Here is a 72,089-nt window from a genome sequence, read left to right as displayed (position 1 = left end):
CCTCCGTATATGCAGAGGATTGGCTCTTGGACCCCAGTGGATACCAAAATCTGCAGATGCTCAAGTCCCTTATATAAAATGGCATAGTACCGTCTGCCCTCTGTATCTGTGGACGCAGATCCCATGGTATGGAGAGCCAACAGTAATTTCAGATGCCAGGTAACTGGGCAGAGTCCAAGTGGCAGCAGACATGATGTTAACAAAAGCAGGTATAGTGAAGAGCCATCTTGCTTAGGGAATCAGAACATACTCACTCTCAAAAATATTCATACAGAATTAAACGACCCACTTTTGTCTGATTCAAATCTTCCTCTGGTCAGATTTTTCTCCTGGTCACAGACATTTCTGCAATGGGAATAAGATGATTATTTATCGTTAGTCACTCACCACCTACAATTCACTTTTCCAATTCTCCTGTGTTGCCTATACAGTGCCACTTTGTCAATCCCTGCATTTTATTGACTGTGTTCTGATGGCTGGGGTAAACAATTACTTCAAGAATGGCTGTGGTGCAAAAACGGCATTGCTTACTGGGTTCTAAATGATGCACGGGTGTGTGATCCAGTTGGTCCTAATGTCAGCAAGCAATTCACCATTACAAGGGTGCAGGTTGCCATAACCCATCCTAGCAGGGACATAATTTTGTATGGTATATAATAATTACCTTTTTTAATTCAAGGAAGTATGGGACAATATCCAGATCAAATGATTTTGCAGATAAAATACTCCAAATTTTCAAGTCTACTCCTTTAAAATACACTGTGAACATACTACACAGTAACAACTCCACTTTATAAATGCAATAAAAGCGTCAATAACCAAGAAGTTCACATTCTTGCATTAGGCCAGAATTCATTAATTGGATCTAGGGCAGGTTCTTACAACGCCTAGACCCAAGTCTATGCGCAGCTCAGTGGTCTCCAAATTTCTTTACTGCGCAATTCTACCATAAAAATATTTTTGAGCAGGCACCCCGATATGTTTGTTTAATTATAATTTATACTCTTGTACTTACAGCAGCCAATATGTCAAGGCACAATACACACTTAGGTGAGGGTCATCTTTAATGACAGTGAATGTAAATCCTTTTTAAAGTCGACTTCATTATTTTTATCTTTTTTTGGCCTAATTCTCATTTTGGCTAATTAGGTTGTCATTGCCTTTACTTCCTAATATGGCTGATAATGAGTTTATAATCAGAACTGAGGAAGCAATAGCACCACCACTTTTTTGTGTGATTTATTTGGGCTTATTTTAGTCAATCTTTCTTTATAATCTGAAGTTTCTTTTTTTTAATTAATTTATTTTTATTTTTGGCTGCGTTGGGTCTTCGTTGCTGCACGTGGGCTTCCTCTAGTTGCGGCGAGCAGGGACTACTCAGTTGCGGTGCGTGGGCTTCTCATTGCAGTGGCTTCTCTTGTTGCAGAGCACGGGCTCTAGGCATGTGGGTTTCAGTAGCTGTGGCACACGGGCTCAGTAGTTGTGGCTCGCAGACTGTAGAGCGCAGGCTCTGTAGTTGTGGCGCATGGGCTTAGTTGCCCCGCAGCATGCGGGATCTTCACGGACCAGGGCTCGAACCTGCGCGCCCTACATTGGCAGGCAGATTGTTAACCACTGCGCCACCAGGGAAGTCCTGAAGTTTCTTTACAAGAGTCTTATTAATTGACTGTCCATTTTGTGTAAATCCTTTTGCACCATGGGGGTTCCACTCTTTACCAGGATGATAATAATAAAATTAAGAAGAATAATATAAGATTAATAACAAATAAAAAGCACGTATCCAGGAAGTCTGACTCCAGAGCCTGCATAGGTGACCTGCAGTGCTGACCTTCACACATGGTACCCAATGTCCACACGTGACATGTGATGACTTGAAAAATGATCTGAGCCAAGACTCCTTATCTTAAATTCACCTTAATTTTTAGATAAAAATATACATAGAAGTTCTAGTATTTTCTACTCACACCCCAGTGGACTGTTTTATGTACCCTTCAGGATGAATGTCCCACTTTGGGAACCACTGGCTCTAGTTCACCTTAAGATACAGCCTATTCTGGAGAGAGGGGTGGAGATGCCTACTGAGACCAAATCAGACTTAATGTCCTGCCCAGGAGTTTTTGACAACCTGGGGGCACTGGGAAGCATTAAAGAGTCTTAAAGAAGAGGGGATATGACCTGATTTGCATTCTTACCAGATTATTCTGGATGCATCTAGAAGAATGGATTGTGGAGTATGCACAGATATCAGGACTTGTAACAGGAGAAATGATAATGGTCTGAGTTAAGGTTGCAGCCTTTTAAATGGAGCAAAGTGGGCAGATTCATGAAATAGTTAAGATCTGGTTATTAATTAAACCTGCCCAAGGTTAAACAGCAGGTAGGCAGCAGAGCTAAATTTAGATCCCAGGTCTCCTCACTCCCAATACAGTGATTTTTCTTCTGATTTGCCATGTCAGAGAACACCTGGTCCCTCTGTTTTATCCTCCCCCAGGGAGACAGGTGATCAGGAACTGAGCCTGGACAGCAGCTTGCAGTTTCCAACGGGGTGATGGAGGAAGGTGAAAGGAAAGGAAAAGCACCGCCTTCTCCAGATGTATTTATCTTTGCAGGATCCATGAGGGGCTCCATGAGAGTCTGTTTTCTGGGTATTGAATCCCATATTGAAATAACACACTTCCCAGTGACAACAAACAGAAACTCCAAGAAACTGTTCATTCAAGTCTAGGCTTTAATGAAAAACATAACCCATCCTGCTGAAGGGTGGAAGGTGATAGAGAGGTACCAGCTTGGGAGGAGAAACAGGCTCTTTTACTCACTCTCACCATGGTGCTCTCATCTCTCCTCTTGGCTGTTTGAAATCCTTATTCCTTTATGCTAAAAATTTACCTCTTCCCCAAATTCCTTTCTTATTACCCCTTCTCAACTGTCCCCTGCTCTAATCTCTGAACACTGGGTTTTTTCTCTGACATCTATCAGTCAGGGCTCAGTACAGGAAACAGAAAACCTTGCAGGTATTGTAAGCAGAAAGGGATTTAACACAGGTATTTAGGGGCTTACAAAATTTGGGGCAGAGTTGTAGGAGGAAGCTCTCTAGGTTGGGCCAGAAATTACTCCCGGAAACTATAGAACTGATTTACCATAAGAGCTACTACCTCTGAGGCCACCACTGAAACTTGAGTTCAAGAACCACCACTGAATTCCAGGAATCAGGAAGCCAGAATCACGAAGTCACTACAGCTACTGCCTCTCAAACCCCACAAAGCTGGCGGCTGAGCACCGAGTGGCAGAGAACATCATATGTCCATGACCTGACTCTCATCAGAAAACAACTGAAGTCTTCTGATTCACTTACACCTTCTAAATATTTCCTAAATGCCTCTAATTGACAAAAGCTGATTTTCTTCTAAAGCCTAGCTTCAAGGGATGCTGAAAATTTTGACATTTAACTTTCCAGCCTCTTGGGTATAGTAAGGTACCCTAGAAGGAGGATTAGGCAATCCAAGCTACAGGTTCCACCATGGGAATTTTCCAAATAATACATCCTACGTCATTTTTACATGTCTAACCATCCTTCAGTCCCCAGAGGAAGGAAATCATGTATTTCACATTCTTCAAGGCTACAGCCTTGCAAATGAGAGGCCCTTGCTAAGGACAGCCAAATAATTAAATGATGGAGTGCTTTAACTCTGTCAGTACTTTCTCAGTTTGCTTTCTGATTCTGTTCCTGCATTTAAGTGTTGTCTCTGCCCCCTTGAAGGTAATACTGGTTAGTACTTCTCAGGCAGGTCCCCACAGAATGTGCCACAGGGCTGGGTATATACATTCCTCAAACACTGGGTTGATTGTGTTTCACAGCCAATATTCACAGCCAAAAATATTCACAGTCAATATTTTTCCCAAAAGATATTTCTGCCCCATGATAATCAATAGGAAACAAATTTCCTGCAAAAGTGTGAGGCAAACAGATCTTTTTTATAGGTCCTGTCATCACATTTTGGCAGCAGACTACCTCTAAGCTGGTAAGCAAGTGCCCTCCACACTATTCTACAGGGTTGCTATAAGGATTAAGTAAGATAGCATAGGGTAACAATACCTACCACACTGTAGGTGTTCAATAAATATTGGTTCCTTCCTTCTCCCCAAGAACCTTTTCCTATGAAGAAATGCCTTTCAAGATTCCTGCTAAGAGACTGGCTAAAATCAGATCCTTGAAGAGATATTGATGGCTAATGTATTCATTAGCGATTGATGTGTAACAAATTGCCCAAAACTTAGCAGCTTAAAACAACAATAAATATTTATTATCCTCAGAATGTCTTTGGCCAGGAATCCAGAAGCAGCACAGCTGGGTCATTCTGGGTCATTCTGGGTCTATAATAAGACAGCAGTCAAGATGGCGACGGGGCTGCTGTCATCTGAAGGCTTGCCCAGGGCTGGAGGATCCACTCTGAAGGTGGCTCACTCACACAGCTGGTGAGCTGATGCTGGTTGTTGAGGAACTCCTAAGGCTGCTTGAGTGTCATCACGACGTGGCAGCAGTTTCCCCGAGAACAAGCGAGCCAAGAGTGCAAGGCTGTCTTTTATAACCCAGCCTCAGAAGTCACAGACCATTATTTCTACAATGTTCCACTGGTTACACAGGTCAGTGCTGTGACTACCAACAGGCAAGGATCATTGAGTCCCACCTAATAATAGTCTAATATATTAGTTCTTTTTTCTCTGGATAAATAGAATTAGAGATAGAAGACAACTTTGAATTACAATTAAAGAATAAAATAAAAACGTATAAACCTTGACAAAGCAAAAATAATAATGGTAATAAAATTAATAAAAATTGATAAAAGTATGGAAAACCAATTTCCTCATTTTTCTTAGTGAAGAGGTAATCAACACTACCTAAAAATGAAACATGGAATTTTTTTAAAGATACTGAATTCTTGATTTTTTTCCAAATAGTTTTTCTGTTTTCTTAGTCTTAAAGGGTTATAAAAACCAAAAATATTTCCTGTGATAAACACTTATCTGAAGATCAGCAGTTTCTTTAGTTTCACTTTAATTCATTTTTCTTTTGTTAAGGTCACATAAAATTAAATATAATACTTTTAACTTTAAAAAATATTTTGTAAAGCATGATCCTATTTCTAGAAAATTATTTTTGTCTGTCCATTTCTCTGGCTGCTTGTGACTATAAGCAAAGAGTTGTTTGGAATGATAGATCCCCAATGTTTATGATGGCCTTTTCTGCATCTGGACAATGGAATGAGTTTTTGCTCTCTTCCTGTACTCTTCAGTAGTTTACGTTTTCACAATGAATGTATATGATTTTATGAACATGATAAGTATAAACATGGTTAAATTTTAATTTAATTACAATTAAATTAATTTTAATTTAATTCTTAAAAGAATATGATTATTGGGTGGGTTATACTGTCATATCATTTTTAATGTGTATTCCCAAAAATTTATGTCTTAGAACCTTAGAAGCCCTTGAAGATGTTATAGATGGGTCATCAGTTTTTAGAGGGGTTTTCCTGACTCTTGTCTTAGTGAGTTAGCATACAGACATAATGCAGCCAAAGACAGTGTGTTCAGATCCACAATGAGCCATTTGTGTTCTCCCAAATCTGTGGTCCCCATCTGTACCCCTAATCAAAGCTAGACTCCTGGTAGAGGCAAATCGCTGATCAAGGGGGTCTGTGAATCCTAGAATCCTGATTAAACCCCACTTCTTAGTTCACAGTTCGTTGCATGAGCTTTGTGCGTGAAGGAATTAGGAATATTACCAAAAAATGAATGTAATCATTATATAGAAGGCAAGGCCCTAGGAGAAAAAGGCCTAGAAAATCTGGAAAACAAAAGAAACAGGACACAAGATCCCTTAACACCCAATTCAAAGATCTCTTAAAAGCTGATGTTAGGGAAATGATGATATTAAAAATATTTCTACCAGCAGGCAAGTTTTTGATTTCCATGACTTTTTTCACACTTGGTCTATGATGGTTTCTCACCGAGCATTTTGAGTGGGACAATCCCTTGTCATATAGGCTTGTCCTGCATATTGCAGGATTTTTAGCCTCCCCATTCTTCCTCCCAAACATCCTAGTTATGTCCCTCAGTCTCTCAGGTCACCAAGAGGTGCTCCCTTGTTTTCACTTCCATAATCTACACTCCCGCCATGGGAACCAGACAATCCCATCCCTGGGCACTTACAGGTTACCTTCTGGTTTCCCTTAGGACAAGAAGGGCTCTTTCTTTCTCACTGTTGAATCTCCAGTGACTGGCACATAGTAGGTGCTCAACAAATACTTTTGAATGAAAGAATAACATCCGATATAAGACCTGCTATGAAGAAATTTTTGGAAGATTAACATTTCTAAATATTTACATCAGCCAATCCACTCTCTTAAAATCCCTGGTAGTTGGAGTCCTTAGAATTTGTGGACAACCCCAGAACATGTGGGTGGATAGAGGTAGAAACTGACACCGGTTGACACCCACCGCATGCCAGGCAGTGAGCTAGGCCCTCTGCATGTGGCCTTGCAAGGTAGTTACCAACATCCTGCTTCACAGTGAGGAAGGATCTGTGTCTGAGGTGGCACTGTGGTGACTGGCAGAGCTGGAATTTGGCTGGACTCCAGAGTCCATGTGCTTTTTGTTCCATCCCAGTGGGATTTGCTCATCAACACTCACCCTCCTTTCAGATGTTCAAGAGAAAACACATCTTCAGAGATTTCACAACAAGCTCAATTTACTTTCCAGTGATGTCCAGACAAATTCCATCTCTTCAGATTTTTGGCTGTTTAAATATAGCCGACTTAGCTCTCCCATTACCTCAGTCAAGCCTCAGGGAGTCAGAAAACAAGCAGCTTGGCAAATGCCTTCAGCCACTTCCAAATGCACACATTCCTTGACACCCAACTGATGCAACCCCAAGTGGCTTCTTTGGGCATCTGAAGAAAGATTGTTTTGTCAATCTGATTAGTCATATGGGAGGAGTGAGGGTGGGATGGAGCTGGAATTGTTAAGCTCCTCTTTTCCTTTTTAGATAGCTGGCCCGGGGGCTATTTCTGAGTCCAGATGATATGCCAGGGTGATGAAAAAGAAGCTCCCCGATTCCTCTTCTCTATCCTTCACAGGATTCATGGAAGAGGGGAGGAGGGGGAAGCCAAGCCAAGGGGTGTGGCAGCTTGAAGGCCGTTGCCCCATCAGAGCAGAGACAACTGGCTCAAGGGCTGCTGTCTGCCTGCCCCGCCCCGTCCGTCTCCTCCGCAGCCTGGTTTTGCCCCCTTTCCTTTACTACCAGCACGTCAGCGTCTACAGCGTCTACTGCGCTGTGACTTCATTTTCTCTTTTTTCCTCTCCTCAGTCACATCTTTTCTCCTTCTTCTTCTTCCTCCTCCTCTTCTTCTCCTTCTTCTTCTTTCTTGTGTCTAGAATTCTCCAATCCTTCCACTTTTTCCTTCATTTCTGCCAATCCCAGCTGTATTTCTCTTCTCACTACCCGCACAAAATGTCCCTTTCCACATCAGGTGGGGCTCTCTCTGTCCTCTCCTCTCTGAGAGTGCACACTAATCTCTTGATCACTGAGTGTTTTCCTCTTGTTGTGTTCATCCCCACTGAAGCTTCTGGCAAGGCTGCATGAGGCCGCCACAACCGAAGCCCCCTAACTTCCACTCACCCCAATGTGGGTCCAAGCTTCTGTTCTCTTCGGGGATGGGCAAATCCACAACCCGTCTGTGTCTCCTCTTTACATTCTTGTATGGGCTTACAAGGCAAGGTGAGCATTCAATTTCGATATTCCAACAACTGAATGAGCCTCTGTTTCCATAGGCAGCACATGCTTATTTCTGAACTTGTGCAGCCCTTATAACTAGCTTCCTTGAGAGTAGGCCATTGCTATGACCCTGAGCAGGTTGCATGGAAAGCAGGGACTTAGCTTCTGCAGGCCAAGGCACACACTGGAAAAGACTGGAGTGTTTGCTACATCCTTTCATCTGGAGATAGAGGACGTAATGACATTTAACTAAAGTCATACATCTTTTGTTTTGATTTTGTTTTGCTGTTCTTAAATCTGTCTGGTTTTGCTTGTTTACTGCATGCTCTGACCACTAAGCAAAAAAGTTCTGAATTGAATGAAGATCTTTTCCAGGCCCTCTCCTACAGCTCCCACAGCCCACCCCTGCCACCCGCTGAGACCCTACATCTGTGCCACTCAGACCTGAAGGAGCAGACATGGGGCTCTTGTTCAAATGCAGATTCTGCTTCTGCAGGTGGGGCTGAGCTCCTGAGTTCAGAACTGGAGCTGATGCTCATCACACATCTTGAGCAGGTGGGAGCAGACTGTATGCAAAACAAGAACAGACTTAGCGACCTAGGTCAGCACTTCTCCATCTGTGCTGCACGTCAGCATCCCTGGGGAATTTTTAACCATCCCAGGCTGCAGCCCAGACTACTTAAGTCAGAATCTCTGGAGAAGGAGCCCAGGCAGCAGCATTTTTAAAGCTCCCTAGAAAGAGACGATGCCTGTGTGCTGTCAAGGTTGAGGACCTTAGCTCTCAGGGTTTAAAGGAAGGGGCATTCACATCCGGCTGGAGGGAATGGGGAGGTGCTTTGAAAACAATTCATCCCTACTCAGTTCCCACCAAACCAGATGAAAACGGTGGCTTGGGTTCATCATGTGCAGAAAATGGCTTATGTGAAGCCAGTTTTGAAAACTGGGAGACTGGGGGAGAGCCAGCTCCTAAGCATGTTACAGCACATTGAGAAGCGCTGTCTAAAGCCGTGGAGGATGGGGCAGGCGGGATGCCGCACTGGGAGGATCCAGTCCAGTCGCCCCTTCGGCTGGTGCTTAAGAATGACCTGAGATTGAACACCAGCCCCTTAGCTGCCTCCCCTCCCTCTCCCATCAGTACCCCTCACCCCATTCTAAACGCCTCCACTCTGTCCACAGAGGCCTTCCATATTCACCTGACTCTGTTTTAGCTGAATAAGAGGCTCCAAGGACAGCGCCTGATGGGATCTGTCCCAGTTTCTGCACCCTCCCAGGGACAGCCTGACTCCCCTCTCTAATCAGTGTCGCTTTCAGAAAGCAAACATCTGTGCCGGGAAAAAAATTATCAAAGTTTGGTTGAAAAGAAAGGGCGTAGCTCAAGGGCCTTACGGACATGCCAAACAAAGCCTTTTGGAGAGGTCAAGTACAGAACTCTCTCCCTGCCACGGTGGCAGATGGGGCTACACACCATCCCAGTTACACACGCAAAGTCCCAGCTCACACTGTGGTCCAGTTCATGAAAGGAGGCATGAGTTTGTACACACGGCATCCAAAGACCAAAAGCATAAACTATATACAGCCAGGCCCCTGGTATATGCATGCGAGGAGAGAGTCCTCCTCAGGGAAGAGTCCAGGACCCGTAGCAAGGGTGTCAGTGATACAGAAAGAGCCCAGGTCTGAGCATGAGGAGGCAGGGTCATCCCCAGCTCCTGTGTCAACCCCCATGTGACTTCAGGCAGCTAGCCTCACTTTGCTGGGCCTGTGAAGTGAGATGAATACACCATCCTACCTCTCTCCACACATCATGGGATCGTTTGAGGAGACAAATGCAGTTATAGTAGGGAAAGTGCTTTGTAAAGTATGAAATACTATGCGCATGAAGGCTTAAAGCAGTGCAAAATTTGTAGTGTTCATAGTGTGTGCACGTGTATATGTGTGTGCAAGAGATATGTGTGTGTGAGTGTATGTATGATTGTGTGCGTGTGGCGGAGGCATGTTCATGAGTGAATGTGTGGATGAGTGTGTGTGTGTGACTCTTGCACTGTAAAACAAATCCCAGCCACCACATGGGTCAAAGACAAGGTCAGAGCACCTCCGGGTGGTCAGGAAGGTACCGTAGTGATGACAGGGCCAGGCTGTGGGCAGAATCAGGGTGGATAATGGAGAGCACCACACATGACGCAGAATCAAGCCTGAGGGGGCCATGGGGCCAGAGGAGACCTCCTGCCCAAGCCAGGGGCACATGCTCAGGCACAGGGGGCCCAGCCCTCAGGCAGAGCCGCAGGGGAGCGAGGACAGTGGCCTCCTTCAGTGCTGCTTAAGTTTTCCCCCAACTGATGGAAGCACTTGACGCATTGTCCCCAGGCGGTCTGCAGACGTGCCCAAAGCAGCCAGCTACATCCAGAAATGTTTATCTTAAAAATTAAAATGTTTGCACGCTACTCTTTTATAAGCCATGTTTGCTTAAATATACAACAGTTTCCCACCAAAAACAATTAGCATGTGGAGCAGTGTGCATATCCCGTCCAGAGGTAATGAGACACTCAGACCTGGAGCACCTGGGAAGCTTTTTGAGCCGTGGCATGACCAAGTAGTGTTTTAAGCTAATATATCCACCACCGGTGGGGAGGTGGAAAGGGATGTGAGCTGGCCTGGAGAGGGGAGGGCCTGGCCCAGAGGGAGAGAATAGACTGATGCAGACAAAGGCCCTCGAAGGGTGCTCTGACGGCCTGGTAATTGCTGCAGTTGGGATGGTGAGGCAGTGGCTCAGTACATAGCCCATGGAAGGGTCATCCCACTTGAAAAGTGTCAGCTGAGAAGGGTGTGGTGCGCACCTCTGAATGTCCTTCCAGACACAAGCTAGTATCTAAGGCGGAGATCAAAGGTCTGGTCTCTTACCTCCACCTCACATAGACTCCTGAGACTTTCAGCTGAGGGCCCTGGTTAAATTCCCAGCTACAGGCCCCAGCCCTGGCCCTGAAGGAGAGGCCAGAAAGATACGGCCCCCGGCACACTGGCCACCAGCCGTCTAACCCCAGACAATCTGCTGATGGCCCAGAGGAGTTTTGCTGCCTCCTGACTCCCGTCCCACCCACCTGACCTTCTGGCCCCAGTGAGTCAGGCTCCTCTGAGGCCAAATCAAACTCATTGGGCTGGAGCTGCCAAGAAAAGCTCTGAACCACTCCTAACAAGAGGCAGCACTTGGACAACATCTTATACAACTGACCCTGAGAAAGGCACCTCTCACCTAGGCCCGGTGGCCTGCCAGGCCCCTTCCTTTCTTCCCCAGCCTATCTGTCTATTGACCAGGCCTCTCCCTGGCCTCCCTCGGGATGATCCACCAGCCCATGGGCCTCTTCTGTCCCCATTCCAGTGTCCACTGAGCCCTGCACAGCTGATTTCTCCCTTTCAGCAGCTGTCCACCAAGCTCAGGGATCCACAGAGCCCCTGGCCTAGGGACCCAGCCTGACTCAGCAAGGTCCTTCAGAGCGAAGTCCCTGCCTTTGATCCTGCTGTCACTGTGATCGTAGCAAGACGGCAGAGAGTCTGGGGGCCTTGTCTGCTGAGCCAAATCAAAGGAAGCTCAAGGGCTCTGCCCTAGAGAAAGGAAGGTTTGGACTCAATCCCTGAAGTGCTCTTATGTGGCACAGGGAGTGCGAGCATCCTGTGCCAACGTGACAGACAGAACCAGAGCCCGCGATGGGTAAAACTCAGGGGCTTGATGTCAGCTCCACAGACCCAAGGGTTTCCAGTAATCAGAGCTGTTCACAGTGAGAGCAGACTGCCTCATGGGATTGTGGGACCCCAGCCAACAGTCAGAGGCACTAAAAAATGGACCTTCAAAGTTTGAAAGAGGCAAAGGATATCCCTTTCCGTCCTACGGTTGTAGAAATTTATGGAAACTCTCCCTTTCCATAATTGTATCAATTGTAAAGTCTTGGGTAAAATTAATCAATTCAGTAAATATTTTGGAAAACGTACTAATCACTTTTCCTTCTCCAGAGCACTGCAACCTCAGTAACTCAGCTGGGTGGAAGATGACGTAAATGAGGCCATTTTAGATTCACTCCCCATGACAAGGTCACGGGCAGACTTAAACCCAACAAGCCACAGCGAGGGGGAGCTTCTACTGTGCACTGATTCACACCAAAAACTCAAGAAACCCTTCAAAAAAAAAAAAAAGAGGGGCTTCCCTGGTGGCGTAGTGGTTGAGAGTTCGCCTGCCGATGCAGGGGACACGGGTTCGTGCACCAGTCCGGGAAGATCCCACATGCCGCGGAGCGGCTGTGCCCGTGAGCCATGGCCACTGAGCCTGCACGTCCGGAGCCTGTGCTCCGCAACGGGAGAGACCACAGCAGTGAGAGGCCTGCGTACCGCAAAAAAAAAAAAAAAAAAAAAAATACAGAAACCCCTCAATCACAGGCCCTTTCCTCTCATAACTGCAGGAATATGCCAGGGAGGGTGCAGCTTCTCCCCACTGGGCAGAGGCATGTTTTTACATTGCTACTGGAAACAGTCTTTTAGAGAAAAGAGCTAGAAGAAGAATTTCAAAATTAGTACAGTAGAGTGGAAGCCACACTTTCTGATGTTGGGAGGTGAAATGGGGTCCAAGTATATGGACTGAGAACTCACAGTCTGGCTTCTAACACCCAGCTTCGCCTTGGCTGCTGGCTGACTCCGGCTCCAGCAGGCCCACAACCGGGATTTCCTGGCACAAAACAGGTGTGTATTTTTTCAGGCATTTCCTTGGCTGGAGTGCTCGCCTGCCTCTTGCCTGCTCAGCCAAGCCCTAACAGGAAAGCCTGGGCTGGTCTCCCTGAGGCAGGGAGGTTGGGGAACTGCCCTGTGCTTCGACAGCAGTCCCTGCATCCCCCCCACCCTGGCCCACTTTCCCTCCACACCGAGAGTCTGCTGCCTCTCTCCCTGCTTCTCTACCGCCAGAGCAGCAGCTCCGTGCCCCCTGGGATAGCCTAAGGGCACACAGTAGGTATTCAACAGGGAGCTTCTTACAAAGAGGAAGGAGGGCCCAGTCTATCTGAGAAGCCTCCTTGCGGAACGTTGAGGCCTGGCTTTTTGGAGAGATAGGAGGCTGATCCAAACAACCATTTCTGTCCACATTTCTGAGGGAGAAGAGGAGGTGCGGGCAGCCAAGGAGAACGTTCTCACGCCAAGCAGATAATTATGTGTTCTTGGAAGCAGGTTTCATGGACTGGCTCAGAACTGAACTGGGAATGGGCTCTGAGGGCTGCCGCCTTCTGACGGGATGTGGCTCGGGCAGCGATTTCACTGTCCAGTTTTAACAAGTGGCCGACGCCTTATGGAAACTTTTGAAAGGCATTCTGCTTCAGACCAGCCAGTTTGCACCTCATCTGGTTGCTTTAGCCATCTTTCCCTTCAATTTGGGAGAACACGAAGGGAGGAAAATAAAAATCACTGAGCACCTACTGTGTGCCAAGAACCAAGTCAGCAGTTTCACTGTCCTAAGAACCCGTTAAAGAGGGAGAGACAGAGGCCCATGCAGCAACTCCTGGCAGAGAAAAGAGTGAAGCTGGGCATCTCAGCTTCCACAGCCTTTGCTCTTTCCAAACAGTGACCTTCTCTTTACACGGCCATTTTTGCTGCACGTCTCGCCCCTACCCCAAAGCCAAAATTCCCCCATTTGAACAGGATAAACATTCCCATGGCAAAGGAACGCTGTGTTCCCCAGAGGAGATGCAATCACGTTGTGGGCTTATGAAATAGGACACTGGGCTGAGGGCCTGGCCCCAGGCTGGAGGGCTGCCTGCCTCCCCCCCGCCTCCCCCAGCTGTGCCCTGCAAGGCAGTTGGAGTAATAGAAGGAGCCCAGGGTGGGAAACTGGGTCTAATCTTGACTCTGCAGCAAGCTGGTGTCTTCCCTGGGTCTCTGCTCCCTGTAGCCGTCACAAGGCAGCAAGTTTGCTTCAGAAAGTGCAGAGAGTTAATCCACGTGAGAAACAACTCTTGCTTTGCTTTCCTGGGCCTTGATTTCTCCATCGGTAATTGGGAATATTATCTGCATACAGGAGGGACTCAAAGGAAGAGAAGATGGAGCCTTTTTGGAGACACTCTGGAGAGTATTTCCGTTGTGCAATCATTCATTCTTTCCATAATCATTAAACATATATTGAGGGTTTATTATGTGTCAGGCTTTCTGCTGAGCAATGCAAATACAGAAATCAACAAGGTAACAGGCCCTGTTCTTAAAGGGCTCATAATATACACACACATTTTTCATCAAAAAAATATATAAATGTTTGAAGTCCCGTAGTTAGAAAACAATTCCTACTCCTGAGTATTCCTGAGCCGCATCACTATGATTTTTATCATGTTTCCTTGATTATATAATATACATCTTTCTCATATTTTAACATTTCTTAACTCAGGGTGCAACTTGCAATTTTAATTGCCAGCATTTTCTTCTTTCTTGGTTATATATGAAACAATGATACATCTTACAGTTGATAACATCTTAGATTCAATGAAATATGTTTGGGGAAAAAACTTATTTTTCAACTGGATTTTTAATGTAATTCACAGCCACTGAATTTAATACACGATTTTTCCAGAACATTTCTAGTTCATTCAGATATATAGTGTCATGCAGATCGTGTGTCTAGATATCTCACTGCCCCTCACATTTTCAACTAGGTGACTTGGAAGGAATCGTACCAACAGGCTGGGATGCTGTATCACCTCTTGGCCACCAGAGGGAGAGAGTGCATTGGGAAGGGACAGATTCTCAGGCTTGCGGGCTTTCCCTCTCCTAAACCTTTCCAGGGTGCCCCCTCCAGGGCAGTCTGAAACTCACTGAAACGCCACCTGCAAACTCAGAATAGAGGAAAGGCCCTCTTTCAGAGCCATGGCAGAACGAGAAAGAGGAGTTGGTTGGATCTGAATGATGTTTGCTGACCCATGCTAAAAATCACCCATGGTTCAAATGAGCTCTTCCTGGGAATGAGAACAAGTGCTAGACACAGCAGAGTTTTGCCTCAAAGTGCAGAGCTGGTGGGCAGGCCCACACCTTCTTAAACCATTCAACACCTGAGACCCACAGTGATTTGTAAACTTCCCCCACTCTAGCAGTTACCTGTAGCTTTCCACCCTTCCTTCCCACTTTTCTTCCTTCCCTCCTTCTCCTTCACTGAACTACTTATTTATCGAATACCTACTATGTGCCAGGCTCTGTGCTAGGAGCTGGGATACAGCAGTATAAGGAAAAATACTGGGTCCCATGAGGACATGTGACAGGAGACCATCAGGGAACGCATCACTGATAGGTGATAATTGACACAAAGGGAAAAGTAGGAGTCACCCAGGTAAAGAATGAGGGAGAAGCCTTCCAGGCAGATGGACCAGCGTTTACAGAGACCCTGAGGTAGAAAGTGCTAGAAGGAGGCCAGTGTGGAGCCCAGTGGCTTTCCCTCTGTAGCCACTGAAGGGATTTAATCAGGAAACAGACATGAGTAGTCTTGAGTGTTAATACGACAACTCTGACTGCCTGTGGAGCACGGCTTGGAGGAGAAATTTGAGAAGAGGTAGAGGTGATCATTTGAGAGGTTATTGGAGAAGTGACAAGAAGTAATGACAACTAAGTGGTGATACTGTACATTAAGGTGTATCTTAGAGATAGAATTACTGGATTTGGAGAGTGGAAGAGAAGGGAGCATGAAGTTTGACTCCTGAGTTGTCTGAAGGAGCAGCTTGGAAGGGGGAGGGGACTTTTCCTGGGATGGGCCCCTTTGAGGGAGGAGGACAGGACTTGGGAAGGGAACATTATGAGTTGTCTCAGTGTATTAAGTTTAAGCTGCTTCTGGAACATCCACATGCAAGTATGAAGTAAAGAATTAAATCTATGAATCTAGTGCTCAAAACTGGGCTGGAAATGTTAGATTTGGGAGTTACAGGTATGTAGATGGAAGGCTAACCCATGGCAGCACGGACCAATGAGGAAAACTCTAGCTCATACTGAGATGAGACTGTGTGCAGATCCAAAACCACCTCCCAAAGAAGCAATAAAGTCAAAGTCAAGGAAGACGTAATTGAGCTGGAAGAGGCCAAGGAAGAATGGCTGAGACAGGAAGAGGAGAAGTACAGAACTACGAGGGGGCAGGCAGACTAAACTGGAAACTAAGGACGCTGGGCAGAGGTTGTTTAAAACCAAGTCCTGGCATAAGCCCTGGCCCAGTGGTGAAAGGAAAAGGAGCCCCACATAGAGGGACCGGTGCACATAGCCTCCAAGAGATCATACCAGAGCTGCTTAGTGCTCCTGGGGAAGGGAAGGGGGGAGGAGCTGGAAAGGGCACTGAGGGCAGAGGGGAGAGAGGGGGCACTGCAGGCCAACTGTCAGCAATATAAGCTGCACAGCAACTAAGAAAACAAATCTCTCTTAGACCCCCATTTTGTTGGAAGACCCAGATCCACATGTATGTATCAAGGGGAAAATATATGTACAACTAATTACCACAATAAGAGAGTACAATAGACGATATGAAAGGTAGAGAAAAAATATTTTAGTGATCAGAAAAAAAAAAAGAGATCTAGTCTAACTGGGTGGTCAGGGAAATCTGCACAGCAGAAATGGACTTTCTTCTGGGCTTGGAAGAATGGGGGGATTTTGAAAGGTACAGGTCACGTGGGTTGAGGAATGGCTTCAGGCCCCTCTGGAGACTGGAGGAGTAGGTCCCTTGTGTCAGGACAGACCTCAGTCCTCCTGGGGCCTCCATCCAGCCTTGGTCAAGTCCCTGAGGCCCCATCCTGACTCACCTGTTCTTTCCCTTTCCTTTCACCAGTCACATGATCCATGAGTGACCGCCGCATGGAAGAGATGTCTGACACTCACATTCACAGCAGTCCTCTCCTGCCAGAGCCTCTTTCCAGCAGACACAAACTCTATGAGTCAGAGCTTACCAGCCCTAGCTGGCCCTCAAGCCCCCAGGATACACATCCGGCTCTGCCCCTCCTGGAAATGCCTGAAGAAAAGGTGAGGAACGTCCCTCCCAGGGTGTTTCCCAGGTGGATAGTAGGAGAAAGAGTGTAGAAAGATGCTGCCTCCCAGCACATGTGACCTAATGCCATGGAAGTGTCACCGCTGGGGAGATTCTGCCCCCCATACGTGCTCACACCCACAAGCAGCCCTACTTGGCCTTAGATGGAAAATGTGGCTCTGTGTGCGACATGATTTTTAAGGACAAGTAGAGAATGCACACACACACATACCAGTCTTCCAACCAGTCCCCAAAATCTTTCCCCTTACACCTGCACCCTTGAATTACTCTACTATCTCCAAAAGGAAGCCCTCATTCAAACACAGGCCTTCAGCACTCCTTGGACCCAGAAGCACCAAGGCAGCCTGGCTAGGTACAGATTCAGTGGAAGAGAACCCAAGACTGCTTAGGTTTTTTTAACGAGATGTAATTCACGTACCGTAAAATTCACGCCTTTCAAGTATACATTACAGTTTTCTAGCATATTTACAAAGCTGTGCAAACATCATCATTATCTAATGCCAGAATATTTTTATCACCTCAAAAAGAAAATCCGTACTCATTAGCAGTCGGTCCTCATTCCATCCTCCCCCCAACCCCTGGCAACCACCAATCTACTTTCTGTCCCTATGGATTTGCCTACTCTGTACATTTCACATAAATGGAATCATATAATTTGTGGCCTTTTGTGGTTGGTTTCATTCATTTAGCATAATGTTTTTGGGTTCTTTCAGTAGATCATTCCTTTTTATGGCCAAATAATATTTCATTGTATGAATATACTGTATTTTATTTATCCATCAGCTGATGGACATTTGGGTTGTTTCTGCTTTGAGGCTGTATAAGTAGTAATCCTACTATAAGCATCTGTGTAGAAGTTTTTGTGTGGACACGTTTCTATTTTTCTTGGGTATATACCTAGAAGTGGTATTTCTGGGTCATATGGTAAGTCTATGTTTAATATTTTAACAAACTGCCAAACTCTTTTTCCAAAGTGGCTGCATTAGTGTATATTCTCACCAGCAATGTGCACATCGTGCCACTACACCTCCTCATCAAAATGTGTTGTTGTCTTTTTTGTTACAGCCTAGGTGAATGTGAAATGGCATCTCATTGTGATTTTGATTAGCATTTCCCTAATGGCAAATGATGTCGAACATCTTTTCATGTTCTTACTGGCCACTTGTATATCTTCTTTGGAAAAATGTCTTTTCACACCTTTTGCCCATTTTTTAAATTGGGTTATTGGTCTTTTTATTGTGGAGTTGTAATCATTCTTTTTATATTCTTGATATTAGACCCTGTCCAGATATATAATTTGCAAATAATTTCTCCCACTCTGTAAGTTATCTTTTCACTTTCTTGATCATGTCCTAGAAGCAGAGTTTTTCAATCTGATTAAGTCCAATTTATCTATTTTTTCTTTGATTGCTTATGCTTTTGGTGCCATATGCAAGAAAACATTTTCTTATCCAAGGTCACAAAGATTTACTCCAATGTTTTAATCTAAGGGTTTTATAGTTTTAGCTCTTACATGTAAGTCTTTTATCCATTTTGAGTTCCCTTCTGTATATGATATTAAATAGGGGTCCAATTTTAATACTTTACCAAGTGGATGTCCACTTGTCCCAGAATCATTTGTTAAAAAGATTATCCTTCCTCCACTGAATTGTCTTGATATTCCTATCAACAATCAATTGACTATAAATGTATGGGTTTGTTTCTGGACTCTCATTTCTATTGAACTGATTTATATGTTTATCCTTATGGCAATACCATGCCACCTTGATCACTGTAGCTTTGCAGTAAGTTTTGAAATCAGAAAGTATGAGTTCTCCAACTTTGTTCTTCTTTTCCAAGATTGTTGTATCTATTCTGAGATCCTTAAATTTCCATATGAATTTTAGGATGCAACTTTCAATTTCTGAAAAAAAATAAAAAGGCAACTGGCATTTTGATAGGGATTGTGTTAAATCTATAGATCAATTTGGAGAATATTGTCATCTTAACAATATTAAGTCTTTCAGTCCTTGGACATAGGTTATCTTTCCTTTTATTGAGTCTTTAATTTCTTTCAATGATGTTTCGTAGTTTTTAAGTGTACAGTCTTGCACCTCTTTTGTTAAATTCATTCCAAAATATTTGATTCTTTTTCATGCTGCATAAATAGAATTGTTTTCTTAATCTTATTTTTCAATTGTTCATTGCCAATGTATAAAAATAAATTTGTTTTGTATATTGGTTGTCTATCCTGCAAACTTGCTGAACTCATTCATTATCTCTAATAGTTTTTTGTAGATTCCTTAAGGATTTTATGTATAAAAGGATGTTCCATCTTCAAATAGAGATAGTTTAAATTCTTTCTTTCCAATATGGGTCCCTTTTGTCTGTTTTTTTCTAACCTAATTCCTCTGGCTAGAACTTCCAGTACAATGTTGAATAGTAGTGACAAGAGCACACATCTTTCTCTTGTTCCTGATCTTAGAGGGAAAGCATCCAGTCTTTCACCATTAAGTTTGATATTAGCTGTGGGTTTTTATTATTAGGTTGAGGAACTTCCTTTCTATTCCTAGTCTGTTGATTGTTTTTTATCAGGAAAGGTTGCTTAATTTTTCAAATGTTTTTTCTGTGTTTATCAAGATAATCATGTGAGTTTTTTTCTTTATTCTATTAAACAATCTGTTGATAGTTTTTATAGGTTGAAACAGCCTCAAATTCTTAGAATTCTCTTTTGGTTATAATCTTTTTTATATCCTGCTTGGATTTGTTTTGCTAGTATTTTGTTAAGGATTTTTGCATCTATATTCATAAAGCATATTGGTCTGTAGTTTTCTTTCTTGTGATTACTTTGTCTGGTTTTGGTATCAGGATAATAGTAGCCTCATAGAATGTGTTAAGAAGTGTTCCCTTCTCTTCTACTCTTTAGAAGATATTGGTATTAATTATTTAAACATTTGGTGCAATTCACAAGTGAAGCCACCAGGACTTGGGGTTTTGTGGGAAATTTTGGTTTGGTTTGGTTTGGTTTGGTTTTTAACTAATTCAGTTGCTTTACCTTGTTATATGTCAATTCAGATTTTCTATTTCTTCCTGAGTCAGTTTTGGTAGTTTGTGGCTTTCTAAGAATTTATACAGTTCATCTAGGTTATCTAATTTATTAGTATACAATTATTAATTTCTTTATAATCCACTTCCTTATAATCCTTTCTTTTTCTTTAAGGTTGGTAGTAATGCACCCTCTTTCATTTCTGATTCTAGTTATTTCAATCTGCTCTTTTTTTTCTTTGTAAAACTAGTTAAAAGTTTGTCAATTTTGATCTTTCCAAAGAACCAACTTTTCCTTCCTTCTACTTGCTTTGGGTTTAATTCGCTGTTATTTTTCTAGTTTCTTAAAGTGAAAGGTTAGGTTGTTGAGATATTTCTTCTTTTTTAACATAGGTATTTATATTTACAAATTTCACTCTACTCAGTGATTTAGCTGCATCCCATAAGTTTTGGTGTGTTGTGGTTTTGTTTTCATTCATCTCAATGAATGAAATATTTTCCAATTTCTCTTCTGATTTCCTCTCTGATCCATGGATTATTTAGGAGTGTGTTGTTTAATTTCCACATATTTTCCAAATATCCTTCTATGTTTGATTTCTGATTTCACTCCATTGTGACCAGAGAACATATTGTGAATGATTTCAATCCCTTTACTGATATTTTTATCAGTAAAAATGTTTCACTTATTTATGGCCTAGCATGGTCTATATTGGAGAAGGTTCCATGTGCACTATAAAAGGTATATTCTGCGATTGCTGAGTGAAGTGTTCTATAGATATGTATTAGGTCTAGTTAGTTTATAGTGTTGTTCAAGTCTTCTATTTCCTTGATCTTCTGTCTAGTTATTCTATCCATTTTTTCAAGTGGAGTATAGAAGTCTCCAATTATTATTATTGAGTTGACTTTTCCTCCCTTCAATTCTGCCAACTTCTGCTTCATGTATTTTGGGGCTTTGTTAGGCATGTTAGTGTTTATAATTCTTATACCTTCTTCATAGTTTGATCCTTTTATCATTAAAATTGTTTTTCTTACTCTCCAGTAACAATTTTTGTCTTAGCAAAAGGTTTATTTTGCTGATCTTAGTATAGTCACTCCAGCTTTTTTTTTTTGGTAACGGTTTGCACAATATTATCTTTTTCCATCCTTACAATCTATTTACATATTTGAATATAAATTGTGTCTCTTGTAGACAAGATATAGTTGTATAACTTTTTAAATTCCGTTCTGCCAATCTCTGTCTTTTAATTGAATTGTGAATCCATTTATATTTAATTTAGTTACTGATAAGGTAGGATTTATGCCTGCCATTTTGCTATTTGTTTTCTATGTCTTTTTTCTGTTTCTCTATTATTTCACAATGCCATCTTTTGTCTTAAACAGATATTTTCTAGTGTATCATTTTAATTCTTCTGTCATTGTTTTCTATATGTTTCTAGTTATTTTCTGAGTAGTTGCCCTGGATATTACAACTAAACATCTTAATTTATAACATTCTAGCTTGGATTAAAACCAACTTAATTACAATATTATCCAAAAGCTGTGTTCCTATGTAGCTCTATCCCCACCTCCTTTGTGCTGTTACTGTCATACAAATTATATCTTTATACACTGTATGCCCACCAACACAGACTTACAATTATTTTATGAAGTTGTCTTTACATCAGAAGGGGAAGAAGAGAATTACCAAAACTACATTTATACTGTCTATTATATTTACCTATGTAGTTACCTTTACCAATGCTCTTTATTTCTTCTTGAGATACTAGTGTCCTTCTTAATGTCCTTTCATATCAGCCTGAAGGACTCATTTTAATATTTCTCATAGGCAGGTCTACTAGCAATAAATTCTCTCGGTTTTCATTTATCTCAGAATGTGTTAATTTCTCCTTCATTTTTAAAAATCTGTTTTGCTGAATATAGAATTCTTGATTGACAGTCTTTCTTTCAGCACTTTCAATATGTCATTCCACTGCCTTCAGACTTCCATGGTTTCTGAAATTGGGTGTTAATTCTATTGAGAATTTCTTGTATGTAATGACTTGATTCACTCTTGCTGCTTTCAAGAGTCTATACAAAATTACTCTTGTCTTTGACTTTTAATAGTTTATGATATGTCTAGGTGAAGATCTCTTTGAGTTTATCCTACTGGAAGTTTGTTGAGCTACTTTGATGTGTCTATTACTGATTTTCATCAAATTTGGGAAGTTGTCCAATATTCCTGCCCCTTTCTCTCTCCTTCCCTTCTGGAATGCCCATTATGCATATGGTGGTACACTTGATGGGTCCCACAGGTCTCTGAGGCTATGTTCATTTTTCATCTTTCTGTTTTCTTTCTGTTCCTCAGATTGGATAATCTCAATTGACTTGCCTTTAGGTTTTCTGATTCTTTCTTTTTTGTTGTTTTTTTTGTTGTTTTTTTTGCGGTACGCAGGCCTCTCACTGTTGTAGTCTCTCTCGTTGTGGAGCACAGGCTCCGGACGCGCAGGCTCAGCAGCCATGGCTCACGGGCCCAGCTGCTCCGCAGCATGTGGGATCTTCCCAGACCGGGGCATGAACCCGTGTCCCCTGCATCGGCAGGCGGACTCTCAACCACTGCTCCACCAGGGAAGCCCTGATTCTTTCTTCTGAGTGCTCCAAGCTGCTGTTGAGCTCCTCTAACAAATTTTTCATTTCCATTTTTATACCTTTCAACTTCAGGATTTCTATTTGTTTCTTTTTTATAATTTCCTCTTTATTGATAATCTCTATTTAGTGAGATTGTTCTCATATTTCTCATACTCTCCTTTAGTTTTTAAACATGGTTTTCTTTTGTTCCCTGATGATATTTTAAGGCGATTTTAAATCTTTGTTGAATAAGTCTGGCCTTCCTCAGGGACAGTTCCTATTGATTGCTTTATTTCCCTTGTCTCATACTTTCTTGTTTCTTTGCATGTCTCATAATTGTTTGTTAAAAAACTGGATGTCTTAAATAATGTGACAACTCTGAAAATCAGATTCTTCCCTCTCCCCAGGTTTTGTCGTTGCTGGCTTCTTTGTTTAATGGCTTTTCTGGACTAGTTCTGGAAAGTCTTTATTCTTTTGTCATTTGTAGCCACTGAAATCTCTGCTCAGTCAGCTTAAAGTTTAGCTAATTATTGGCCAGAGATTTTCTTAGATGCCTGGGATCAGTAAGCTTCTCAGTCTTTGCCAAGGAGAGCTGTCTGTGTGTTGGGGCATCTTCAACACTCACCTAGGCAGTTTTCAACTCCACCTAGCCTTTAATTTCTGCTTTCATAGAGATTCAAACTAAGCCAGAGGTGAGAGCTTAGGGCATTCTCAGGTCTTTCTTGAGCATACATACTGTCCTGGGTATGTGCAAGCCCTACACATGCATGAGGTGTTCTAGATTCACAGCAATATGCCCAAGGCTTTTAAAGCCCCCTTTGGATATCTCATTCCCCAGTTTTTCCTTTTAAGCTTTTTGATGAGCTTCTTGTTTTCCTCAACTGTTATCCACCACCTCCAGCACATTTTTTTCCAATGTTCTCATTGCCTTAATGGAAGAGAGAATTTGAGGAGGTCCTCACTTCACCATTTCTACTGACATCTTCAAGACATTTAAGTTTTGATGCAGTGATGAGGTTAGAGAAAGCTGTAGACCATCAGTATACAATAGTAACATAATATGAGCCACACATGTAAGTTTAAATTTATATTAACTACATTTTAAAAAGTAAAAAGAAAAAGAAGCGGGCTTCCCTGGTGGCACAGTGGTAGAGAGTCCGCCTGCCGATGCAGGGGATACGGGTTCGTGCCCCGGTCCGGGAAGATCCCACATACCGCGGAGCGACTGTGCCCGTGAGCCATGGCCGCTGAGCCTGCGCGTCCGGAGCCTGTGCTCCGCAACGGGAGAGGCCACAGCAGTGAGAGGCCCGCGTACCGCAAAAAAAAAAAAAAAAAAAAAAAAGAAGCAGGTGAAATTAATTTATTTTTTTATTGAAGTATGGTTGATTTACAATGTTGTGTTAGTTTCAGATATACAGCATAGTGATTCTGTTATATATATAACTATATATATATTATTGTTCAGTTTTTTATATATATATATATATATATATATATATATATATATATGTTCTTCTTCAGATTCTTTTCCCTTATAGGTTATTACAAAATATTGAGTGTAGTTCTCTGTGCTATATAGTAGGTCCTTGTTGGTTATCTATTTTATACATAGTAATGTATATATGTTAATCCAAACTAACCATCCCTCCCCCCACTTCCCCCTTGGTAACCATAAGTCTATTTTCTAAGTCTATGAGTCTATTTCTGTTTTGTATATAAGTTCCTTTGCATTATTTTTTCTTTAGATTCCACATATGAGCAATATCATATATTTGTCTTTCTCTGACTGACTTACCTCATCTAGTATGATAATCTCAAGGTCCATCCATGTTGCTGCAAATGGCATTATTTCATTCTTTCTTATGGCTGAGTAATATTCCATTGTATAAATATGCCACATCTTCTTTGTCTATTCATCTGTTGATGGACACTTAGGTTGCTTCCATGTCTTGGCTATTGTAAATAGTGCTGCAATGAACATTGGGGTGCATGTATCTTTTTGAATTATGTTTTTCCCCGTATATATGCCTAGGATTGGGATTGAAGGATCATATGGTAGCTCTATTTTTAGTTTTTTCAGGAACCTCCATGCTGTTCTCCATAGTGGCTGCACCAATTTACATTCCCACCAACAGTGTAGGAGGGCTCCCTTTTCTCGACACCCTCTCCAGCATTTATTGTTTGTAGACTTTTTGATGATGGCCATTCTGACTGGTATGAGGTGATACCTCATTGTAGTTTTCATTTGCATTTCTCTTATAATTAGTGATGTTGAGCATACTTTATGTATCTTTTGGCTATCTGTATTAATCAGGTGAAATTAATTTTAATAATATATTTTATTTAGCCTAATATATATAAATACATATATTATTATTTTAATATTTAATCAATATAAAGTATCACTGAGAACTTTTACACATTCTTTTTTCGTACTAAACCTTCAAAACCTACTTCGAGCACATCTCAGTTCAGATTAGCCACATTTTAGGTGCCAAGAGCCATATGGATACTATATTGGAAAGCACAGTTTTAGAGCAAGGAGTCCTGACCCAGGCATCCATAGACAAGATTGACGGGGATATGAACTTGGATGGAAAAACTAATTTATCTTTATTTTCACTAACCTCCAATGAACTTTAACATTTACTTCAATTACAAATATAAGCAAAGAACAGCCGTATTAGTAGTACCTGAGATTTTTGTCATTGTCACATGATTGGGTTCCCTGAGAAGAGGAGAAGAGGAGATGGAGGGTTGGATGTAAGAAGTTTACTGGGGTGTATCCTTGGGGTCAATACTTGTAGAGAAGTAAAGGCAGCAGAATTAGGCAGAAGTTGGGCTGTGATGCAGTCACAATAAAGGCCTCAGGTGAGCCTACGGTGAGTTCTGGAGCTAGAATGGCCCTATAGAGTTGTCCTGAGTTGTTATCCCACATAGTCACTCATCAATGCTTTAAAATTATAATTGGTATTGGATCTGCTGCCCCTATATGCATAGCAGGTTTTTTTTTTAATACTGTGATAACTGCATTTCAATATAATTGGTTTTCATTGCAATCTTATTTATTTTATTCATTTACAAACATTCTGGAAGGAAGCCCACAGGCCTACCAAACTGCCAAAGGGGATCCATGGCACAAAAAGTTAAGAACCCTGCTATGAGGAATGTGTAGAAGTCCTGGGAAGAGCAGGCCTGCGTGGGGCACTCTAGACAGCATTGCACAATGGACATTTATTTGTCTCATGATCCTCTACCTTTATCAAAAAATCTGACAATCTTCCCTACCCCCAAATGCCCCTGCTCTCAAAAAGCTATATTATTTGATGTTTTGTCATGGCTTCTCCTTAAAGGATCTTCGGTCATCCAGCGAAGAAAGCCACATTGTGAAGATTGAAAAACCCAATGAAAAGGGTAGAAGAAGAGAAAGTGGGGCAGCCCCTCAGGGCTCTTTGGGCCAAGGGGGCATCAGCCTCTTTCAAGCTGTGGGCTACCTCACAGGCGAGATGAAGGAATGCAGGAACTGGCTGAAAGGTAGGCCAATGCCCAGGGCAGAAGCAACCAGGCCAGGCCAGAGAGCCAGCCCTCCCTCTGGCTTGGACTGAGGAAGCTGCTCCCACACTCACCCATGGCAGGGCCCCCACATTTGAGGTCCCCCAGCTCAGGGCTGGCTCTGGGTGGCCGTAATGTATCCTACTACCTGAATTCCCATGGTTTCAGAATTCAGTGCATTCCACTGATTTTAGTTCTTTGCAAATTCGTCACTCCTACATGGAATAGATATAGAACAACCACATTAGCAACGTAGAAGTCATTTTCAAACAAACTGAATGGTCATTCCTTCACTTATTCCACAGTCATTTTCTATGTGCCAAGAAAATATTGGCCTCAGCCTCCCCAATGTTCCAGATTCTTCCCTTTTAACATCATTCTTCTCCTAGTTTCCCTAAACTAAATGTTGCAACAAATATCCCTAACCTACCCTCCCCCACTTGCCCCCCACTTGTATATATTGTCCTGGAAACCAAACCAGAGAATGAGACAGAATGCATGTCAATACATAACTCAATGCTGATTTCACAGCTGGGCTAAAATCATTTCTTTCCAAGCCTTCTTTTCTCCAGACTGTATTCTTTGCTGCTCAGATACCAGCCCTCAATTGAGTCATACAGCTCTACACAAAAAGAGTTTCCTTCCCTCCCCACCTCTTCCTTTGGACCAATAAATTTCCCTTGGAATGTTCCTGGGGCTTCCTTACCAACCAAGGCGATGGCTGGAATAGCATTAAATTGGTCTCAGCATGGTGCCTCAGTCTGTATGGCAAAACTGACACCACTGTGGACTGATTGTCAGGCCACGCAGAGATTCGGGCTGGGCGCCAGACTGAATGAGGGAAAATGTCCTGGCTAGTGCATCCCTGTCTGCCTTGGTTGCCTCGCCAACCAGTGGTCCAGCAGGGAAGCACAGGCTGATCCCTGCTGATGACTCTGCTTATCTCTTTCAGATAAGCCCCTGGCCTTCCAGTTCACAGACTGGGTTCTGAGGGGGGCCGCTCAGGTGATGTTCGTCAACAACCCTCTCAGCGGGCTCATCATCTTCATAGGGCTCCTGATCCAGAATCCCTGGTGGACAATTGCTGGGGGTCTGGGGACAGTGGTGTCAACTTTAACTGCCCTTGTCTTGAGCCAGGACAGGTGAGTTCCTCTCTCTGAGGGTCTTGGGTTCTTGGGATAGACAGGTGGAGAAGTGTTTACTTGAGTGACCTTATGCTAGTGTCAGCCAACCACAGTCTCCTGAGTATCAGCTTTAAACATGTCACTGGAGTTCTTTACACAGTTAAACTTCTCCTAAGTTCACAACAAGTGACAGTACCAGGCTCCATCTGACTGTAGAGACTTCTGGAAACACTCCCTTGAAGGCAGGTGCAGAGGAACACTTAAGCTGCTCTTCCTTCATGGAACCTACAATCTAGTTGAGGGAGATAAGACTAACAGATAAGATATGTCTCAGAATAATACAAGACAGTATATACTGGAGAGCTCAGAGAAGGCAGACCTCATTAAGTGTTGGAAAGTTTAGAGAGGGCAGCCTTGAGCTAGTAACATTGATGTGGGAGAGAGGAAGGCGAGAGGAGAGGGCAGTGAGGGCGTGGGGGGGTGGCATGGAGAAGGGAACAACAGGAGCTGAGAGGGGGCAGGTTGGGTCGGGGGGTGGGGGGCAGCTCTGCACCGGTGGTCACAAAGCCCAGTAACAACAACAAGTGCATTTTAGAGAACGGGACCATTTCCTCAGACTTTGCCGTATGTTATTCCAATGGTTCCCAAACTTTCCTGATGGCCAGAAACACCTGGAGTGATTGTTAAGAAATGTAGTTTCTCAGCACCGCCCCAGTCCCCCTCCCTCCCAGAGATATTCCCATTCAGTGGATCTGGAGGTGGGCGGTGTTTTAAACAAGATTCTCCTGGGTAGTTCTGATGATCAGAGAGGTCTGGGAATGCCCAGAGTCTCAGGTTTTTTTAAATTTGGTGGTCACCACTTCATTTGTAGATCATGAATTTTTAAAAACAGGATTTTTTTTAATTAAAATAGTAGAGTAAAATAAAACAGATTAGAGTTATCCATATGTAGTAAAGGTAAATATTATTTTGTGAAATTTTTGTTTCAATCATGTTGGGTGTGTGTGGGGGGGGGGTGAGAGAGAGAGAGAGAGAGAGAGAGAGAAACTGGGCCATACTATAAAATATGAACACGTTCCTTCCTTACCATGGGGTACTGTAAAAATATTGAAAAACACTGTCATGCCTTGTTACCTGTGATTCTTCCTGCCACTTCACAAGGCAGACAGTGAAGGTAAGAGGGTCCACATTTTGCAAGTGAGAGAAAGAAGGCTAGAAGGAGTAAGGTGCTCACGGAAGGAGCCACAGCCAGTGGATGGCAGGGTTCAGGCTTGGACACGTGACCTGCGTCTTCTAGGCTGGAGGTCAGTGCTCTCCCTGGCACGTGGACAAAGTGGACAGCAGATCCGGGGGCCCCTGGTGACCGCAGAGCCTGGGGAGTAATCCGAGTTGCTTGTGTTATAACCAACGCTGCACTCCTCCAGCCCCCCTGACATTCCAGCTCCACCAAGGCACAGGCGTGGGTTGACTTGTCTCCCATGAGAAGTGTCAGTGCCCCTCTAACGTGGCCTTGGGGGACCACGCCAATTCTAGCTGGGAGACCATACGAGATCAGATGAATAAGAGGCTGAATTCTTTGAGGTGTAGCTCTGGTAGGTGACAGAAGAAATGGGCTCCAGCCAAGATTTGTGTCTCTGTTTCAAGCAGTGGGTTCCCTATTCCTTGCTGCCACTCACCAGCCTCACGGAGAGCTGGCATAGAAATGGCCTCCAACAGGATCTGCTCTTGTCCTACTGTTCCATCACTGTTCGCCAAAACTGCCCTGAGGTGAACTCCATCCAGCCCACCTACAGGTCACCTTCAAGAAGCCTGTGTCCCTTCCTGCTCTGACAGTCTAATTTGCCAACTTCCCTCCTGACCATAATCCACTGGAAAACTTGCCAAGCCATTCAAAGAGTTGCTCCATGGACTCTTTTTTTGCTCCCAGTTTTATGAGGGAAACACACACATTCCCTGCCTAATCTTCCCAAATATCCTGATTAAGAATCTAAGACAAGTGTGCAGTAGCTAAAAACCCAATCCCTCAGCTTGGTTTCCAAAGCCTTCTCTGACGGGCTTCACCCAACCTACCATGTAGCATCACACTCTTCCCAACTGAGCATTTTTGCTTCGGCCTAACTAATTCTACCCTTCCTTCAAATCCCTCCTCTGCCAGGGAGCCACCCCTGACTACCCCAGTGCTCTCTGAACCCTCCTTTCTCTCTGAAAAACCACACACACACACACCCCTTCCCCGTGACACACCTCAGGTTTCTCTTAGATTTCCCTCTATATAAAGCAGTCTAGACTCCCCTGAGAAGCAAAGGGGAGCTTAGACACAAAGTGCATTATTTAATTCTAGATCAGTAAGGGTAATCAAGGTGTGTGTGTGTGTGTGTGTGATCTAGAAATGTGCCGGCAGCTGTGTGACTACCCTATATTCATTGACTAAGCTGACTTTTTTCTGTGAGCAGCAGGAGGAACAGACCCAGTAAGTGCCAACAAATTCACACAGTACCTCTGTTTTCAACCCCAGGACCACCATCGCCTCGGGTCTCCATGGGTACAATGGGATGCTGGTGGGAATGCTGATAGCTGTGTTCTCCGAGAAGTTAGACTATTACTGGTGGCTTCTGCTTCCTGTGACCTTCACAGCCATGTCCTGGTGAGGCACCTCCTTCTTTCCACTCTCGGACCTACAGGGCCCCAAGGTGCTGTGTCTGACAATGTTGTGGGGCCCAGTGTCTTCATAGTCAACCTGGTTTGTCTCTATCTTGCAAGAGTCCCTGAGTTGAGTTGCAACAGAAGAGGATCATTTTGAGTTTGGAATAACACGGACCTTTCAAAGAGCAAACGTTACATTTTTTTTTTTTGCGGTACGCAGGCCTCTCACTGTTGTGGCCTCTCCTGTTGCGGAGCACAGGCTCCGGACGCGCAGGCTCAGCGGCCATGGCTCATGGGCCCAGCCGCTCCATGGCATGTGGGATCTTCCCGGACTGGGGCACGAACCCGTGTCCCCTGCATCAGCAGGCGGACATTCAACCACTGCGCCACCAGGGAAGATTTTTTTTTTTTTTTTTTTTTTTTTTTTTTTACTGCTACATTTTTTTTTTTTTTTTTTTTTTTTTTTTTTTTACTGTGCTGACAACCTCCTCTGAATGATAGGCTTAGTAATAAAGGCTAACATTTACTGAGTATTTTCTACATGCCAGGCACAGTGCTAGGCAAGGGAGGACTATTACTGTCCCCAATTTACAGAAGGGAAGGCTAAGGCATGCAGAGGCTTTGCAACCTGCCCCAGATGATGAACCCAGAGTCTGCACTATTCAACTCCAGCCTACATGGGAATCGTCTATCCCATGGCCTAACCAAGACCCAAAAGCTGAAACTCACTTGTGATAGAATCAAAGAGCTTTCTTGAAACAAAATGTCTATATTTAAAGCATAGAATCTTTGAACAAGAAGCATCAGTTGAGGTCTTGCTGTGCATTTGCCTCATTTTTCAGAAGGAATAAAAGTCAAGATGAAGGGTGTTAGCAACAAATAGGCCTCTTACATATGTAATGTTCAGCTCACTTGAACCTACAGTGGTTCCTATAGCGTTCCTATAGGTTCCTAACCTATAGCGTCAAGGGGTCTGGTCGCACCCACTGTCACATGGTAGCAGGAAGCCTGAGGGGAGCCCATGTCCCCCAACCCCCTGAACTCTACCACTCTCTGACATGTCGACTGATTTTTAACATCTTTCTTTGGTTTCAAAGTCTGGAGTTACTAAAAACAGTTAGTTTAATTTAGTTTAAGTGCTGTTCCATTACTTTTTAGGAGTGTTTGCAAATAAATTACTACATTAAGCATTCTGGGCAATTTACATTTCTTCTTAGGATTTCTTCGTTAATCTATCAAGACAAAATGCTAACACAGTCATTTCTGTGGGGATTTCCTTAATGTCCCCCACACGCCACGCCTGAGGAGGAGGAGAACTTGTCTTCATTTGCATACATTTGGTTTATAGCTACATAGATTAAGCCCCTCAGACACAGTGCACTGGGTGGCAGTGTGTCTGCCGTGCCCCCATCCCCACCCTCATTTCCCAATTTAAAGTGAAAAAAAAAAAAAAGAAAAAAACATTGGGCCCCTACACTGGCTGAGCTCTGTGCTACTACCCGGGCACTTCATGAATCCACTCACACAATCCTGGAAATCCAATCCACAGCGTAGGTACTAAGTAGTGCTGGAGTTATCCAACAAACAAAAATTTGCTGAGGGCCTGCTATGTGCAGAGACTATTCTAGATGTCGGGGAGAGCTGTGAGCAAGAGAAAGTCTCCATCCTCTGTGAGCTGACATTCTTCTTGGCAAAGATAGAAATAAACTCATCAATTGTTCAGTAAAATGATCGTTTCAAGATATGATATGTGCTTTGAGGAAAGCAAAATGGAGCAAATGGGACAAAGAGTGATCCCAGACTTGGGTGGTCAGGGAAGACCACTTGGAAGAGGAGACATCTGAACTGTCACCTAAATAAGAAAGTACCTGCCATCTGAAGATCTGGGTGAAGTATATTGCAGGCAGAACCAGTGGCATATGCAAAGACACCTACTGGAGAAGTATGATGTGTTCAAGAAACAAGACCAGAGGGGCTGAAGCCCAGTGAATGAAGGAGGGGTGGCAGGAGGTGAGGGCAGAAGTAGATGATGGCCAAGGCCCATACACCTTGTGGATCTAGTAAGCCTTTCTTTTAATTGAAATATAGTTGCTGTACAACGTTATATAAGTTATAGGTGTATAATATAGTGATTCACAGTTTTTAAAGGTTACACTCCATTTATAGTTATTATAAGATTGGTTATATTCCCCGTATTGTACAATATATCCTTGTAGCTTATTTTGTACCTAATAGTTTGTACCGCTCCAGTAAGCCTCTTGAGTTTTACAACTGTGATGAGAAGCAGTTAAAGGGTTTTAAGCAGAGGAGTGACAGGATGTGGTTTAAATTTAAACAAATCACTCTGCTGGTAGTGTGGAGAATGGATTTTAGCTGGAGTGGGAGTGGATGCTAGAAGCATAGTTAGGTCTGCTGCAATAACCCACAGAGGACAGGAATGCTTTAACCAGGGTGATGTCCATGAAGGTGAAGAGAAGTGGTTGGGCTTGGGGTATATTTTAAGGAAGGTAGTTGGCAGGACTTTCTGGGAGGCTGTGGAGTTTGGGGGTGGGGGTGAAGGAAGACTCGGTGCACTCCTATAATTTGCCTGAGCACCTGGGTTGATGGAGGAGACGGAAAGAAAAACCAGTTGATGGTGAGGGACAGGACACACGTCAAGAGTTCTGTCTGGACATATTAAACTTCAGCATTCTGAGTAGAGATGCTGAGAAAGAAATTGGATGTGCAAATCTGGAACTTAGTGATTTGGTCAAGATTAGGAAGGCAGAAGCATATGGAAGATATTTCATCCTTGAAACTAAAGGTTATCACCCAGGAGGAGAGGATTCCAAAATAGAAGATCCAAGACAGAGCTGTAGGATCTTCCAAGATTTAGATGCCTGGCAGAAGAGTGGAAGAACCACTAAAGGGGACTTGAGAAGGATAAGCTAGAGAAGCAACTAAGTGCAGTGTCGTGGTAGCCCTGACAGAAAGTGTTTTGATCCAGGCGGAGGATCCAACTGTCAAATGGAAGGGCAGAGAATGACCACGGCAAGAGAGATGTCATCGGTGAACAGGACAAAAGCCATTTCTGTGGTGTGGGGAGAACATCCACCTGACTGGAGTGGGTTTAGGAAAGAATGGGAGTAGAAAAATTGGGGACAACAAAGATAGACAAGTTTTGAAGAGTATTGTTGTGCAGGGGGCAGAGAAAAGGGGCAATATTTGGAGCAGAAATAAGAAAGGGGGAGGATTTTTAAGGTAGAACGTACTAGAACACATTATGTATTTATGAGAGTGACCTGGAGAAAAAGGAGAGGTTGAAGCTGCAGGAGAGAAAGGAGAGAATTGCAAGAATGAAGTCTTTGAGAGACTGGATCCCAAAGTACAAGGAAAAGAATTGGCCTGATAAGGGAGCAAGGACACTTCCATTATACGAAAAAGGCAGAGAGGAAGAGTATGTGAGAACAAAGCAGTCGGAGTATGAATCTTATGGTCGGGAAAATGAAGTATTTCTCATCTTGTCATTTCTGTTTTCTTAGTGGCGTAAAGCAAGGTGGTTAGCTGAAACTAAAGGGAAGCAGAAAGTGAAGAATTGAGAAAGGAGAAAATGCAAAATTGTTGTCTCAGCAAGTTGGAGAGTTAATTTGCTAGGGACGTATAGTAGGGATTTCAGGCAGTCTTAAATGCCCAACTGAGATTCATCGTACTTAATTAAAAGTGAGCCAATCAACTGCATCACATGAGTTCAAGTTTTGTCCTGCAGCTCACTGCTTGTGGGAGATGTAGAGTGTTGGGTGCCAGGTGGATGGCCCTTTCAGAGGAAACTGAGGCTAAGGAAGGTTAATTTCCTAACGCAGCTCACTCAGCCTGTAAGTGTAGGAGTTAGGATTTGCACCTCGCTCCATCTTTCTCCAGAATCCACTCTCTCCCCAAGGAAGACACCAGGAAGACAGAGGACACAGTCAACTGAAGGTTTCATTTTCACATGGTGGCTCCTAGCATAATTCCAAGTACTTCAGCTGAATTGCTATATTCGTAGCAGCCTCCTCTTAGAAGGTTATCTAAAGCATACAGTCTAAATGTTATCACAGCCCACGATACGTTGTGATGTACACTGTAATGATCCAAAGGCAATACATGACATTTTGTAAGGATAAGATTTTGTTTAGTTTTCTTGGTTTAAGAAACAAGGAAATATATAAATTATTTTATAACATTTTCTATTGAAAACAAGTTATAAGACTTTTAAGTTTTGTTTCCCAAAGATGTAGACTTATATTGAACACCTTATTTCCAGTCCCAGGTAAATGGACCACTCGAGTCTCAAGGGAGCCAGGAATGGCTGTGCCAAGGAGAGGGGATACAGAGCTGACTAGACAGTATAGACTGAAGGATGAGCACAGCGATTAATCCTTTGTCCCTTCCATCTCCAGCCCTGTCTTTTCTAGTGCCTTGAGTTCCATCTTCAGCAAGTGGGACCTCCCGGTCTTCACACTGCCCTTCAACATCGCAGTGACCCTGTACTTGGCGGCCACGGGCCACTACAACCTCTTCTTCCCCACGACACTGGTGGAGCCCGTGTCTTCAGTGCCGAACATCACCTGGTCAGAGATTGAGATGTCTTTGGTAAGTCAACAGTGGCAGGTGTGTGGGGCCTTGTTTCCACTGCAGACCGTCTCACTCACCACTTTGTGGATTACTCAGGCTCTCATTTTCTCTAGATGCACCTCCAGCAGATAATGGGTCTTAGCAGAGAGGAGGACAGGAAACGGTCACTGCCACCTCCATATGTTCTTTCAATAAACCCCTACTGAGGACCTTATCAGACACTGGGAATACATGGAGAACAAAACATCATCCCTGCCTTCATGACGCCTACACTCTGCACAGGGAAACAGATAATAAACAAGTTTACAGATAAAGGTTAAGTTGACAAGACAGAACGGTGGGATTAAGGGGAAAATATTAACTAAAACAGATAGTTGGGTGAAGGGTCAGGACACTAAAATAATGTTTAAAATTAAGATTTTAAAGATATTATCAATAGAAGATGGGGTTAAATTTTTGTTTATTTTCCATATCAGCGGTTCTCAAGCAAGAGTGATTTTTGCCCTCCTGGGGAAGGCAAATGTCTGCAGAAATGTTATAATTATCAAGACTGGGGAGAAAGGGTGCCACTGGCATCTAGCGGGTAGAGGCGAGGGGTGCTGCTAGATATCCCACAATGCACAGGTCAGCCCCTGTCCCACAGCAAAGAATTAACCAGCCCAAAATTTCAGCAATTCCAAAGTTGAGAAACCCTGCTTTATATTCTATCGCACATGTACATATTCATTTATTCTACTGATCTCTAGACATCAGAGATCAAGGGATATAATAAAAACCTAACATAAGATTAGATATACAGAATCGTAAAATTTTGCCTTTGTTAATGAATATAGAGATAGCTAACAGCTTACACTAAAGCAAGTTTATTATGTATCAGACACTGTTCCAAGTCCTTAGCTTACTAACTCATTTAACCCTCATCATAACCCAATGCTGTAAGTTCTATCATCATCCCCTTTCACAGACGGGAAAACCAAGGCACAGAGAGGGTTAGATCCCTGAGGTCAAACTGTAGCTAGTGCCTCAAATATTGTTCACAATATCTGATTTCTGAGCCCTCCCACCCCCCCAGCCAAGTCCTTGTCTAGATGTGCTTAAACCTCTGGGTGGCCCTGGTGCCGGGCAGACACCAGGTGGGGTGGACAGCACAGGTCCTGCAGCGTCAGCCAAACTCCGAGCCTGAACCTGTCAGAAAAGGAAAGGCTCCCCTGCCCCTCATGGCAAACACTACTGCCAGCAATGCCAACCTTTTTCAGGCTTTTGTCTTTTTAAAAGCTTTACCTGAGGCTGAGGTTAGAATGGGATCAGAAGCAGGATTAGGGTCTAAATTCAAGACAATGGAAAAGACAGAGCCCTGCATTTAAGCAAAAGCCCACCCTCTCAAATGGAAAACTGCCGGGGTCAGAGCAGGGACAAAACTAATTTTGAATCATCAATGATCAGCCATCTGGCGACTGGACACACACGGCCTCAGGGGCACAACCCGCTATCCCTGAGCCCTAGGGGTGAGTCTGAGTGACAGCCACAGGGACATGTGGCACTGCCAGAGAGAAAGGGCCACTAAGTCCCCCACCCACCCTGCACGGTGAGGCTGTACTGTCCTGTGCTGAGGGGACCAGAGTGGAGACAGCCACACTGTAGAGGTACCTCTTGTTCATCTTCAAAACAAAGTGGTAGGAGCCAAATCCAGATACCCTGAGGCCCAAGCACACCCTCTGAATTCCCCACCACCACCACTCTGACCACTGGCTCCTTTTCTTCTGCACATCCAGATCTGAGTTTTGAAGAATCAATGCCATTTCCCTCTTTCTCTTCAAAACAATGAGGGGAGTGACTTCTGTTTTGTTTAACCAGCTTGTTGTTGTTACACAAGGATTATCCGGAGTACATAGGAGGCCGGTCCTTAGTAAATTTCCACCGCACACCTGACTGCACTGCGCACCAGGGTATTGGCTGTGGCCCGGAGCACAGCTTGGAGGGACCAGGGCCACCATTCGCCAGGCTGAAATTTGGAAACCGGCAGAGCTTCATTCTAAACCCAGGCTTCACTCCAAAGCAGCTTGTCCCCTCATTCTTCTCATTCTTGCCTGCTTGGGCCTTAAACCTGGGTCCCCAGTTGGGAAGGTGGGAGTCGGATTCCCCGCAGCATCCTGCATTCCTCAGATGTAGGGAAGTCATGGAATATTTACTGAGTAGATTTCCAACCTGTTCCCACTCTGAAACTGAGCTCCCTGGACTGGTACAAAGGGTTTTCAGGGTTTCTTTAAATAAGACGGGGCCCCTACCCTATGATTCCTTGCAGAAGTCTATAGACTCTGGCCCAAACAGTGCTTGGTGATTAAAAGGCCACCCATTCGGAGACAAGAATGGACATAGTTTAAAAGCTCTCTGGGACTCCTCAAATTCTCTAAAGAAATCATACTGACTCCAGAATTAAGTCAAGTTGTTAAAAAGAACAAAATTTCATCAAAGGGAGAAATGCAATGCTCCCAACATCTACAGTAGATTGTCTGTAGCTAATCCATTGGTCCCCAAGCTCTGTTGTACATTAGAGTCACCAGAGGCCCCAGCCATGCCTCCTGACCCCCCACACCAGTTAAAACAGAATGTCTGGGGAGGGGCCAGACATCAACATTGTTTTAAAAGAACTTTAGGTGATTCCAATGTACACAAGGTTTGGAAACCACTGAGCTAACCAACACATATTTATTAAGCACCTATTATGGGCCCAGGTAAAGGAGGCCTGTCCTCAAAAAGGTCATGTGAGCTGGTAATGGAGAAAGGAGTTGGCAGAACCTTAAAGCTGGAAGATAGTCGGCTAGGACAGCCTCCCCATCTTACGGAGGAGGCCACCAGAGCCCAGATTAGGAGGCAACATGCCAGCGGTTACACAATGGCCTCCTGCAGAGCCCCTAAAAGCTAGAGCTCTCGGGCTTCCCTGGTGGCACAGTGGTTGAGAGTCTGCCCGTGAGCCATGGCCGCTGAGCCTGCGCGCCTGGAGCCTGTGCTCCGCAATGGGAGAGGCCACAACAGTAAGAGGCCCGCGTACCGCAAAAAAAAAAAAAAAAAAAGCTAGAGCTCTCGACTCCCAAGCCAGTCCTCTCCCTGCCCTGTCAATCTCCCTCCTTTCCTTTTTGCCCTCAAAGAACTTTTTGCCAAGGTGTGGGTGGTTCAGCTAGGGCAAAAAAAGGCTATCTGACATCACTGCCAAATCAATCACCTCCAATTCCAGCGCCACCCAATGACTGTCAGGCCCAGGGATTTGGGGCTCCATGCTGTTCTCCAGATGTTCCTCGTGCTACCTTTCTGCAATGCGAAGTGCTCCTCCAGAGCAGGGGAAGTGGCTTCCCCTCCTTCCCAGGGTCCCACCATCCCCCAGGTAGCACTGAATGTGAGGCAGCCACCAGTAGACTAGGGGTCAAGCTCAGAGACTCTAGCCTGGGCTTGGCCACAATGAGCTGCCTGACCTTTGGTCAAATCATTCATCAAAATGGCCTAGAATATTTCTAAAATTCCTGGAATATTTCTAGAATTTCAGAAGGTCTAGAGGAAATCCCCTAGTGCCTGAAATCCCCAGTGGCAGTCCAGGGAGGTATCCTCTGGTCCCCTCAAAGCAAAAGCCATGTGTCCCTCAGAAGCACTTCTGTCTGGCCTCTGTGTTGGGGGACCTGCCCGGTTTTGCATGAGGGATGCTCAGATGCCTGCCAGGTGGTGGAGTGAGGAGTTATTTGTTCCAGTTTGTGCCCTCCCACGTTCTCCCACACACTGGAGGGCACAGCCATCCTTCCGTTCCACCCCATTACCCACCCAGGAATGGCTCACTCCTGGCCCTAGGGCCTGGTCCTTGCATTATCAGCCCACGCCCCAGTGACCTGGATTCTGTTGACTTTGCAGCTGCTACAATCCATCCCCATTGGGGTCGGACAGGTGTATGGCTGCGACAATCCCTGGACAGGTGGCGTGTTCCTGGTGGCCCTGTTCATCTGCTCGCCACTCATCTGCTTGCATGCAGCCATTGGCTCAATCGTGGGGATGCTAGCAGGTAGGACAGGGCCCCCTCTCTGCAGGGATCATTTTCCTGGGGTCATTTTTCCCCAGCACACAGCAAATTGTCTAGACTTATCTTCACTGGAGTTTTTAAACACTGTCAGGGCTTGAGAATTATTTTTCCATTTCTCGAGTCCGCAAAGGGAGCAGATTGCAGTAGCAGGATGTGTGGAGAGATGCAAAGGGACTGAGACGTGTTGGCCTGTAAGCTGAGCCCCTGGGAGCTGAGGGGTGGGAGGAGGGTAACCCAGTGAGGGTGGGGGCCAGTAGCAGACCAAGCAGAGGTATAAATGACCCAGCCCTTCGAAATTTTGACTAAGCTAAAAGGAAAACTTTTCTCAGAAATTGAATTACCATTTGACAAATGTCATTTAATTTCTATATATGTGTATATATACACACTTATATATGTAACTGCAGACAGTAGAGTCAGAAATAGACGTCGGGCGCTTTAAGAATAGGAGCCTGTTGATTTATCGCAATATTTTTCAAAAACTTCTTGGAAGCACAACTTTAAAAATAAATTGTTATATTTGGAAAGAATTTCAAACTTATCAAAAATTATGAAAATAGGGCTTCCCTGGTGGCGCAGTGGTTGAGAGTCCGCCTGCCAATGCAGGGCACATGGGTTCGTGCCCCGGTCCGGGAGGATCCCACATGCCGCGGAGCGGCTGGGCCCGTGAGCCATGGCCGCTGAGCCCGCGTGTCCAGAGCCTGTGCTCCGCAACGGGAGAGGCCACAACAGTGAGAGGCTCATGTACCACAAAAAAAAAAAAAAAAATTACGAAAATAAAAATAGTCCAAGAGGCACCCACAAATTCTTTACCCAGATCACCTGCTGTTCACATCCTACCCCTTTTGCTTCCCATTTCTCCAACTGTATATATAGATATAGCTATATCTGTATATACATAATGTTTTTCAACCAGCTGAAGCAGAACTTTTTCAACTGAAATCTTTCTTGCTAAAAATGCAGCTGCTCTGGCCAAAGGAGTGGGGAGGGCCTAGAGTCCACCTGTTTGGCTTACCCTCACCATAGAAGTAGTCATACCTCTGAGTGAAATCTTTGAAAAACAGTGGAAACCACTGCTCTCCTCCCATTTTTGGTTTCCTAAGACCAGACACTATTTGCAGAGGCTCCTCTGATGAGTAGGGGTAGCAGGTGTGGGGGGAACGATGGAAGAGAGGCCACCTGAGACCTGACACCAGCATGGGGTGATCTTTGCACTGTGACCCTGAATCAGCCAGAAATGCAACACCTTGTCCCACAGCCCTGACGGTGGCCACGCCCTTCAAGACTATCTACCTGGGCCTCTGGAGCTACAACTGCGTCCTCTCCTGCATCGCCATCGGTGGCATGTTCTATGCCCTTACCTGGCAGACCCACCTGCTGGCCCTCATCTGTGGTGGGTATCTGGGAAAGCTGGCAACCAAGCCACTCTGCTGTTCCTTGCCCTCCCCACTCCCCTGGTTATGTGACATCCATGGTGGCCACTAATCAGTACTGAGCAGTAGTGATGGAAGGACTGTGGCTGGGGTCCTATCACTAGAGGGTTTAATGGTAGGGTCCCTAACAGCTGGGGGATTTGAGGCTCCTCCACTGTCAGATGGAGTCACCACCACTATTACTGCTACTATATGTACACAGTGTTATAAATTTCACAAGGAAATCCCACACACGTTTCCTCATGTGCTAGTGGCAGTGTTCCTGCCCTGAATAACTCTTCATTCAACCACTATTTGTAAGGCACCACTAAGTTCTAGGCCCTTGGCTAGGCATGGAGAATACAGAGGTGACCACATCCTCATGAAGCCATGGTCTAGCAGAGGAGAAATAATTGCACAATTATTCAGGCTAAGATATCTAAAAAGATGGTTGGAAAGATCCAGTGAGATGATGTATGTACCTGGCAGCACTGAGGTCCCAGAAAATGAGAACATAGCGCTAAGGAAGCTTGATTTCCATAGAGTAAACAGAGAAGAGAAGAGAAATGGGCCACGATCATTACACCTGCACCCCAGCACCATGCTCTTAAAGGGCAGAATATCATCTAGAAGAGCTTTTCCTGTTTTTTCCCCACTTACGTGTGGGGACTGTAAATGACTTCCATGTCTCTCGTATCCTCCTCAGCATCCGGCACAAGGCTGGGCTTGGAGACAGTGGGCTCTGTAAATATTTACCAAGTCAAAAGTGCCGGGTATTTTGAGGTTCAGACTGTAACTGTCTTTGTCCTTCAGAGGAGTGGCAGATTCCTGTGGCTGGAACCATCTGGGAAGGCTTCAAGAGGAGGCTGGGGTTTATCTCAACACTTTCAGGGTGGGATTTGGATGGGCAAAGATGGGGGAAAAGGTGCTCTGGACAGAGAAACAGAGCAAAGGTACAGCGGTAGAAGGAGCTTGTCCAGAGGCACCAGGGGTATGGATGCGCTCCCCTAACTGTCCAACTACTCTCATCCTATGGGTGAACCCACATGCCTGGCTCAGGGACCCAATAAGGCCCAGCCGTGGTGGGACTTGATTAAGGTCCAACAGCATCACAGCAGCTCAGAATCTTGGACAGGAAGGACTTTATCCAGAGCTCACATAGTCTGACCGCTCACCCCCAGACAGATCAGCCTGTGCTAGACCATCACCAAGGTCAGTGTGGACAAGTGAAAGATGCTTATTGACCCCTGACTCTATTCAAGGCCACCATGGAAGTGGGGAGGGGATAAAGGGGTATGTAAGCTTTAATCTCTACCCTCAGAGAACACACAGCCTGATGGGAGATGGGTCACATCTACCTGCAAAGATAACTAATAATGTCAGGCAAACATGCCAGATGTCAGGGTATGGTGCAAACACCAAAGCTGCTGGAGCCAGAGCGGAGCCCTGCTCTTGGGGAGGGCTGGGGGTGGACCCTGGAAAGCTGACTCCCGATGGTCCTTGTTTTTCCACAGCCCTGTTCTGTGCATACATGGGAGCAGCCCTCTCCAACATAATGTCAGTGGTAAGTTTGGGGTCTCCTGACACTACCCTAAAGTGCCCCTCCCCAGCCAGGACTTCAGGACATTTGTAGTCTTGTGATTGTGTTCTGGTAGCTAGCACTCCATACAACACCCTTGTCAAGGTTTATCCAGGGTCTGTGCAGAGAAGGACTGGCAATAGCATACATGTGCCTCTGAGGGTGTGTGTGTGTGTGTGTGTGTGTGTGTGTGTGTGTGTGTGTGTGAAAGAGAGTATTGTAACTAGCAGTGGAGAACATGGATGGACAGATGGAGGTATTCATGTTTGGCCAGATATGGGAGATCATCCCTGGGGGATTTTCAGCTCCATCATTAAAAGATTCTGATTGTGCCCAAAGGTACAAACACCTCAAATTCAGACCAACTACTCTGACATGATAAATCCAGAAACCAATGCCCCATCCTCAACCCCTACCGCATCCTTCTCCCCCAAGGTCCCTGGAACCCAGGAACATTTTCAGATCCCAGTGTTTTTGATTTCAGGTTGGTGTGCCACCAGGAACCTGGCCCTTCTGCCTCTCGGCACTCACCTTCCTGCTCCTGACGACCAACAACCCGGCCATCTACAAGCTCCCGCTCAGCAAAGTCACCTACCCAGAGGCCAACCGCATCTACTACCTGACAGTGAAAAGCAGTGAAGAAGAGAAGTCCCTCAGTGGTGATTAACCAAGTTACAGGCAGAAATGCTCTTTGCCTGGACCTGGGTCTGCTCCCTGTAATCTCAACTCTGGGTCAATCAGCTGCAGCACTCACTTTCTATGCTTCTCTTTGTACCCGTGTGGAACCAAACACACCTGTAACTCCCTTTCCCTGGTGCTGATTTTCTCTTCCTGCCCAGATCACCTTAACTAACCATTGTGCATCGTTAGAGGAAGTTGGTGAGGAGCTTGCTGGCACTAATAGTAAGGGATGTGTTTTCAATGTCATTGGCTTAAGTCTTTTGGAAAGGTGATTAAGAGATGATCTTTTGGCATGTTTAACTAAATAATAGATGCTGTGAAACTGAACTTGCTGAGTGGTTCCTGAGTGGGTGAAAATTCGGGGGATGCAGGCACCACGGTGCACGGAGCTAATGGCTGATGGGCACATACAGCTTTCCATTAAAGAGAGGAATTTCACACAGGTAGTTTTAAAGTAAAAACAGGGACAGCTAGGGCACTGAAAGTGTCTAAATAGGGAGTCTTGAATGTTCAGGGGTCAAAGTAAAGGACGAGAGGGTATTCCGTAGCAGGAAGGAATCAGTAAGTTAGAATCCTATATGACTCATGATGAAGGATAAGCATTTCTCAGTGTAGGTCAAGCCAGCAACTTTGAGCAGGGAATTCAGTTGAGGAAAGTACCTGAGCTCAGTATGTGAGAGGCTGGGGAAATTTATTTCATTTTCCTGTCTGCTTGTGGGTGTTGGAAGCTTTATGAGATTTATGATACTTTAAACAAAGGGTTAGGCTTGAGTAGAAGAACAAAACTTATCCATGAATTTCATAATTTGCCTTCCCAATTATAGGCATTAGCTTACATTCAATCTTTATTTATATATAGATCAGGGGTTGTCAACTTTTTCCCAGAAAGTGTCCAATAGTAAATATTTTTGGCTCTGGGGGCTATACAGTCTCTTACAAACACTCAACTCTGTCATTGTAGAGCAAAGCAGTCTTAGACAACATGTAAATGAATGATGGTAGCTGTGTTCCAATAAGACTTTATTAAGCAAGCAGCTAGATTGGGCCCACAAGCCATAGTCGGCTAGTCCCTGATGTAGATGATCAATATAGCAATGCTTAGGAGCTGGAGATCCACATAACAGTTATAGGAGCTGGTGGGAAGTGGGCAGACCCAGAGGACACCACCATGTTCTTTACACCAGATAAAGCCACAAGGCATTTCCATGCTGGGTGATAGTGTGAAGATCCTTAGGAAATGGAGAGCACTCAAGAAACAGTGATCAGTGTGACCGGAAGCAGGAAAATCTGCCCTGAGGCTCTTTCAGAGACTGACAGGCCCAGTGATGAGCACCAAGAGGCGCAGTTTTACACGGGGACTTCCTTCCACACACGTCTGGGAACCACCCCAAGGCTCACCCTCTCCGGCCCCTCGCTCTCTTTCCCCTCTGCCAGCAGGTACACCACCACGAGAAGAAGAAGAAAACTCAGGCCCTTCAGTGCAGGGGTTTCTAGGCAGGAAGAGGAGGGGGGCTCTGGAATCTCAGGGTTATAAGGGAGCATGCAGGCCAGGTTGTCCCACCATCCCGTGATGAGTGATCCCCTCCATATGGAGGATGAAGGCTTCTGGGGCTCAATCACCCAAAACGGAGGGAGACACCCCACCCCCACTCCGGCTATTCTAACAAGAGATAGAACCAGAAACCCTATTCATTCATTATGGGCAAATTGTCATAGGAAATCCCCTCTTCTCTCTGTTAAGCCCTTGAGAATCTCCATCCAAAGCACTGGATCTGATGGGAACAGTCCTTCAACCATGCTTTCTATTGGATTTTCAGGAGAGGAAAACTATTTGGATATGAAAAATGCTTTCAGCTCAACTGGACAAGATTATCTCTCCCCCTCCCTTCTCTCCCCACACCACTTCATAGTTTGTCATTTACAAGGTACCACTTTGGTCACTGGTATCTGGGTTGTTTTTCCCTCCCAAGTTCCCCCTTTAACCCCTACAGGAATTAAAAGTTAACGGTAATACAAGCTGCCAAACTCATTTGGAAAAAAATGGATAAAAGCTAAGTTATTCAGAGAAAGGAAAAAGTATGTCCAGCAAGTCTGGAAAAGCCACAGGACCCCAGAAACTCTATAACGCACTGTGATCAAGATGGCCAGGTTATATATGTACAAATAAAAAAACACATTATCTGCTAGTGTGATGTAAGAAAGAACCGCCGGGGCCAAGTATTATTAATCACTGAATTCTCTGGCCAAGAGAAGTTGTACAGGAGTGATAAAATGTTTAAAAAAAAAAATCTTTGGGGGCTAAGAGGCCGAAAATTGATGGTAATTTTTCAAATTTGGTCAAACAATCTCCTTCCAGAGGCAGAACAATTCTCATTAAGCCAGGCTGGTGGGCAGAAGCGGCATCTCTCTCTCTCAAGTATGGATGAGGGTGGGGTAGAAGTGAAAATCCCCACCCCTCTAAGAAAACTCTGCCCAGTGCAGGGCACTCTTCCCACAGGCCATAGACAGATGCCCAGATGTCCTCTGAAGTAGCCCAAATAGCCTTTTGGGACCTGAGAGCTAGCTCCCTAGAGTGATCTTGTCCCACCTTCACCAGAGCTTTGCCAACTACTGTCCCCTTGAATGAGTATGTCACGAGCCCTAACCTTACAGATTCTCACCACCAACATGGGGTTGCTTGGGAGCAGGCCCCCAGGAGGGAAGGAGAAGGGCTTCAGGGAGCATATCATAGCTGTTTTCCTACTATCACCCCAAACTACCAGCAGCAGCCCTTGGGTATACAAATGATAGTTGAACATAAGTATTTATGGATGAACAGAAATAAGCAGTCATTAAAGAGAGTAGGAATGTATGTGTGGGGTTGGGGATAAGGGGGCTTTAGAGGAGGCACTGTCTTAAACTATCTTTCCCCAACATACCCCTTTCTCCCTCTCTCCACTGTCTCTTCCCTCTGACCTGGCCATCTCACCCTCCCATTTTCATCTTCTCTCCTACAACACTGATGAGTTCTACTATCACTGTGAAATAGTTTTGTTCTATTTTTAGAACAAAAAATTCTATTTTTTGTTCTATTTTTTTTTGCTGTATTTTTAAATAATCTTAAATCATCTCTCCTGTCTTCTTCTTCTATGATAATTGACATAATAATTTTTTTTACTTCTTCTTGGTCAAACTTGGGAGTTTGCTAGGGAATAATCCATTTTCTTTAATTGTAAAATTTTGTTGCCATACTATTACTCATAATATTCTCATGATAATCTCTATCTCTCCTGTTATCTGTTGCTTTGTCTCCTTTTTCATTTCTAATCTTATGTAATTTTGCTCTCTTTTGCTTAATCAGGCTTGTGAGGGCTTCATCCATTTTATTGGTTTGTTTCAAAGAAACAGTTTAGAATTTATTTGTCCTTTTCTACTCATTTTGGTTTTTTTTTTCTATGTCTTTTTCCTATTTTCTCATGGTTTATTTAAATGGTTTTCTTCCTAATGTTTTAAAATTCATATAAAGTTCCTTTATTTTAGATCTTTCTCTTTTAACAACAAAGGCATTTTAAGGCTATTAATTTCCCTCTGAGTACAGCTTTAGCTGTGTACTGTAGGTTTTGGAATATTCTATTTTCATCAGTTTTAAACAGTTCATAACTTTACTTTTTATTTCTCTTTGACGCAAGGATTATTTAAGAATGTGTTTTTTTAATTTCTAGCACTTTAAACTTTTTGATATTTTTTAACTTCTTATATCTAGCTTTATTGGATTATGAGCAAAGAATATGGTCTGTTCAATCTCTATTTTAAAATGTTATGCATTTTTCTGTGTGGCCAAGTATTTGATTGATTTTGGACATACAAAATGCAGATTTTTGATTTGAAGGAAATACATATTAAATTCATTTATTAATTGCATCATTCAACTCTTCTATGCACTTATTTATTTTTTGTCTATGAATCTTAATTCTGAAGTGTTTATTAAAATTCAACTATAATTGTATAGTTTTATTAAACTCTCTTTATATTTCTGAAATATTTGTCTCATATATTTAGCAGCTACATTGTTTGGTGCCTATGGACTATGACTGTCATTTTTTCTTCTTAAATTTTATCTTTTACTATTACAAAGTACCCATTTTTATACTCATTAGTGCCTTTAACCAAATTCCAGCTCAGCTGACATTTATGTTGCCATACTTTCTTTCTGGTATTTTCTTTTTTTTTTTTTTTCTGGTGTATTCTTATCCCTTTATTTTAAACTTTATCATTTCCTTTTAACTTTATCATTTCCTTTTAACTGTTTTTCTGACTTCATTCACTCATTCATCCAGAAGATATTGTATGGGGATCTATTAATATGTTACTCAGGCCCCCCTGACAACAAACCAGGAAAGAATCAGACCAGTTCCTGCCTTCAAGGAATTCACTTTATGTGGATTTGCCTGAGCAGGTGATTAGTCTCACCTGAAGTAAAGGTGAGGCTGTCACCACAGACTACCTGTGCCACATAAGGTCACAGCACCAGTTTCATGATTTTGAGTGAATTATCTTGTCGAGTTAGTCTTCTGTTTAGGAAAAGTATCAAGCATGATATTAAGGGTTTAAGGAAAATTTCTATGCCTCTTCTGCTCTTGTCCTCTATCTTGCCATTATCTGCTGCCCAAACATTCCCAGCCATCCCTTCAGTTCAAGTCTTTGAACCTGTTAAAATGTAAACAGTCCTGGGAAGGTAACACAGTAAGCATGATCAATCACTTGCATCTTAGTTTGAAGGAGTCATTTCTGAGAATAGGTTGGATGAAAAAAGAGGGGAGAGTACAAAGGAAAAAATGGGTAGCACATTCTGAGAGCATCTTTGGCAAGGGAGGGCATGCTGACATGGGGCTGGGCTGGGTGAATGAGGTCTGGAGGCCCCTTTGTTTCATCAGGAATGATGATGAAACTGTCGTATTCGGCTTGGAGAAGAAATGTCTGGGGCCATGACTGTCCGTAGTATGAGGTAACACATGTGGAAGAAGAAGTCAGTTTACTCAACAATACTTCAGAGCATGGAATACGGACTACTACATGGGAGTGTTAAGCAAGCAGATATTGAATCAGTGGAGAGGAGTGCTTTTTCACAGTGGAAGTTGCCTGAAAAATGGTTGTCCTCTGAGACCCTGAGCTCAGGAACAGGGCTGGGGGCCTGTTGGAGATGCTTGCTTTGGGTGGATGTAGACCAGCTGACAACTGCAGCCTCTCTTCCAGCTCCAAGTTTCAGTGATTCTATAGCCCTGAGTTCCTACAGAAGAATAAGGGGGAGGTATCATTAAGGTGGCAAAAAGGTAAGAACATAGAGATAAATATATCAAAAGTATACCATTGCTGCCATTATAGCTTTTCCTAGAGCTTGACTAGTTAGCCATTTGGTCAGTCTACCAAAATGCTCAACATGGCTGCTTGTGTGAATGCAAACTGAGGGGCCAGCATCACTCAACTGTGCCTTGTCCTTGACTTTCTCCTCTTCATCACTCTCCCCTCTCCAGGGATTCTTCTTCTGGTCAACCCTCTAAGATCTGCCCATCAAAAAACTTAATCTTCCTGGCCTACTTCTGTGGCTACATCAAACCTGTGTGCCCCAGTTTGTTTGTGCTTCCTGTATGAGTCTGAGCTTTGTCTCCTCAGGTCATAAATGCTGTGAGGGCCTGGGGACAACTATTACCTAAAACCAGCTAGGAGCTGGCAGTTTCAGTGTGGGTATGATTTCCACCCAATAAACCACAGTCTCACCTGACAACTTTAAAAGGTATTCACTTTTTAATGTGAGATTTTTCAACTTGCCTGGGCTTCCCTGCCTCTTGCCATTCAGAGAAGATAGAAGAATCCATAGAGAACACTTCTGTCCCTAATGGAACTAGAATTCCAAGGCCCCAAGGAGGGAGGCAGGGGGCATTGCTAAATAAGTCCTTATTCTCTGTGAACTGATAACTAGGAGTTGCCAGCCCCTCCTACAGCTACACAGGCTGCTGGAACAGAATGAAGTAAAGGAAGTAACTCTCCGGGGGAACTTCTAGCTTGGCTTTCATTTATTCCACAGGAACTCTAGGCTTTTCCCCTGGAGGAATCTGACCTCCCCAAGTTTGGCTCCTGGAGGTCAATGCAGGCTCCTCCCCCTACGAAGTTGGAAATGCAGAGTTGAAGCCATGAGCATTATGAAGAAGACTTAGTTCTGAAGTAAATTCTGATGACCAAGCCCTCCAGGAGATAATCTGTACGCATAGATTATCTTGGGGATGCCGCAGAATCTGAGCTGTGGCCTCTGGTAAGACCCTCAGGGGACAAGGGTCCACCTCAGTCTTCTGCTTTCCAGGAGCACTCGACTGCCCCTCCCTAATCTAGTGTGCGTGACAGATACTCACCACACTTCTGAGTACACAGCTCCATTTGGCTCATGGAACGTGTGAGAATTTCCTGGATGGCTCCTCCCTCCCAGGTGATCATTTCTTGTCTTTTCAAACTGTTTACATGTTGTACGTGGGTAGCATCTCCCTGTCACTTTTAGATGCTTAAGGGCTGGAGTGAACACACCACAGGAAGTTCAGGAGCCTTCAAGGAGAGGCTAGAGTAAGAGGTCAAGAGATGGGCCTCCAGAGCTGAGCCAAGAGACCAGCCAGCTGGGGGGACAAGGAACGTGTCCTCAGCAGACAGCCATGGGCCTTGAACTTGCAACACCAAAAGAAGGCCCCCTGTGCAGGAAGCTGACCTCTTGTCAGTTCCCCACCCCTCCCTGGAATGTGGGTCCCTCCGGGGCTCCTCCCTCACTCTTTTGTTTGCTTTCCTTCTTCATGAGGCCCTCCGTAATCAGGACCCCTCCTCTGCAGTTCCAAAACACCTGGCCTGGTGAGAAGGGGGCCTTTGACGTCAGTGGGGAGTTTGTCTACTCAGGTGTAGCTAATATCCTCAGTGTGAGGTTCTGTTTCTGAACTTGGGTAGCCACCTCACACCCTGTCACTGAGGGGGGTTGGGGGTATACATGTGCAGGGGTGGGGGTGGGTATACAGTTGATGCTTGACCCATCATACTCACAAAGCCAAACAAAACATGTTTGGATTGGGCCTCATCCCCAGACTCCAGCCCACCAGAGCCCCGCCACCCCAAAGGCCTCATGGGACTTGGGAGGGCCGCTTCCCTAATATATAGAGCTCAGAGTCCTTTCTGGATGCGGGGGTTAGGTCATGCCCTTCTTGCTCTGAGACAGACCCCAGGACCCAGTCAGCAGAAGTCAGAAGGAGGAAAGGCCTAAAAATTTCCACAAAACCAGAAAGACAGCATCTAGTATTAGGCTGTGCAGAAATAACCATCAAGACGCTGATGGCAATACTGTGCCCTGCCTGTGGTGGGGGGAGTTAAGGGAGTTCATTGAGGTGGGAAGGCAAATTGGCACCCTGAGGAGACAACACTTAAGTAATTGCTTTAAAGGCAAATACTGGAGCAAGAATTCTAAGGAGAGGAGTAACTGGGAGGTGATGCTTGAGGGAGGACAGGGAAGCTATTATCAGGCAGTCCAGGCTCTGGCCCTTTAAAGGAAACCTGCCTGATCAAACCAGTTTGGAGGAACCATGGTAGCCAAACCAGTCTTCCCCGGGGAGTTTAGGAAGGTCGGAGAGTGAGCAAGCTGCAGGAAGAACGTTGTCTTTCCTCTCCCTCTTCCTCCATGGTACCCTTCCTCAAGTGGAAGGCGTGCACAAGGCATAGGGTTAGGAAACACAAAGGGAATTTACAGAAAGCCAGTAAGAGGATGAGCTGCGGGCTCTGGGAACCGAAGGGGTTCGGCTTTAGGGAGAAGTCCAGCGCCTGAGTTGAGGACCAGAGACGCCGCCCAATTGGAAAGGAGCTTCTTCCCAAATCCTGGTGGTCTAGATTCCTCCAGCCCTGTGCAGAAAATCAAAAAGAGCTCAGGTAAGAGGTCCTGGGGGAGAGAAATGAATCAGATAGAGCCCTAGCCAACAGGACCATCTATCTGACTTTTCAAAGGAAGAGAAAAAAGGTAGGCCAATCTTTTTCCATTCCTTTCTTCTGCTGAGCTGCAGGAGGGCAATCCTGGGGTGGGGGACCTTATTAAGAACTCCAGAGAGAGTTCAGATCCCGGAAGCTTGAAGCTGGAAGGGTTCTTAAATAGTTATAGTTCAAACCCTTTACTTTTAGATGAGGAAACCATGGCTTGTCCAGGAACCTGCCCAGGTGATAAATGAGCCTGGACAAATGCCCAGGTGTTCTAACTCACAACCCTGAGCTCTTCTTGCTTATCTAGTGATGGATCCAAGTTAACCCATCAGCCCTCAAATCCCCTTACCACCTTCCTGCCCACTGGATGAGCCTTCATATTATTTATCATCCTTTCCACAACTCTGTAACCCACAGCTCTGACATCAGTATGGTTCCCAGGGCAGCCCCTTGTTGAGCTGACTGCGGGATGCTAATGAGGTAGATTTGAAAACCTTCTTCCCAGGAGTCCTTCCTTACCTGCTGCTTCCAGGGTGGAGGCACCTGGTCCAGGCTCCTTAGCCTTTCTCCTCAGGTCCTGTACACCTTCCACAGACAAGCCAATAGAAGTAGAGCATCTCAGGAACCACAAATATCTTAACATCCCAGCTTAACAGCCCATCTCCTCAATGGCCCTCTCTTACATGGCCATCTTAGATTACTTTAGACATGTTGTGTGTAGCTACAGAGAGTGGATGTAGAAACATCCAGAAGGAAACAGATAGCCATGCCATGAGGAACAACATTCCAGGACATTGAAGTTATCTGATCAGAGAATGGGATCTCCTCAAAAACTGGCCCCAAAGGATATGAGCCTTGGTGAACTTGCTGAAGTTAGGCCATCCTGTGAGTCTTGGAAAGCCCATGGCCAGGCCTCTGCCTACTGTCACATACCCCTTCTCTCAGACTTGTATAACATCCACACCCTCATTTAAGATTAGAGGGGAAAAATAAGTTTACTCTCAAGTGTCAACTGTGACTAACTGCTATTGGTTGTCTGGAGCTTTGTGTTAAGAAGGATTCTGAGGCTGTATTGAAACTTATTGGGAAAGAGTGCTATGATCAGTTAGCTATGTTTGCCATTGATAATGCAAAGAAAGGGTGGCAGGGAAGAGGATGTGGGGAAAGGGTGTATGGAAACATTGCCACAAGAGAAGAAGCTGGTATACAATGGCCCAGAATTTCCTTGGGCTTTCATTGGATGGCACAAATGCAATGGTACACAGGTGGGTTCTTTTTATTTGTTTTTGGTGACTTTTGTTACTCCTTTTAGGGTATGATATACTTCATAATTTTTTTTTAAATAAAAAAGTCACAAGTCCATTGGTATCATTTGCGAAGGCTCCAGCTATCTGTAAAACACCTACACTACATGGGAAAAGAATCAAAACCAGGATGTCAAAATCTAGCTCCATGAATAATTAGCTGTATAGCCTCAAGGAAGCTACTTCTCTTTGGGCCTCAGTTTTTTTCTGCTAATGCCTAGACCTAAAGTTCACTTGGTTATAAAGGATTGATAATTTCAGGTAGTTTCATTTGATTGGAAAATTTTCATGTGCATTGTAACTATAAAAGTCCACCATGGCCCTAACTCCAAAAGATGGATCTAGGGTACCTTCTGCAAATAATGGAATGATCCATGTGGCCAAATAAGCCAAGGATGGCTTCACGGAGGAAGTAGAACATAAAGCAGACACTGAAGGGTGCATAGAAACTAGGCAAGAAGAGGCACAGAGGGCCAGAGATAAGGCCAGAATGCCAAGGCAGGGTGTCTGTTGGGCAGAGAAGGCTGAGCAGGTTGATGAAGTCAGCTGTATTGTGGAATACCTGGAAAGCATGGCAGAGGAGTTTGAGCATTATTGTACTCTTGGCAATAGGGAGCCATGTAGATTGTTGAGTAACAGAGTCATGTAATGATATGGTCTAACAGTTGAAGCACAGAATGGATTGAAAGGAGGGAAACTGACAATGTACACAGGTAATGCTGAGGTGTGAGCTCGGTGTAAATAGGGGAAGGAGAGTGAAAACTCACTCTAAAGGAAGGTCAGTCAGGTGTTACCCCAGTGACAGAATGGGCACTCTGACCTTTGCATTCTCTTCAGCCTCATTCATGAGGTTGTAAATGAGGACCAACTCATATATGCTAATTAATATCTTCACGGCATGAGACAGAGACACCAAAGTCCCCCCAATACTCCAAGCCTTCATTTCCTCCTCTATGAGGGGGTGGGTACCGGCGGGGGGGACTGTATGAGAGGGCAGGACTGGATAATCTCTAAAGCCTTTTCCAATTCTAACATTCGATGCCTCTGATAGTTTATAGAATGATCTTTGAAAATGTCAGCTAAACACAACTTCACAGAAAAAGATAGCACCTCATTTACCACCCACAGGTATCTATATCACACACACACATACACACACACAGAGGAGCCTTGAAAATTACACATCACAGTGCAAAGCTCAACTTCCACATGGGGAAACATATGCCTAAATTGCGGCCAAAGTGTTATCCTGTAGAACTGGGTGTAGGAAGAAATCAAGTTATGTACTATTGTCACTTCAAAAAATCCTGCTGGCATAGTAGCTAGGAAATTACCTCCTGGTGTGTGGTTGTGTCTGCCACAGTAAGTTGGAGGAATAAGAGACCCAGTGATCTGGGGAGGGATGACAAAAGGGTCTTGATAGTAGGTTCCAGATCCTCTATATGTTGGGCATTGCTAGTGATAGATGGACAGTATTGGTCCACCTCCAGGAGACAGGAAAACCTGTTCAAAACCTGAGAAAGACAGCTTGTAGAAGGAGTATAGGTAAAGGCTGAGTAAAGGTTGATTTTAGTAAAATAGACTAGATCATTTTTCTTCTGAAAGGATGTCATATATGGTTTGGGTTTGTTTTTTTCCCTTCAAAGAAATTGCAGTAAGCTTCAAACTTGTATTTGACAGGTGGGCTCTTCTGTAAAATGTTTTTTACCCAGGATATTTGAACGGATTGCATTTTCTGTATGTTAGCAGTCAGTAGAGGTGTGGGTACTATGGGATACTACTCTCCAGGAAAAAAAAAAAACAGTGCTTCTGAACAAATCATTATGGCTCATGACTATTCTTTTCTTCTCTGAGTCAATGGGAGGAAAGCATCACTGGACTCTTGCCTGTTAAAACACAGGATGGTGGCAATCCTCAAGGGCAGGGACCATGCCCCTGAAATGGTCCTGAACAGCCCCAGTGTGAAGCTACACACATTGGGACACTTGAAAGGCTTGTTAGAGAAGGAGGGGGCAGCAGTTCCTACACCAGGTGGGAAAGCCGAGGAGTTACTCAGCTGCTAAGGTTTACCTGCAGGTTCTCAAGGGCAGAGCTTCTCAGCACGTATGTAGCTAAGCCACGAGAGCAAAGCCCTTGGTCCTCGAAGCAGACAGAGGTGGGCTGGTGAGGCCAGAGTCCTCAGGCCCAGGCCGTAAACATCATCATCTGTTTTCTGCACCATGCCACACAGTATTATTTTTATGTGTGCCATGATGCTGGGGGGCAGGGGGAAGGGGAAGCTGGAAAGAACTCCCCAGGGTGAGTTATTGTCAAAAAAAAAATTTGTTCTTGGGCTTCAGAACACCCAGCTGCCCTCTTCCAAGAAGCTTTGGGGTTTTCAACCACCTGGTGTAATCTCTTGTTAACCAATGCAAATCCCATCAAGCAAGATCTCTGTCTTCAGTGGCCTGTTTTATTCTCTCTCATTAACTGGGTTCTTCTATCCACTCATGAAGGATTTCTGGGTTTCTGGTTGGTTGGTCATAGATGGCCAATCACTTTATCACATCTATAAACTTCCCTTCTTTTCTCCAGGTACTGCTGGAGATAATCAGCTCTTGCCCTGAAACTTCTAAATCCCTACACAACTCAGCTATTACCATCGTTAACCTATGAAAGGCTCACTTTTATTTCAATATTTATCAAGCATTTAACATTTACAACGAGATATATTATTTTTTTAATAGTTCATGCCCCGAAATAGCCAACGGTTGTTCATTTTACTATTCAGAAATTAAAATGTGTAGGATAATTATCCCTCATTAATGTATTCAACAAACACTTCTGAGTGCCTACAATAGGCCAGGCCCATGCTGGGTGCTGGAAGTGCCAATATAAACCTCTGTAACCCAGGCTGTCAAGGATCCCACCGTCCTGTGAAGGTGACAGACAGGAACACGAGGTAGGAGTGGGTGATGATAGGTATAAAATGCCAGGCCTGCCCTGACTTAAGGACCCACCCTGCCCAGAGCACAGGCTGTTCCAGAGACATGGCCTCCCTGAGGAGATACTGACATGAGCGCTGCAAAATTATTTTCCCCAACATTTTGCAAGCATTAATTTCATCTTCATAACAATATGAGAACGAAATAGCAGGTACCTTCCGAAATATCTGTCATCATTCTATAGGTTGGGTTTGCAAGGTCAGCTCTACGGGGTCTGTATATCTCCTTCTGAGCGCCGTGCTTGCAATGAGGGAAACTGTCGATGAAATTACTTGACTTGCAAAATGCCGTGCAGAATGAGCGATGCTGGTTCCCGGCCAGTGTTATCGTTGTTTTCTTTTTTCCTCACCACACCAATGGAACATTTATTTCTAGAGCATTTGATAGATGTGTTCATGATATTTTTGAAATTGCCTTTATCCATTATGAAAGCCCTGAGAATCTGTCCCAAAGGTAGTGGTAAGTTGCTATCATCTTAGCTTTAAGTATTTTCACAGCCTCAGGAAATGTGTTACTTTCTCTCCAATCTTCCTTGTGGCATCCGTCCCACCTGTCATCCTCACCGCTTAGCCGGCACATCTGGAGGGGCCATCGCCCTCCCTGGGTGGTTGGTCTAGAGCTCAGCACTCCCGTCCTGCCCACGGGAGGTCCAGGAGCAACACGATGTCAGACCACATTTGGGGCTACCTCTGCAATCACCCCAAATAAGAAAAAAAAATGTGTTCAAGGAAAAGAAAGATACTCTTCATTTTTGTTTCTGTGGCTGGGACATCGATTCTGGGAACACGTAGTACTGTGGACCCTGACCCACTTTCCTGGGCTCTGAGCAAGCAGCACAATCTAAGTGCTGAAAGCGAAGGGCCAGGGCAGGAAACGGGAGCCAGGTCTTCTGCGGCCATCCGTAGAGCAGCGAACTGGGAGTCTGGAGACCTGGGTGCAGCTCCTGGCTGTGCCATAATTAATAAGCTATGTGACTTGGGTGGGGCAAGGTGATTTCTCTGGATATGGGAGGTAGACTGTGATCTTGAAGATCCATGCAAGTCTGAACCTATGATGCTAAGGTCAAAATATGGCTCTGCGCAGGGCGTAGCTAGGGTGGCTGACCATTGGCACGTGAGAAATGAGAAGCATTGAGCCAGCAGAGGTGCCCTTCCAGCCTGGGAGGTGTACACTGTGGACTGGCTATGGGAGAATGCCCTGCTTTGCCAGATGATGCAATAATACCCCCTCGGTCCTCACTCCCCTGCCCAGAACCTATCTGCAGAGGTGCCCTACGGAAGGCTGACCTTCCACGTGTGTCTTAAGCACAGGGTCAAGGGGGCTTCTCCAGCCTCTGGAGTTATGGCTCCATGGTGACCCACGGGCAGGGTGATGAGTGAAAAAGGAGCTTTTTTCCCATTCCGAGCCTAGAGGGAAGGGACACAGTCACATGTGTGACCTTTCAGTCTGAGAGTATAGACAGAATACCTTCTTTGCTCACACATGTCCCACATACTCCGGTTGTTGGTCCTGCTATATTCTCAGCTTTGCTAAAGTTGTTTCTACATGAGTAGTGTGAACTAGACCAGTTTTTTTCAAACTTTAATGTGCACACAAGTCAGTTGGAGATCTCATTTAAAAAGAAAAAACAAAAAACTTATTCCAATTCAGTGGGTCTGAGATGGGACCTGAGAGTCTGCATTTCTAACAAGCTCCCTTGGATGTCCATGAAGCTGGTCCACAAACCAAACGCTGAGCAACAAAGCTGCAAAGAGGACTGAGGGCTGAGAGCCACATGGCTCACTGTTTGTAGGATGCTTCAGAAATCATCTGAGCCTCAATTTTCCATCTTTTGGAGATAACAATGCCCAAGTGAGTTAACTTACAGAAGTGTGCAAATGTAGTAACAGTGTGAAAGCTCTCCAGGCAGCCACTTGATCATCTAACTCTAGACTTCACTGGAACCACAAGCAGAAAGTGTCAGAAGTGTCTGTCTCAGGGACCACCACGTACTCCAATTAGTCAGTGTGGGCCGGGTGTAGTAGGGTTTGGGGCACGCATCATGACAAGCCGTCAGGTGACCTGACACTGTCAATTCTCAGACCCAGTTTGAGAAACTCTGTGCCACGTGGTAAGCTGTTCTGTTCTCCACAAGGGTAGAAATGTTTCTTGTAGCTGATTGCAGCTTCTTAGCTCCCCACAGAGCAAAGCAATGTGCACAGAAATCACCTGGGGAACCTTGTTGAACTGTAGATTCTGATTCCATCAGCCTGGGTGGAAAATGAGATTCTGTATTTCTAACAAGCTCCCAGAGGAGGCTGCCGGTCCAGGGACTACACTTTGAGCAGCAAAACCCTAGATGAGAGGTTCTCAGCCCAAACTGCACCTTAGGCCACCTCCTAAAACATCTTGGGCATTAAAAACTCCAATTTTTAAAATGGGTCTGGGGTAGGGGTCAGGCATTTTTTTAAGCACCCAGGTGATTCTGATGTGCAGCAAGCACTGAGGACCCACACACACAAACTCCCTACTGCAGGCGGAGGCCAGGCCACCGGCTGAAGGACGGGAACGGGCAGTCAGCTCGGGCCCACCATCCACGCCAGTCCGAGACCAAGTGAAGGAGGTCTTAGAGCAGTGTATTACTGGGGAAACAAGGCAGGCTGGCCTGTCCATATCTTGACACTGATAGGTGTCTGGGATGCAGTTTCTGTGAGGAAAGGAAGTTTCATCGGGAGGAATGGAAAAGAGGGATTTTTCCGCAGATACTGGTGCACTCACTGCTGCAGCTCATGCCACGCTGCTCCTCTGGCTCTGCACATGATTTCCCTGCACTCTCTGCTTGCCCCTCGGGGGGTGGTCCAGGGTGGGACACTGACCTGTCTTGTTTTGCCCCCGGCCAGGCAGCGCTGCGGGGCCGCCGCCCACGACGAGCCCAAAGGCAGATGAGGGCTCGGAGGCTGTGCACCCCAGGCCCAGGAACGTGTTCCACATCGAATGGTCATTCATTCGCAGAAGGAGCAAAGGTGTGCGCTTCCCACTACCCCCCACCCCTGACCCCGCTCCCGGGTCCTTGATCTGCTCACCTCTAAAATGGGGACCATGGCAACACCTCCATCACAAAGTAGTGGGGAGAGCCACAAGGGTGAGGTTCAGTCTCATCACCCTCGACCTCTGACCACAGCCACGGGTTCCAGGGTCTAGACGCCCTGGGGCAGGGAGACTGGAGCCACGACAAGCAGCTGACTCTGTCAGTCTAGGCCAGGAGGTTGCAAACTTCACTGCACATTGGAACCACCTGCATCTCATTCCCGGAAGTGCTAATCCAATTCACCTGGGAAGAAGCCTGGGCGGCAGAAGGAGCTTTAAAAGCTCTCCATGAGGGAGTTCCCTGGTGGCCTAATGGTTAGGATTTGGCCCGTTCACTGCAGAGGCCTGGGTTTGATCCCTGGTCAGGGAACCATCCCATATGCCGTGCAGCACAGCCAAAATACAAAAAATAAAATAAAAATAAATAAAACTTTGCACTTTTAAAATGACCCCAAAAAAAGCTCTCCATGAGATTCTAATGTGCTGCCAAGTCACAACCACTGATCCTGATGCTACTGGTCCTGATGCTGATGCTGGTCCTGATGCTAGACAGTGGTGATGTCTAGACAAGGGAACAGATGGAGAGCCCTGGAGGGGAGGGGCTCCCAAGGTCAAGAGGAGGGTCTAGAGGGCAGCCAAAGCGGGGAAGCCAGAAACTTGAATTTGGACGCTGAGGACATGTTGTGTCAAACAGGGAAGAGCTGGCAGTGGGGGAGGGGTGTGGGGTCAAGTGGGGGTCTCCCCAGTCAGATGCACGGTGGGAGCAGCGTCATGAAGACCCAGGGCAGAGGGGCAATCTAACTTTGCCCTCCAGAGAAGGGAGGCGACTTGCCCAGGGTCACACAGCTGCTGAGGGCATGGCAGGGATAAAACTGATTCCTGGGTTAGCGTCCTTTTACAGTATCACATGCTTCCCAGAAGCATGTGACTTTCTTGCCCCAGTTTGTCTGAGCCTCCTTGTTTTATAGCCAAAGTAGCCAGCCAGAGAAATGGCCTGGGGTGGTCTGGGAAAACCTCATACACTGGGGAGAGGGCACCAAATTAAATCAAGGACCCCTTTAGCCCAGGAGTTTGTGTTTGACAGAGGCCCCAGGGCATCCTCAGGAAGAAAGCATAGTTTGCCTCAAAAAGTTAACAATCTCCCTGCAAACATATTCTTAGGATAGTGGCTGGGGGCTGGGGTGAAAGAGGGCCTAGCAGAGAGCCCCACGCAAAGGAGCCTGGGAGGCGGGTTAGCAGAAGCTGCTGAAGAGCTGGCGCTTCAGACAGAAGCAGAGAATCCATCAGGATATCAAACACACTAGCCTCACAGTCTAGAGTCATCCTCTTTGCTTCCTACTCTTCCTTTCAAACTTCCTTAATTTGTTTCTCTTACATAGTGTAACTTCCCAACCACACTGGTATTTGCAGTCCCTGCTCCTTCAGATGGGGGAGCTCAGAGCCATTGACGGGTCTCTTCTAGTGTTTAGGTGCCTTGAAATCTCATGAATGCTGACAGAATGGCCAATTGAAGATACAGGGCATTCTGAGCCCAGACAGCCATTCTCACACTGGACCACAAGAGGGCACCAGAGCATAAACAGCAAAACCTCCAAGGGCCTTCTTTCATGTTACTTAAAACCTTTCTGAAATTACTCACCTTTACAAATAAATTATCTTGTAATAATGAAAAATACATTCAGAGCTACTTAATAACAGTTTTCTAGAATTACAAGGACATGCCAAAATCTGTGTCAAGTGACAACACGGATATCACTTGTCTTAATCCAACAAGAAGCTGCTGCTAAAATACCTAAAATTCTAAGACATACATCCTAAAAATACCAAAACAGCTGAGGTTATCCAGTTGGAAAAAGTTGTCGTATAATTTGAACACAGACGTATGGTTCAGGCAGCTTAATGCTTTATGAGCAATAATGCCTCATAAATACCAATCTTCGTGTTCATGTGGAAAAAGAACCCTGGGTTCAGGGCTCACAGACAGCTTTGTTTCCTCACCTAAAAAATAGGGGAGTTGAACAAGATCAGAGCCTCTTAACTAAAAGTCAGCTGAGTCTCTGAATTCCCTAAATTCTTGTAAAATGTCCAATTTACATGAAGATGTGAATTTTTTTCCCCGAAGAGCTTGCCCAATTGGGTGTGTGCAGTAGCAGAGGAGGGGGTCCTCCTGCCCCAGGCGCAGAGGCTGGGGCATCCTCACTGGGGTAGAAAGTGCTGAGTATTCCAACTTGAGCCTTGCAGGAAATTTGCTGCTAAGGTGCCAGGGTAGAGGTCCTAACAGATGATGTTCTCCCTGCCAACTCCAGTATTTGGAAAAGGTGAACACCAGGAAAGGCGCACCAAAGACCCTTCTCCCCACCAATACCGGAAGCCCACGGTCGAGCTGCTGGTGAGTAAAGAGTGGCCCGAATCAGGGGCAGCGCCCACATCACATAGTCCGCAGCAAGGTAGAGAGCTGAGGTCCAGAAAAGACGTCCTCTGATTTAGGCAAACTTTTCTTGAGTTCATATTTCCAGAAACATAATTATGTGGGATAAAGATGTCTACTTTTCAGTTTACTTTATAAAGTTTCATGTTTCTTTTATTTTGATTATTTCTTATCCATCTTCCTCTGAATCCAGCATTCAAGCACTTAGGAAATAAGCTGGTGCCAATTTTCAAAACAGAACATTTACTTGTTTAATTTTATGGACAGTTAAATTTTAAAGACTAGACATGCTAGGGTGGGAGGGGATACTTTCTTCTGGAAAGAGTATGGTACAGTAGAAGTAATATTTGTTTTAAAAAAAGAATCTAAAAATCTGTGGGTAAATCTAAATTCTATCATTTGACCTTGACTTTTACAAATGAGAACCTCTCCATCCATGCCTGAGACCTCATCCACAGAATGAGGATAAAGATGTTGTCTTGTTATACTACAGTCATGAGGGATTGGTTCCAGGACACCTGATGTGTACCAAAATCTGTGGATGCTCAAATCCTTTACATAAAATGGCATAGTATTTGCATATAACCTACGCACACCCTCTGGAATACTTTAAATCATCTCTAGATTACTTACAATACCTAATACAATGTAAATGCTATGTAAATAGTTGTAAGTACAATGTAAATGCTATGTAAAAAGTTGCCAGTGTGCAGCAAATTCAAGTTTTGCTTTATGGAACTTTCTAGAAATTGTTTTTGAGTATTTTTAACCTGAAGTTAGCTGAATCCATGGATGATACAGATGGCTGACTGTGCAAGGCTGTTGCCCATATTAAATGAGGTAAAAGATCAAACAAAACAAAAGATATTCTGGTCTACAGAAACAAAAATGATTAAATAGCAATTTCACTAAATACCAAGTGAAAATCTTAGCTTGTCCCCAAGCAAACAAGTCATTCCTCAGTGTGAGAGCCTCAGAATGTGGGAGCTTCTTGCCCGTCTCTTGTCCCTGGACAGGATCTGGACACCATGGAGGAGAGCTCCGAGATAAAGGTAGAAACAGACATCTCCAAGACTTCCTGGATTCAGAGTTCCCTGGCTGCCAGCGGGAAGAGTGTCCGCAAAGCCCTCGGGTACATCACAGGAGAGATGAAGGAGTGCGGAGAGGGACTTAAAGGTAAAGTTTCCGTGAGAGCAGCCCCTGCTCCTATCCCTAAAAATGTCCCCTCTGGTCGTCCCCCAGGAAACACGCTGCACAGATCTCTGTAGATGAGACTGAGTCCCATTTCCATGGATAGTATAGGATAGGATAGGATAGGGTAGGGTAGGATAGGAGTTTCACTCTATGACAGACACGCAGTCTCTCAGGATGTAAATGCCAATACATGTAGGTATACAAGCTCTCAGTTCTGAACGTAACAGTCATGTGCTTTCAAATATCCCCTCAGAATGTCACATTGTACACAGCATTGCAAAGCAACAATACTCCAATAAAATTTTGTTTAAATAAAGAATGTCACATTGTAGGACTGGGATTCTAGAGCCAGCATTCTAGAAAAATGCCTGCCCTAGAGATGGATCGTGGGAGAGCCATGTCTACTATTCCAATAGGTTCCCGTTAGCAATCCTCCAGACCTCAGGCCATGGGTTTGATGCCTGCTGGGCTGCAAGAGTTTTCTTTCTGGATCCCTCCTCTTGAAAATTCATGCCACTCTCACAGGGGCACAGGTCGCACAGGGTACCCACTGCCTGAATGACAACCTAAAGACCACAGCCAGCTCTCAGTGGGTCTGAAGGGTTTTCTGGGCAGTCAGATGCCCCCTCAGGTTCTTGGTGTACCTTCCTCTGTGGCAGGTGACAGCAGGGAGCTGAACCCACCTTGGACGCCCAGCTTCCCTCACCCCCTCGCCCTCTGGGGCCTCGCCTAGAGGTGTAACAGCTGAGCCTTGACTGGTTCTATTTCAGACAAATCCCCAGTGTTCCAGTTCCTCGACTGGGTCCTCCGGGGCACATCCCAGGTGATGTTTGTGAACAATCCCCTCAGTGGCATCCTCATCGTCCTCGGCCTCTTCGTCCAGAACCCCTGGTGGGCCATCTCGGGCTGCCTGGGCACCGTGGTGTCCACCCTGACAGCCCTCATCCTGAGTCAGGACAAGTAAGTCCCAGGAAACCCAGGGTCCAGGCCTGAGACCACAGGTAGATCCCCGTGGGGACATTCACCAGCCTCACATCCCCACTGCCTGGCTCCCAGCTCAGAAACCCCTCACAATAAGGTCACTAATCACTCAAAACAACCATTCCCTGGTTACTTTTAACAACCACACATTGTCTAGGGGACTGTGAAGGGTTGATGGTTTGAAGGGGTGTGTGGTCAGGCTCCAGCTGAGAAAAGCCTGACTCAGAAGGAAAATCAAGAAGGCAGTGCCCTGCGTCAGGCCTCGGGGAACCCCTTCTTCACCAGCCCTCCCCCCCAGGTCCGCCATCGCAGCCGGACTTCACGGCTACAACGGGGTGCTGGTGGGGCTGCTGATGGCTGTGTTCTCGGACAAAGGCGACTATTACTGGTGGCTTCTACTCCCCGTCATCATAATGTCCATGTCTTGGTAAGTTTGCTTTCAAGGCTGTGGGTGTAGATCAAGGGCTGCCAGCCTTTCTACCCCAACTCCGTGACTGTCTGTCCAAACTGGAGTTTAAAGAAGCATTTCCTTAGCTTGCACATCAGAAACAGCCACTAGAAATAATTACTGATGTTAGACAGCAACAGCACCACTGTGCTAGGTGGTCTGTACACAGTATCTCATTACATACCCTCCTTCACTCTTCATTTTTGTAAGATCTAAAAGAGCCTCTGGTCCTACCCCGGCAGAGCACAGGGAAGAGAACTGAGGCCCACAGAGGTTAAGAGCCATACTATGGGGTCCTGTCAGTGTCTGGAGATCTTCCCATCCCTCCTGCTCCCCCAGTGCTACCCTGTCCTTGGGCACCCTGACCAGACAGGGACAACCTCCCAGTGTGGGCTGCAGGCCCAGCCCTGCCCAGAGCCCTCATACGGCCAGGCTCCAGGTCCTTACTCACCTGCAGAAACCACAGGGCACCCCGGCCAGGAGTGCTCTCTGCCTCAACAGACATTTGCTGAATGATTGAATGAATGTGATTCCCTTCACCATCAGCCCCTTTCCCATGCCTGCACAGGGAGCCATGTGGTTCTTCAGGGAAGGTCTGTGGCTCCCCGCCTTAGGATCTCCCCTGAAAGCCCTCCTTCTGAAGTTGAGTCTGGGCGTCCACCCTGTTGCTATGCAGGGGCAGAGGAAGGAGGTTCAGGGGAGGAGCTGCCCAGGGCCAGTCAGGCTGGGAGAGGGAGCCAGCCAGCTGCTTTTCCCTGGGAAGGCACAGGGCGCCCCCTAAACCCACTCAGGCTAGTGTCAGGGCCAGGGGGCATCTTGAACAGCATCTCCTGTGCTTCTGCCCTCAGCCCCATCCTCTCCAGTGCCCTGGGCACCATCTTCAGCAAGTGGGACCTCCCGGTCTTCACGCTGCCCTTCAACATCGCAGTGACCCTGTACCTGGCGGCCACAGGCCACTACAACCTCTTCTTCCCCACGAAGCTGCTGCAGCCCTCCTCCTCCATGCCCAATATCACGTGGTCGGAGGTCCAAGTGCCCTTGGTAGGTATCGTGGAAGGTGGAAGGGCAGCGTCTGTCCAAACTCAGTGTTAAAGTGGCATTTACTTATTTTGCATGTCAGAAACATCCATGAGGGGCTTTCCTGGTGGCGCAGTGGTTGAGAGTCCGCCTGCCGATGCAGGCGACACGGGTTCGTGTCCCAGTCCGGGAGGATCCCACGTGCCGCGGAGCGGCTGGGCCCGTGAGCCATGGCCGCTGAGCCTGCGCGTCCGGAGCCTGTGCTCTGCAACGGGAGAAGCCACAGCAGTGAAAGGCCCGCGTACCGAAAAAAAAAAAAAAAATCCATGAGTAACAACTATTACCAATTATACAGTGCGAGACACTCTACCTCAATATCTCATTAGCCACCAGCTTTTTCTTTCCTCTTTTTAAGAGCTAAAACGGCCATTTTTGGCCACACAATGTCCTATCATAGCACAGGGGGAGAGACTAAAGCCAGATTAAGAGACTGCCTGAGGTCACATGGTTAATCAGTAAGGAGCAAAGTCAAGACTAGAACTCCCGCCTCCTGACTCCTAGACTTGGGTTCTTTTATCTTTTTTTTTTTAAAAAAAGCCTTTTTGATGCTTTACTCCAGTTTCAATCCAAGCGACTCTGTGTATTTTTTTCCTCATTCAATGTCATTGAATCATTGAAGATGTGCACATCACACACACTGCCATCTGTTGGCTCGACAAGTCTCTGCTCCAGCCTGGGGAGCAGCTTCCCCTTGCTCTCTGGGGCATCCTCACACTTTAAAGCACAGGTGTTGCTCCACTAAGAAATATCTATATAACAGAGATTTTTACGCTTTTGGCAAGTATTCTGTATATACTGCTGGCCGCTGGAAGTCTGCCAAACTAAATAAGAAGCTACTCTAAAAGCGTTAAGTCAGCCTGGAGAACTATGCCCATCAGCCTTCTTTTCTAACTGGGCACGTTTTCTCTGAGGTCCCCCTACTCTCTGTTACACTAAATGACTCCATAGGCTAGAGCTCACTCTGAACTTTGTTATTGGCAATTCATCATCTAACCACAAAGCCACCTGGGCTTGTTGAAGGGAATTTGTGTCAGAAATAATGGTGCCTAGTTTCTCTGAACAGTTCAAGGAGACAGCAGCATGGCAGGGCAGAAAGAGCCCTCCATTTGTCCAAGACGCATTATCTAGGAAGAGACGTATTCACATTAGCCCCATCCTTGTTGGTGTGTGTGTGTGTCTGTGTGTGTGTGTGTGTGTGTCTGTGTCTGTGTGTCTGTCTGTGTGTGTCTGTGTCTGTGTGTGTCTGTGTGAGTGTACCTTCATGAGCCAAAGGTGAGAAAAGGTGCTGTTAGCAGTTCAGCCCCTCAGGCTTCCCTTTCACGATATTAAACCAATCAGTATCTTTTGAAGTCAAAATTGCTCTAATTGTCGTGCTATGGGGAAATGATGGTAGAAAAGGCAAGTTTAAGATATTTTGCATGCTCCAAACCACATTTTCAATTGAAAAGATAACCAGGAATTTTGTAAAAATGAAAAAAATGGAAAATATTGTACAAATGCTTTAGAACCCCCAAATTTCCAGGAAAGACAAATTCAACGTTTGGTGGTTATTCTTTAAGAAATACTTTTCTGGCCAATTTTGAATGGATTGTGGTAATAGTGAGTATGTTTTGTCATTTTGACAATTATAACTAGAGCCTTGAGTTTTGGGGAAACAAGTGGTAGATGTCAGAGAGAGGGTCTAAAGCTCCCAACGATTTTGAGGCCCCACAAGCTCCTCTGCTCTTTGGTGAGGGGAGAGCGTGCTGGAGGGTGCAACCGGCTGGAGACCAGAGGAACCAGCACCACTGCCTCTGCACCAAACTCTCTGCCTGTCCCGCCATCCCCCACGTGGCAATGCCGGAGCCCAGTCTTGCTCTCTGTCCTGGGATAACGGGGGACGGAGCCCAGAGGGTTGCCCACAAGACTACCCTGCAGTCCTGTCACTGCACACTCTCGTGTGGGGCGAGGGCCCTGGAGCTACAGGACCTCCCTCCCCTGCACTCCAGGAGGAGTCCTCAGAGGACTTGGGCTGAGGGAAGAACTGCCTTATCATGAAATATACACAAGGGGAAGGATGGACCCCAGTGCATCCCAGCAGGGCCCAGAGCCCCTCCTGTAAGCGTTTCTTTGCTCAAGGGCCTTTGGCCAACCTTCCAAAATACAGGACCCAATCTCAGTTGCTGGGGAAGCCCATGTGCCCTGGATCCTTTTCCCAAACTCCAGAGTACGTGTGCAAGTGCCCACTCGACATTGCACCCTGGCCTTCCTGTCTCATTCACACACAGGTCTGCTACCTGAGACACACGGAGGCCTAACACATCAGGGTTCTCCTCCATCAGCCATGTGACAGGTTCATCAATAAAACCCGCAGATGCCAAGATACCACCTGCCCAGGTGCTGCTCTGTGGATACGAGTCCAGCTCCTCGCCCAGACGACGGCACAAACGTGACCACAGCCCAGACATGCTGTTCTTGGAAACAAAAAGGACCATTTTTCCATCTAATATTTAGCCTTCTAGTCATGTTTTTAGCTTTAAAAAAATGTTACAAGAGTTTTTCAACCCCAACTTTGGTTAGACATCTATTACTTTTCTAATGAATAACACCCTCATTTGAAGTATTCAGTTTCTCTTCACTGAGAGTTTAGTGCCTTACACTCATGTTTCTAAATAAAGGAAATAACATTTTAACCCCTTACTGTTCTAAGAACTTAAGATTAAAACAATAAATCTTGTGTGCCTTTTAGAGTGAACCTATTTGAAAATATCTTGGAAAACTGTTGCAAAATATTAGTGTGGAGGGTTTGGCCCCAAACCTTTTCCAGCCAAGCTTCAAGTTGTCTCTTTTGCCTCCATAATTGCATGTGCTCTTGTTGGACCTGCAGCTTTTGAGAGCCATCCCTGTTGGAATCGGCCAAGTGTACGGCTGCGATAACCCCTGGACTGGAGGCATTTTCCTCATAGCTTTGTTCATATCGTCACCTCTTATTTGCTTGCATGCTGCGATCGGATCCGCCATGGGGATGTTAGCAGGTTAGTGTCATTATTAATTAATGGGCCCCTTATTAATGGGCAATAAGGATGCTGTATCTGGGGCCTGCTCCAAAGAAAATGGTGCCATGTGTCTTCCATGCTCCACCGGCTTATTCCTATAAACTCTCCCTCCTTCCATTACACCTGTCTTTCCATTTTGGGTGCCGGTGCCCTCCTACTCCCCTGAGCTAAAGCTGTCCTCAGGAAAGGCTCTGGTGTTAGTCATTTCCACCTCAGTATAAATTAAAAGCTGGGGAGGAGTTGCTTCCAGGCATGTTTATATTTTAAGTCTTATCTCTAATCACGATAAGAAGCATTTGTCCTCCATTAGAGAACATTAAGGTTCTGTTAACCCGCCTTTTTCTGGCAGGGAAGGGACCTTCTCTGGACTGCTCACTCAGACTTCAGATCACTACTCAAAAGGGTCTCTTGTACCCATACCAGCTTAACCACTGATATGCATGTGACCAAGGCCATTTGTTTCCTTTAGATGTTTTTTCACTGAATAGTCAGAAGTCCTTTTTATACATACTTTGGTGTTGATAACTGGTCTGGGTTGAGGACTGTGGAGGGCTTTGGGGCTGGTGGGTGGGCCCACGCGACCTGCACAGCACTCAGCCTGTCTTCTCCCCCAGCCCTCACTCTCGCGACACCCTTTGACTCCATCTACTTCGGGCTGTGTGGCTTCAATAGCACGCTGGCCTGCATCGCCATAGGAGGCATGTTCTACGTCATCACCTGGCAGACGCACCTCCTCGCCGTCGCCTGCGGTGGGTATTGCCAGCGGGATTCCCTTTCCACCTCCGATGATGCCGGGGTCCATGCCCACAGGGAAACCGCCCCACGGAAATTCTGCTGGTCCTCCAAAGATAAATGGGAGGATGTGTTTGCTTTATAAAAGCGTTTTTATTTTAAGCTGTTTTGAATGGTCCTTTAGTGATTAGTACATTGAAAACTATTCTCAGTGAACACTAAGTGTTCAGCCACATGGAGGTTGTTCGGTTGTTGCCCGTGGGCTGTCTGCTGTGGTTGCTGCTTTCCGTGCTGGTGATTGGAACTTTCCGACAGAGCAAGTCTTATGCAAATTAATCTTTATATGTGGAATTGGGCAGTTTACATCAGATACAGCAGTTAACCTTATGCACCCAAACATTAACCACAGAACCTTCAAATAATGCTTGTAGGAATGCTGAAGAATGTGGTCAGGGCACTCAGTAACTCTCTGATAAAGGTTTGCTGTTGTTAATATCCTAGGGACCATTGGGATGGTTTTAGTGGAGAAAGTGAGAGCTCAGAAGCAAAGCCAAATTACTGTGGCCCGTTTTCACGGAACCTCACCTCTCACCAGCACTTGGGTCTTCCCAGTGGCCAGCCTAGTGGTACCCTCCACACACAAAGCCCAGAAGATGAGGCAGTAGGTGTATTTGGTCTTCCTCAAGCTTAAAGAATGCTGTTCCTCCCTGGAAACCCATATTATGTTAATAACTTGTGATGAAATATCACAGCAGGGAGTTCTGGGATTCACGTGCCTTGGCTATATAGTAAAATGTTCATTTATGGTTTATGCTCCTAAATGTTCCTTTGCTAGAATGCAAGGTGGTAGGACCCAGGAGAACTGTAACAGCTAAATTCTGGTCCTTTTCAACAAAGTTCATCTGCTGTCTTAGTTGTGCTGGAATTTGCATGGAATTTAACACTTTTCAAAGCTGCCAAGCAACGGAAACATAACTTGATTTTTTTTTAACCTGAGAGATAGCATTTGTGGCATGAAACGTATGGGGGGAGAATATGTAAACTCGAGACACTCTTAGTCACCTATTTCTTGGTTCTTTTGCAGCTCTGTTTGCAGCCTACCTGGGTGCTGCCCTGGCTAACGTATTATCTGTGGTGAGTCAACATGGGCTAGGAATGTGCATTACACCCTCCTCTGTATTCTCTCAGCTCCCCAAACCCCTCCTCCAGGAACCCCTTCTCAATCCATCCCTCATGTCTCAAATCACGCTTCCCTCCTTCACAGCCGCAGACAGAAAGAGCTGGGCCTCAAAAGTGTTAATGTCAACACTGGTCAATCAGATCCTGTGGTCAGTGGGCCAGTGGGGCTCCGTATAGAAGGACAGTCTGAAGAGCATTATCTTGTAAATCAGACTCGTTTCTTGTAAATCAATCCTCTGCAACTAGTTTTAAATCTTCATATTTAATTTTTTTTCCTATGTTTCTAGATCATCTACCCAAGTAGCTTGTGGGCCAGTGTACATCTTTGTTCACCCCATAGCTACTACCAGGGAGTCAGGAGTCACGAGGCAAGGCTTCCAGGAGGACAAGGCCAAGCCCGAGGGAAGCCAGAGCTGGCGGCTGAGGGCCTGTGCAGCAGTCTGAGAGCCCTTCTCTGCCTGAGCCCCAGTGCAGGTTGTGTGTGAGGTTGGGGGAGCCACATGGCCAGCCCAGCCCCCAACACACACAGGAGGGACACTGGCCCCATCGCAGAGCACACAGGGCTCAGCCTACAGTCTATGCCTCCCCCTCCATAAAGGTTCAAGGCCCAGCTCACACAGGCAACCAGGAAAAGTCCCATTGGTCCTGCAGGTGGAGGTGGAGATGGGCATTCCACTAACCCGTGTTTAAATTCCTCCTCCATCCTCAGTGAAATTGCATGGTTTGGACAGAGCATAGAAAGGAATTTTGTAAGCAATAGAATTCGACTTCCCTAATACCATCCTGTGTCCCCCAGTGGACTAAGTCCCTCTTCTGGGCCCCATCATGTTTTGTGTTTGTATCTGCTACGACGCTTGACAACATTGTGACAAGTCTAGTACACACCAGTCTTCTTCCACCTTCAGCCCTTGTGCTCCTTCGAACAGGGGCCCGGTTGTATTCTTATCTTTATCTCTAGTACCTATTATAGTGCCCAGCTCATAGTAGGTGCTCAAGAAATGCAGAATGAATGAAACCCTAAGGTAGTGAGTCCCCACCATGGGATACATTAGAGCTGGGGCTAGATAGCCGACCTTCAGAAACAGGATGGAGCCTGGCCTCTGAGGCTCCTGTCTGCCTCAGGCTTTCCCACCTCTTCTTGCCCCCATCCTTTCACCCAACTGTCCATCCAGTAAATACGTGTCACGTGCCTTCCTTGGACAAGGTACTAGAAGGGATGCAAACGGGACACTTTGGTTCCTGATCATAGGAATTTACAGGGTAACTGGCCCCTTCATCTTGTGCAGAGAAGTTACAGGTTATATCACTCTACCTAGACATTTTTCAAAACAAAATCATGTTTATTTTCTGTGTACCTACTATGTTTAAGACACTGTACTGCCCACTCTCAGGGATACAAAAAAAGTGCAAGCTATTAATTCACTCTGAAGGAATTTCCAGTCTCCTTGAGGAACAGGATATAAAAATGTTGAATGACATTTATGAGACCGTTCAAGCCTCTACAGAAGAGGGCACTTAGGAGCCGCACAATTTTGCTTTCTAATCGGCTCCTGCATGTGCAGCCCCGTATCTTCAACAGCACTGCCCTCTGCCTCACGACAATGACCACAAACTGAGGACCATTTACTGAGCACTTAGTATGCACTAGGCACCAACTCTGAGTAGATATCTTTATCCCTATTTGCTGTTGAGGAAATAGTTGTCAGAAAGAGGAAATGGCTCCAACAAGGTAACCAGAGCTGAGATTTGGATTTGGGTCTGTGGAACTCCCAGCCCACATCCTTCTCATGGTAGGACTTGAAGGAGATGCTTTCCAAAACACCCTATGCAGTCTTAGCAGGGCTTTGGTAAGACTCACGGAGTAGAATTCTTCAGTCATGGGTGTTCCTTAAGGCTACAGTTCTGGTACCAGGCTGCCATTGCTCCTCCTAAAGTCCCACCCAACAGGGCCATCTTTGACCACACACCAAGTGGAATCACTCCTTCAATGGTACTCCCTGAGGCTTTTACTGCTTATGATAAAAGGATGTTTGGGGGAGAAGGGGCACTGATTTGCTCGGCTTCATAGTTGAATTCGTAGGCTCTTTGCTAACAAGCTCTCCAGGTTATCTCAAATGAAGAGTGGGGAGGGGTATGTAAAAGCCTCAGGGCATCTGAAGATACAAAAAACAGGGGAACATCATGAGAAAGGCTGTTGGGAATGGGAGAGCCCTTGAGGAGAGAGGTAGCTACTCCTGGTCTCCGGCTCCCTGGGACTAGGATGTGACATCTCTGCCTCTCTCCATACGTCTGTTCTGTTTCTGTGTCTCTCTGGGATGGGTTTCTTCTGCTGCACAGAGGCCCCCAAATATCCACCCAGCACTGGTTGGCTCTCTAGTTTTTTCAGATCGAGTCTTTGGACACAGTCTCTGTATCTCTTAGCTCAAATTCTCAAGACAGGGATTCTATTCCCAGGTAGCCTGCCTATGGGAAGCTGCATTTGGGTCAGGTGCTCGCTTATCTCTAGTGCAAGCAGACATGACCAAAGAGAAAAAGGTTTTGAACAAAAAATGGCTGCCGATGCTGTTCCTTCCACAGGGGCTTTGGGAGAAGGCGGGGAACAGCCACAAGTCCTAGAGTGGGAGGTAGAGCCTGGCCAGACACCCAAGACAAAATATGTCTTCCACATAAAGGCATATTATAAGAGGGTTCCAGCGGCTGCATTTTGAAGAATATGTGTCCCCTGTTACAATGCAGACTGACCCCAATGGAACGATTTGATTTATGTTGGTCATGAATTAAGTATTATTCTGCTCAGTGCCCACCAAGCCTCCCCTCCTCCACCCAGGACCCTAGGTGATTGTGAAGGGCCGATGAGACGAGCACAGGCATCTGATGTAACCAAGGCTTCTCTTGTGATCCACCTCCCCCCAGTTTGGATTACCGCCCTGCACCTGGCCCTTCTGCCTCTCGGCACTCACCTTCCTGCTCCTGACGACCAACAACCCGGCCATCTACAAGCTCCCGCTCAGCAAAGTCACCTACCCAGAGGCCAACCGCATCTACTACCTGTCCCAGGAGAAAAACAGAAGAGCATCGACCATCACAAAGTACCAGGCCTACGATGTCTCCTAAGTTGCCCTTTCCAAAACATGTCACTGTAAATTCAGCCTTCAGCAGGCTGTCCAGGTCCCCAGGCTGAAGGCCACTTAAACTCTCCTTCTGATGGTTCTGTGATTCTGCCCCCAAGCAAGCCTATACCCCAGTTATTCCCAAGAACAGGGAAATAAGCGTGCAGTCCCTATTCAGGAAGTTCTATGTTCTAAGATGCACAATACTTATCAAAAACATGGTTAATTTAGACCTTATACCTATAGCTCACTCCACAAGAGCTCTCTTTGTGGGGAATTTTCTCTCTTTTGCAAAATAAGCCACACCCCTAAAGAGAATTCACCAGGAAGGGGACAGAGATGGGTGACATTGTTAGCCAACTCAGTCATTTAATGCAGTGACATAGTGTCAGGAAATCAGTCTACAAGGCAAAAGGGCAGGTCTACACCCAGCTCTGCCATGAGTGAACGCCAACCACTTGGGTAGGTCCATCCCCCCTCTCAGCCTCAATTTCTTATTGGTTTCATGACGAGGAGGG

General features: G+C 45.3%; 1 protein-coding gene across 2 annotated transcripts; it reads left to right on the top strand.

Annotated features, from left to right (window-relative positions):
* Positions 1–16,615: 16,615 nt before the first annotated feature.
* On the top strand, positions 16,616–71,575 carry SLC14A2 (solute carrier family 14 member 2; the record flags this gene model as incomplete). Of its 2 annotated transcripts, XM_079941987.1 has the most annotated exons (19): positions 16,616–16,771; positions 25,778–25,958; positions 26,929–27,118; positions 29,616–29,744; positions 34,159–34,351; positions 38,228–38,375; positions 39,652–39,786; positions 41,320–41,369; positions 41,869–42,043; positions 57,201–57,323; positions 59,694–59,776; positions 60,832–60,991; positions 61,780–61,969; positions 62,289–62,417; positions 63,287–63,479; positions 66,382–66,529; positions 67,165–67,299; positions 68,367–68,416; positions 71,375–71,575. In XM_079941987.1, 19 exons carry the CDS (start codon positions 16,616–16,618, stop codon positions 71,573–71,575), a joined length of 2,769 nt encoding a protein of 922 aa, XP_079798113.1. The 2 variants fall into 2 exon arrangements, with proteins under 2 accessions (XP_079798113.1, XP_079798114.1); XM_079941988.1 differs by lacking the exons at positions 16,616–16,771; positions 25,778–25,958 and having other exon boundaries at positions 26,970–27,118; positions 41,869–42,040.
* Between the last annotated feature and the right edge of the window lie 514 nt (positions 71,576–72,089).

This window comes from Stenella coeruleoalba (assembly GCF_951394435.1).
Source record: "Stenella coeruleoalba genome assembly, chromosome: 14".
Taxonomy (NCBI): Eukaryota; Metazoa; Chordata; class Mammalia; order Artiodactyla; family Delphinidae; genus Stenella; species Stenella coeruleoalba.
The sequence above is the reverse complement of the archived record's forward strand: the minus strand, read 5'-3'. Positions and strand labels throughout refer to the sequence as shown.